Genomic DNA, 67,637 nt, shown 5'->3' on the forward strand with positions numbered 1-67,637 from the left:
TGGCCGCACTGTGGAAGCAACGCCCAGAGAGAAACAGGCACCGTGGCCTCCAGGCAGGGGCTGCGGGATCACAGCCAGAATGCCCCTGCGTCTCCGCTGAGAAGCGACCTCCCAGTTGGAGGCTCCATGCCGCCCTCCAGAGGAGCAAAGACGTGTGGAGTGTGTCTGGCCTTTCCTTGGGAGTGTGGTGCCCTTCCCTCTTCCCCAGGCACAGGAGCAACTGCCCCTGAGCAAAGAGCTCTCCAAGGGCTTTTCCCTCAGGCTGAAGCAGATTTCGCAGGAAGCGGGCCTAGAGAGCTTCCTTCGTGGATGCAGAGGCAGCAGAGCGGCCTGCGTGTGCAAAGCTGCATTTGGCAGAGAGGAGCTCGCTTTGGCACTGGGAGGCTGTGAGACCTGCTCCAAGCACCGGGATTGCTGGGTTGGGGCCTGCATCTCGCTGCCACTTGCTGAGCTTCCAAAGACTTTCCTAGCTCACAGCCTCGCTAGCCATGAAGGAGCAGGCTGAGGGAGTGTGTCAGACATGACTCAGCACTTTCATGGGCTTGCCTGTGGTTTCGCCTTTCCACTCCAACTGGGCCCCGGGACTCCCTGCAGAGGAGGAGGAGCCCGGTTGTCTCCAAACTTCCTAGGGCTAGAGTAGAGCAGGGAGAACTCTGTCAGCTGGAAGGGAAGAGCAGAAGGGTAGATGGGGCAGAGGTTGCCTGGCCGCTCTGGTGAAGCAACGCCCAGGGAGAAACAGGCACCATGGGCCTCCAGGCAGGGGATGCGAGATCCCAGCCAGAGTGCTTCTGCGTCTCAGCCGAGAAGCTTCCTGAGAGTTTGAGGTTGCCTGCAGCTCTCCAGAGGAGCAAAGACATGTGGGGTGTGTTTGGCCTTTCCCTGGGAGGGTGGTGCCCTTGCGGCAGCCCCAGGCCCAGGAGCAACGGCCCCAGAGGAAAGACCGTTCCCACTGAGATTCGCTGAGGCTGAGAAGCAGATTTCGCAGGAAGCGGGAGGAGAGAGCTTCCTTCGCCAATGCAGAGGCAGCCTAGCGGCCTGCGTCTGCACAGCTGGATTTGGCAGAGAGGCGTTCGCTTTGCCCCTGGGAGACGCTGAGATTGGCTCCAAGCACCGAGATTTCCGGGTGCGCGGCCTGCATCTCTCTTGCACTCTCCGAGCTTGAGAAGGCTTTCCTAGCTCCCAGCGTTGCTTCCCTGAAAGGAGCAGGCTGAGGAAGTGTGTCCGACGTGACTCAGCCCCTTCCTAGGCTTCCCCGTGCTATTGCCTTTCAGTGCAATGGAAGGCGCAGGACTCCTTGGAAAGGAGGCTGGGCTCGGTTGTCTCCCCACTTCAGAGGTCTAGAGCAGAGCACTGAGACGTCTGTCAGGCGGAAGGGAAGCGCTGTTGTGCCCATGGTGAAGACGTTGCTTGGCCGCACTGTGGAAGCAACGCCCAGAGAGAAACAGGCACCGTGGGCCTCCAGGCAGGGGCTGCGGGATCACAGCCAGAATGCCCCTGCGTCTCCGCTGAGAAGCGACCTCCCAGTTGGAGGCTCCATGCCGCCCTCCAGAGGAGCAAAGACGTGTGGAGTGTGTCTGGCCTTTCCTTGGGAGTGTGGTGCCCTTCCCTCTTCCCCAGGCACAGGAGCAACTGCCCCTGAGCAAAGACCTCTCCAAGGGCTTTTCCCTCAGGCTGAAGCAGATTTCGCAGGAAGCGGGCCTAGAGAGCTTCCTTCGTGGATGCAGAGGCAGCAGAGCGGCCTGCGTGTGCACAGCTGCATTTGGCAGAGAGGAGCTCGCTTTGGCACTGGGAGGCTGGGAGACCTGCTCCAAGCACCGGGATTGCTGGGTTGGGGCCTGCATCTCGCTGCCACTTGCTGAGCTTCCAAAGACTTTCCTAGCTCACAGCCTCGCTAGCCATGAAGGAGCAGGCTGAGGGAGTGTGTCAGACATGACTCAGCACTTTCCTGGGCTTGCCTGTGGTTTCGCCTTTCCACTCCAACTGGGCCCCGGGACTCCCTGCAGAGGAGGAGGAGCCCGGTTGTCTCCAAACTTCCTAGGGCTAGAGTAGAGCAGGGAGAACTCTGTCAGCTGGAAGGGAAGAGCAGAAGGGTAGATGGGGCAGAGGTTGCCTGGCCGCTCTGGTGAAGCAACGCCCAGGGAGAAACAGGCACCATGGGCCTCCAGGCAGGGGATGCGAGATCCCAGCCAGAGTGCTTCTGCGTCTCAGCCGAGAAGCTTCCTGAGAGTTTGAGGTTGCCTGCAGCTCTCCAGAGGAGCAAAGACATGTGGGGTGTGTTTGGCCTTTCCCTGGGAGGGTGGTGCCCTTGCGGCAGCCCCAGGCCCAGGAGCAACGGCCCCAGAGGAAAGACCGTTCCCACTGAGATTCGCTGAGGCTGAGAAGCAGATTTCGCAGGAAGCGGGAGGAGAGAGCTTCCTTCGCCAATGCAGAGGCAGCCTAGCGGCCTGCGTCTGCACAGCTGGATTTGGCAGAGAGGCGTTCGCTTTGCCCCTGGGAGACGCTGAGATTGGCTCCAAGCACCGAGATTTCCGGGTGCGCGGCCTGCATCTCTCTTGCACTCTCCGAGCTTGAGAAGGCTTTCCTAGCTCCCAGCGTTGCTTCCCTGAAAGGAGCAGGCTGAGGAAGTGTGTCCGACGTGACTCAGCCCCTTCCTAGGCTTCCCCGTGCTATTGCCTTTCAGTGCAATGGAAGGCGCAGGACTCCTTGGAAAGGAGGCTGGGCTCGGTTGTCTCCCCACTTCAGAGGTCTAGAGCAGAGCACTGAGACGTCTGTCAGGCGGAAGGGAAGCGCTGTTGTGCCCATGGTGAAGACGTTGCTTGGCCGCACTGTGGAAGCAACGCCCAGAGAGAAACAGGCACCGTGGGCCTCAAGGCAGGGGCTGCGGGATCACAGCCAGAATGCCCCTGCGTCTCCGCTGAGAAGCGACCTCCCAGTTGGAGGCTCCATGCCGCCCTCCAGAGGAGCAAAGACGTGTGGAGTGTGTCTGGCCTTTCCTTGGGAGTGTGGTGCCCTTCCCTCTTCCCCAGGCACAGGAGCAACTGCCCCTGAGCAAAGACCTCTCCAAGGGCTTTTCCCTCAGGCTGAACCAGATTTCGCAGGAAGCGGGCCTAGAGAGCTTCCTTCGTGGATGCAGAGGCAGCAGAGCGGCCTGCGTGTGCACAGCTGCATTTGGCAGAGAGGAGCTCGCTTTGGCACTGGGAGGCTGGGAGACCTGCTCCAAGCACCGGGATTGCTGGGTTGGGGCCTGCATCTCGCTGCCACTTGCTGAGCTTCCAAAGACTTTCCTAGCTCACAGCCTCGCTAGCCATGAAGGAGCAGGCTGAGGGAGTGTGTCAGACATGACTCAGCACTTTCCTGGGCTTGCCTGTGGTTTCGCCTTTCCACTCCAACTGGGCCCCGGGACTCCTTGCAGAGGAGGAGGAGCCCGGTTGTCTCCAAACTTCCTAGGGCTAGAGTAGAGCAGGGAGAACTCTGTCAGCTGGAAGGGAAGAGCAGAAGGGTAGATGGGGCAGAGGTTGCCTGGCCGCTCTGGTGAAGCAACGCCCAGGGAGAAACAGGCACCATGGGCCTCCAGGCAGGGGATGCGAGATCCCAGCCAGAGTGCTTCTGCGTCTCAGCCGAGAAGCTTCCTGAGAGTTTGAGGTTGCCTGCAGCTCTCCAGAGGAGCAAAGACATGTGGGTGTGTTTGGCCTTTCCCTGGGAGGGTGGTGCCCTTGCGGCAGCCCCAGGCCCAGGAGCAACGGCCCCAGAGGAAAGACCGTTCCAACTGAGATTCGCTGAGGCTGAGAAGCAGATTTCACAGGAAGCGGGAGGAGAGAGCTTCCTTCGCCAATGCAGAGGCAGCCTAGCGGCCTGCGTCTGCACAGCTGGATTTGGCAGAGAGGCGTTCGCTTTGCCCCTGGGAGACGCTGAGATTGGCTCCAAGCACCGAGATTTCCGGGTGCGCGGCCTGCATCTCTCTTGCACTCTCCGAGCTTGAGAAGGCTTTCCTAGCTCCCAGCGTTGCTTCCCTGAAAGGAGCAGGCTGAGGAAGTGTGTCCGACGTGACTCAGCCCCTTCCTAGGCTTCCCCGTGCTATTGCCTTTCAGTGCAATGGAAGGCGCAGGACTCCTTGGAAAGGAGGCTGGGCTCGGTTGTCTCCCCACTTCAGAGGTCTAGAGCAGAGCACTGAGACGTCTGTCAGGCGGAAGGGAAGCGCTGTTGTGCCCATGGTGAAGACGTTGCTTGGCCGCACTGTGGAAGCAACGCCCAGAGAGAAACAGGCACCGTGGGCCTCCAGGCAGGGGCTGCGGGATCACAGCCAGAATGCCCCTGCGTCTCCGCTGAGAAGCGACCTCCCAGTTGGAGGCTCCATGCCGCCCTCCAGAGGAGCAAAGACGTGTGGAGTGTGTCTGGCCTTTCCTTGGGAGTGTGGTGCCCTTCCCTCTTCCCCAGGCACAGGAGCAACTGCCCCTGAGCAAAGAGCTCTCCAAGGGCTTTTCCCTCAGGCTGAAGCAGATTTCGCAGGAAGCGGGCCTAGAGAGCTTCCTTCGTGGATGCAGAGGCAGCAGAGCGGCCTGCGTGTGCAAAGCTGCATTTGGCAGAGAGGAGCTCGCTTTGGCACTGGGAGGCTGGGAGACCTGCTCCAAGCACCGGGATTGCTGGGTTGGGGCCTGCATCTCGCTGCCACTTGCTGAGCTTCCAAAGACTTTCCTAGCTCACAGCCTCGCTAGCCATGAAGGAGCAGGCTGAGGGAGTGTGTCAGACATGACTCAGCACTTTCCTGGGCTTGCCTGTGGTTTCGCCTTTCACTCCAACTGGGCCCCGGGACTCCTTGCAGAGGAGGAGGAGCCCGGTTGTCTCCAAACTTCCTAGGGCTAGAGTAGAGCAGGGAGAACTCTGTCAGCTGGAAGGGAAGAGCAGAAGGGTAGATGGGGCAGAGGTTGCCTGGCCGCTCTGGTGAAGCAACGCCTAGGGAGAAACAGGCACCATGGGCCTCCAGGCAGGGGATGCGAGATCCCAGCCAGAGTGCTTCTGCGTCTCAGCCGAGAAGCTTCCTGAGAGTTTGAGGTTGCCTGCAGCTCTCCAGAGGAGCAAAGACATGTGGGGTGTGTTTGGCCTTTCCCTGGGAGGGTGGTGCCCTTGCGGCAGCCCCAGGCCCAGGAGCAACGGCCCCAGAGGAAAGACCGTTCCCACTGAGATTCGCTGAGGCTGAGAAGCAGATTTCGCAGGAAGCGGGAGGAGAGAGCTTCCTTCGCCAATGCAGAGGCAGCCTAGCGGCCTGCGTCTGCACAGCTGGATTTGGCAGAGAGGCGTTCGCTTTGCCCCTGGGAGACGCTGAGATTGGCTCCAAGCACCGAGATTTCCGGGTGCGCGGCCTGCATCTCTCTTGCACTCTCCGAGCTTGAGAAGGCTTTCCTAGCTCCCAGCGTTGCTTCCCTGAAAGGAGCAGGCTGAGGAAATGTGTCCGACGTGACTCAGCCCCTTCCTAGGCTTCCCCGTGCTATTGCCTTTCAGTGCAATGGAAGGCGCAGGACTCCTTGGAAAGGAGGCTGGGCTCGGTTGTCTCCCCACTTCAGAGGTCTAGAGCAGAGCACTGAGACGTCTGTCAGGCGGAAGGGAAGCGCTGTTGTGCCCATGGTGAAGACGTTGCTTGGCCGCACTGTGGAAGCAACGCCCAGAGAGAAACAGGCACCGTGGGCCTCCAGGCAGGGGCTGCGGGATCACAGCCAGAATGCCCCTGCGTCTCCGCTGAGAAGCGACCTCCCAGTTGGAGGCTCCATGCCGCCCTCCAGAGGAGCAAAGACGTGTGGAGTGTGTCTAGCCTTTCCTTGGGAGTGTGGTGCCCTTCCCTCTTCCCCAGGCACAGGAGTAACTGCCCCTGAGCAAAGACCTCTCCAAGGGCTTTTCCCTCAGGCTGAAGCAGATTTCGCAGGAAGCGGGCCTAGAGAGCTTCCTTCGTGGATGCAGAGGCAGCAGAGCGGCCTGCGTGTGCACAGCTGCATTTGGCAGAGAGGAGCTCGCTTTGGCACTGGGAGGCTGGGAGACCTGCTCCAAGCACCGGGATTGCTGGGTTGGGGCCTGCATCTCGCTGCCACTTGCTGAGCTTCCAAAGACTTTCCTAGCTCACAGCCTCGCTAGCCATGAAGGAGCAGGCTGAGGGAGTGTGTCAGACATGACTCAGCACTTTCCTGGGCTTGCCTGTGGTTTCGCCTTTCCACTCCAACTGGGCCCCGGGACTCCCTGCAGAGGAGGAGGAGCCCGGTTGTCTCCAAACTTCCTAGGGCTAGAGTAGAGCAGGGAGAACTCTGTCAGCTGGAAGGGAAGAGCAGAAGGGTAGATGGGGCAGAGGTTGCCTGGCCGCTCTGGTGAAGCAACGCCCAGGGAGAAACAGGCACCATGGGCCTCCAGGCAGGGGATGCGAGATCCCAGCCAGAGTGCTTCTGCGTCTCAGCCGAGAAGCTTCCTGAGAGTTTGAGGTTGCCTGCAGCTCTCCAGAGGAGCAAAGACATGTGGGGTGTGTTTGGCCTTTCCCTGGGAGGGTGGTGCCCTTGCGGCAGCCCCAGGCCCAGGAGCAACGGCCCCAGAGGAAAGACCGTTCCCACTGAGATTCGCTGAGGCTGAGAAGCAGATTTCGCAGGAAGCGGGAGGAGAGAGCTTCCTTCGCCAATGCAGAGGCAGCCTAGCGGCCTGCGTCTGCACAGCTGGATTTGGCAGAGAGGCGTTCGCTTTGCCCCTGGGAGACGCTGAGATTGGCTCCAAGCACCGAGATTTCCGGGTGCGCGGCCTGCATCTCTCTTGCACTCTCCGAGCTTGAGAAGGCTTTCCTAGCTCCCAGCGTTGCTTCCCTGAAAGGAGCAGGCTGAGGAAGTGTGTCCGACGTGACTCAGCCCCTTCCTAGGCTTCCCCGTGCTATTGCCTTTCAGTGCAATGGAAGGCGCAGGACTCCTTGGAAAGGAGGCTGGGCTCGGTTGTCTCCCCACTTCAGAGGTCTAGAGCAGAGCACTGAGACGTCTGTCAGGCGGAAGGGAAGCGCTGTTGTGCCCATGGTGAAGACGTTGCTTGGCCGCACTGTGGAAGCAACGCCCAGAGAGAAACAGGCACCGTGGGCCTCCAGGCAGGGGCTGCGGGATCACAGCCAGAATGCCCCTGCGTCTCCGCTGAGAAGCGACCTCCCAGTTGGAGGCTCCATGCCGCCCTCCAGAGGAGCAAAGACGTGTGGAGTGTGTCTGGCCTTTCCTTGGGAGTGTGGTGCCCTTCCCTCTTCCCCAGGCACAGGAGCAACTGCCCCTGAGCAAAGACCTCTCCAAGGGCTTTTCCCTCAGGCTGAAGCAGATTTCGCAGGAAGCGGGCCTAGAGAGCTTCCTTCGTGGATGCAGAGGCAGCAGAGCGGCCTGCGTGTGCACAGCTGCATTTGGCAGAGAGGAGCTCGCTTTGGCACTGGGAGGCTGGGAGACCTGCTCCAAGCACCGGGATTGCTGGGTTGGGGCCTGCATCTCGCTGCCACTTGCTGAGCTTCCAAAGACTTTCCTAGCTCACAGCCTCGCTAGCCATGAAGGAGCAGGCTGAGGGAGTGTGTCAGACATGACTCAGCACTTTCCTGGGCTTGCCTGTGGTTTCGCCTTTCCACTCCAACTGGGCCCCGGGACTCCCTGCAGAGGAGGAGGAGCCCGGTTGTCTCCAAACTTCCTAGGGCTAGAGTAGAGCAGGGAGAACTCTGTCAGCTGGAAGGGAAGAGCAGAAGGGTAGATGGGGCAGAGGTTGCCTGGCCGCTCTGGTGAAGCAACGCCCAGGGAGAAACAGGCACCATGGGCCTCCAGGCAGGGGATGCGAGATCCCAGCCAGAGTGCTTCTGCGTCTCAGCCGAGAAGCTTCCTGAGAGTTTGAGGTTGCCTGCAGCTCTCCAGAGGAGCAAAGACATGTGGGGTGTGTTTGGCCTTTCCCTGGGAGGGTGGTGCCCTTGCGGCAGCCCCAGGCCCAGGAGCAACGGCCCCAGAGGAAAGACCGTTCCCACTGAGATTCGCTGAGGCTGAGAAGCAGATTTCGCAGGAAGCGGGAGGAGAGAGCTTCCTTCGCCAATGCAGAGGCAGCCTAGCGGCCTGCGTCTGCACAGCTGGATTTGGCAGAGAGGCGTTCGCTTTGCCCCTGGGAGACGCTGAGATTGGCTCCAAGCACCGAGATTTCCGGGTGCGCGGCCTGCATCTCTCTTGCACTCTCCGAGCTTGAGAAGGCTTTCCTAGCTCCCAGCGTTGCTTCCCTGAAAGGAGCAGGCTGAGGAAGTGTGTCCGACGTGACTCAGCCCCTTCCTAGGCTTCCCCGTGCTATTGCCTTTCAGTGCAATCGAAGGCGCAGGACTCCTTGGAAAGGAGGCTGGGCTCGGTTGTCTCCCACTTCAGAGGTCTAGAGCAGAGCACTGAGACGTCTGTCAGGCGGAAGGGAAGCGCTGTTGTGCCCATGGTGAAGACGTTGCTTGGCCGCACTGTGGAAGCAACGCCCAGAGAGAAACAGGCACCGTGGGCCTCCAGGCAGGGGCTGCGGATCACAGCCAGAATGCCCCTGCGTCTCCGCTGAGAAGCGACCACCCAGTTGGAGGCTCCATGCCGCCCTCCAGAGGAGCAAAGACGTGTGGAGTGTGTCTGGCCTTTCCTTGGGAGTGTGGTGCCCTTCCCTCTTCCCCAGGCACAGGAGCAACTGCCCCTGAGCAAAGAGCTCTCCAAGGGCTTTTCCCTCAGGCTGAAGCAGATTTCGCAGGAAGCGGGCCTAGAGAGCTTCCTTCGTGGATGCAGAGGCAGCAGAGCGGCCTGCGTGTGCACAGCTGCATTTGGCAGAGAGGAGCTCGCTTTGGCACTGGGAGGCTGGGAGACCTGCTCCAAGCACCGGGATTGCTGGGTTGGGGCCTGCATCTCGCTGCCACTTGCTGAGCTTCCAAAGACTTTCCTAGCTCACAGCCTCGCTAGCCATGAAGGAGCAGGCTGAGGGAGTGTGTCAGACATGACTCAGCACTTTCCTGGGCTTGCCTGTGGTTTCGCCTTTCCACTCCAACTGGGCCCCGGGACTCCTTGCAGAGGAGGAGGAGCCCGGTTGTCTCCAAACTTCCTAGGGCTAGAGTAGAGCAGGGAGAACTCTGTCAGCTGGAAGGGAAGAGCAGAAGGGTAGATGGGGCAGAGGTTGCCTGGCCGCTCTGGTGAAGCAACGCCCAGGGAGAAACAGGCACCATGGGCCTCCAGGCAGGGGATGCGAGATCCCAGCCAGAGTGCTTCTGCGTCTCAGCCGAGAAGCTTCCTGAGAGTTTGAGGTTGCCTGCAGCTCTCCAGAGGAGCAAAGACATGTGGGGTGTGTTTGGCCTTTCCCTGGGAGGGTGGTGCCCTTGCGGCAGCCCCAGGCCCAGAAGCAACGGCCCCAGAGGAAAGACCGTTCCCACTGAGATTCGCTGAGGCTGAGAAGCAGATTTCGCAGGAAGCGGGAGGAGAGAACTTCCTTCGCCAATGCAGAGGCAGCCTAGCGGCCTGCGTCTGCACAGCTGGATTTGGCAGAGAGGCGTTCGCTTTGCCCCTGGGAGACGCTGAGATTGGCTCCAAGCACCGAGATTTCCGGGTGCGCGGCCTGCATCTCTCTTGCACTCTCCGAGCTTGAGAAGGCTTTCCTAGCTCCCAGCGTTGCTTCCCTGAAAGGAGCAGGCTGAGGAAGTGTGTCCGACGTGACTCAGCCCCTTCCTAGGCTTCCCCGTGCTATTGCCTTTCAGTGCAATCGAAGGCGCAGGACTCCTTGGAAAGGAGGCTGGGCTCGGTTGTCTCCCCACTTCAGAGGTCTAGAGCAGAGCACTGAGACGTCTGTCAGGCGGAAGGGAAGCGCTGTTGTGCCCATGGTGAAGACGTTGCTTGGCCGCACTGTGGAAGCAACGCCCAGAGAGAAACAGGCACCGTGGGCCTCCAGGCAGGGGCTGCGGGATCACAGCCAGAATGCCCCTGCGTCTCCGCTGAGAAGCGACCTCCCAGTTGGAGGCTCCATGCCGCCCTCCAGAGGAGCAAAGACGTGTGGAGTGTGTCTGGCCTTTCCTTGGGAGTGTGGTGCCCTTCCCTCTTCCCCAGGCACAGGAGCAACTGCCCCTGAGCAAAGAGCTCTCCAAGGGCTTTTCCCTCAGGCTGAAGCAGATTTCGCAGGAAGCGGGCCTAGAGAGCTTCCTTCGTGGATGCAGAGGCAGCAGAGCGGCCTGCGTGTGCAAAGCTGCATTTGGCAGAGAGGAGCTCGCTTTGGCACTGGGAGGCTGGGAGACCTGCTCCAAGCACCGGGATTGCTGGGTTGGGGCCTGCATCTCGCTGCCACTTGCTGAGCTTCCAAAGACTTTCCTAGCTCACAGCCTCGCTAGCCATGAAGGAGCAGGCTGAGGGAGTGTGTCAGACATGACTCAGCACTTTCCTGGGCTTGCCTGTGGTTTCGCCTTTCCACTCCAACTGGGCCCCGGGACTCCCTGCAGAGGAGGAGGAGCCCGGTTGTCTCCAAACTTCCTAGGGCTAGAGTAGAGCAGGGAGAACTCTGTCAGCTGGAAGGGAAGAGCAGAAGGGTAGATGGGGCAGAGGTTGCCTGGCCGCTCTGGTGAAGCAACGCCCAGGGAGAAACAGGCACCATGGGCCTCCAGGCAGGCGATGCGAGATCCCAGCCAGAGTGCTTCTGCGTCTCAGCCGAGAAGCTTCCTGAGAGTTTGAGGTTGCCTGCAGCTCTCCAGAGGACCAAAGACATGTGGGGTGTGTTTGGCCTTTCCCTGGGAGGGTGGTGCCCTTGCGGCAGCCCCAGGCCCAGGAGCAAAGGCCCCAGAGGAAAGACCGTTCCCACTGAGATTCGCTGAGGCTGAGAAGCAGATTTCGCAGGAAGCGGGAGGAGAGAGCTTCCTTCGCCAATGCAGAGGCAGCCTAGCGGCCTGCGTCTGCACAGCTGGATTTGGCAGAGAGGCGTTCGCTTTGCCCCTGGGAGACGCTGAGATTGGCTCCAAGCACCGAGATTTCCGGGTGCGCGGCCTGCATCTCTCTTGCACTCTCCGAGCTTGAGAAGGCTTTCCTAGCTCCCAGCGTTGCTTCCCTGAAAGGAGCAGGCTGAGGAAGTGTGTCCGACGTGACTCAGCCCCTTCCTAGGCTTCCCCGTGCTATTGCCTTTCAGTGCAATGGAAGGCGCAGGACTCCTTGGAAAGGAGGCTGGGCTCGGTTGTCTCCCCACTTCAGAGGTCTAGAGCAGAGCACTGAGACGTCTGTCAGGCGGAAGGGAAGCGCTGTTGTGCCCATGGTGAAGACGTTGCTTGGCCGCACTGTGGAAGCAACGCCCAGAGAGAAACAGGCACCGTGGGCCTCCAGGCAGGGGCTGCGGGATCACAGCCAGAATGCCCCTGCGTCTCCGCTGAGAAGCGACCACCCAGTTGGAGGCTCCATGCCGCCCTCCAGAGGAGCAAAGACGTGTGGAGTGTGTCTGGCCTTTCCTTGGGAGTGTGGTGCCCTTCCCTCTTCCCCAGGCACAGGAGCAACTGCCCCTGAGCAAAGAGCTCTCCAAGGGCTTTTCCCTCAGGCTGAAGCAGATTTCGCAGGAAGCGGGCCTAGAGAGCTTCCTTCGTGGATGCAGAGGCAGCAGAGCGGCCTGCGTGTGCACAGCTGCATTTGGCAGAGAGGAGCTCGCTTTGGCACTGGGAGGCTGGGAGACCTGCTCCAAGCACCGGGATTGCTGGGTTGGGGCCTGCATCTCGCTGCCACTTGCTGAGCTTCCAAAGACTTTCCTAGCTCACAGCCTCGCTAGCCATGAAGGAGCAGGCTGAGGGAGTGTGTCAGACATGACTCAGCACTTTCCTGGGCTTGCCTGTGGTTTCGCCTTTCCACTCCAACTGGGCCCCGGGACTCCTTGCAGAGGAGGAGGAGCCCGGTTGTCTCCAAACTTCCTAGGGCTAGAGTAGAGCAGGGAGAACTCTGTCAGCTGGAAGGGAAGAGCAGAAGGGTAGATGGGGCAGAGGTTGCCTGGCCGCTCTGGTGAAGCAACGCCCAGGGAGAAACAGGCACCATGGGCCTCCAGGCAGGGGATGCGAGATCCCAGCCAGAGTGCTTCTGCATCTCAGCCGAGAAGCTTCCTGAGAGTTTGAGGTTGCCTGCAGCTCTCCAGAGGAGCAAAGACATGTGGGGTGTGTTTGGCCTTTCCCTGGGAGGGTGGTGCCCTTGCGGCAGCCCCAGGCCCAGAAGCAACGGCCCCAGAGGAAAGACCGTTCCCACTGAGATTCGCTGAGGCTGAGAAGCAGATTTCGCAGGAAGCGGGAGGAGAGAACTTCCTTCGCCAATGCAGAGGCAGCCTAGCGGCCTGCGTCTGCACAGCTGGATTTGGCAGAGAGGCGTTCGCTTTGCCCCTGGGAGACGCTGAGATTGGCTCCAAGCACCGAGATTTCCGGGTGCGCGGCCTGCATCTCTCTTGCACTCTCCGAGCTTGAGAAGGCTTTCCTAGCTCCCAGCGTTGCTTCCCTGAAAGGAGCAGGCTGAGGAAGTGTGTCCGACGTGACTCAGCCCCTTCCTAGGCTTCCCCGTGCTATTGCCTTTCAGTGCAATCGAAGGCGCAGGACTCCTTGGAAAGGAGGCTGGGCTCGGTTGTCTCCCCACTTCAGAGGTCTAGAGCAGAGCACTGAGACGTCTGTCAGGCGGAAGGGAAGCGCTGTTGTGCCCATGGTGAAGACGTTGCTTGGCCGCACTGTGGAAGCAACGCCCAGAGAGAAACAGGCACCGTGGGCCTCCAGGCAGGGGCTGCGGGATCACAGCCAGAATGCCCCTGCGTCTCCGCTGAGAAGCGACCTCCCAGTTGGAGGCTCCATGCCGCCCTCCAGAGGAGCAAAGACGTGTGGAGTGTGTCTGGCCTTTCCTTGGGAGTGTGGTGCCCTTCCCTCTTCCCCAGGCACAGGAGCAACTGCCCCTGAGCAAAGACCTCTCCAAGGGCTTTTCCCTCAGGCTGAAGCAGATTTCGCAGGAAGCGGGCCTAGAGAGCTTCCTTCGTGGATGCAGAGGCAGCAGAGCGGCCTGCGTGTGCACAGCTGCATTTGGCAGAGAGGAGCTCGCTTTGGCACTGGGAGGCTGTGAGACCTGCTCCAAGCACCGGGATTGCTGGGTTGGGGCCTGCATCTCGCTGCCACTTTCTGAGCTTCCAAAGACTTTCCTAGCTCACAGCCTCGCTAGCCATGAAGGAGCAGGCTGAGGGAGTGTGTCAGACATGACTCAGCACTTTCCTGGGCTTGCCTGTGGTTTCGCCTTTCCACTCCAACTGGGCCCCGGGACTCCTTGCAGAGGAGGAGGAGCCCGGTTGTCTCCAAACTTCCTAGGGCTAGAGTAGAGCAGGGAGAACTCTGTCAGCTGGAAGGGAAGAGCAGAAGGGTAGATGGGGCAGAGGTTGCCTGGCCGCTCTGGTGAAGCAACGCCCAGGGAGAAACAGGCACCATGGGCCTCCAGGCAGGGGATGCGAGATCCCAGCCAGAGTGCTTCTGCGTCTCAGCCGAGAAGCTTCCTGAGAGTTTGAGGTTGCCTGCAGCTCTCCAGAGGAGCAAAGACATGTGGGGTGTGTTTGGCCTTTCCCTGGGAGGGTGGTGCCCTTGCGGCAGCCCCAGGCCCAGGAGCAACGGCCCCAGAGGAAAGACCGTTCCCACTGAGATTCGCTGAGGCTGAGAAGCAGATTTCGCAGGAAGCGGGAGGAGAGAGCTTCCTTCGCCAATGCAGAGGCAGCCTAGCGGCCTGCGTCTGCACAGCTGGATTTGGCAGAGAGGCGTTCGCTTTGCCCCTGGGAGACGCTGAGATTGGCTCCAAGCACCGAGATTTCCGGGTGCGCGGCCTGCATCTCTCTTGCACTCTCCGAGCTTGAGAAGGCTTTCCTAGCTCCCAGCGTTGCTTCCCTGAAAGGAGCAGGCTGAGGAAGTGTGTCCGACGTGACTCAGCCCCTTCCTAGGCTTCCCCGTGCTATTGCCTTTCAGTGCAATCGAAGGCGCAGGACTCCTTGGAAAGGAGGCTGGGCTCGGTTGTCTCCCCACTTCAGAGGTCTAGAGCAGAGCACTGAGACGTCTGTCAGGCGGAAGGGAAGCGCTGTTGTGCCCATGGTGAAGACGTTGCTTGGCCGCACTGTGGAAGCAACGCCCAGAGAGAAACAGGCACCGTGGGCCTCCAGGCAGGGGCTGCGGGATCACAGCCAGAATGCCCCTGCGTCTCCGCTGAGAAGCGACCTCCCAGTTGGAGGCTCCATGCCGCCCTCCAGAGGAGCAAAGACGTGTGGAGTGTGTCTGGCCTTTCCTTGGGAGTGTGGTGCCCTTCCCTCTTCCCCAGGCACAGGAGCAACTGCCCCTGAGCAAAGACCTCTCCAAGGGCTTTTCCCTCAGGCTGAAGCAGATTTCGCAGGAAGCGGGCCTAGAGAGCTTCCTTCGTGGATGCAGAGGCAGCAGAGCGGCCTGCGTGTGCAAAGCTGCATTTGGCAGAGAGGAGCTCGCTTTGGCACTGGGAGGCTGGGAGACCTGCTCCAAGCACCGGGATTGCTGGGTTGGGGCCTGCATCTCGCTGCCACTTGCTGAGCTTCCAAAGACTTTCCTAGCTCACAGCCTCGCTAGCCATGAAGGAGCAGGCTGAGGGAGTGTGTCAGACATGACTCAGCACTTTCCTGGGCTTGCCTGTGGTTTCGCCTTTCCACTCCAACTGGGCCCCGGGACTCCTTGCAGAGGAGGAGGAGCCCGGTTGTCTCCAAACTTCCTAGGGCTAGAGTAGAGCAGGGAGAACTCTGTCAGCTGGAAGGGAAGAGCAGAAGGGTAGATGGGGCAGAGGTTGCCTGGCCGCTCTGGTGAAGCAACGCCCAGGGAGAAACAGGCACCATGGGCCTCCAGGCAGGGGATGCGAGATCCCAGCCAGAGTGCTTCTGCGTCTCAGCCGAGAAGCTTCCTGAGAGTTTGAGGTTGCCTGCAGCTCTCCAGAGGACCAAAGACATGTGGGGTGTGTTTGGCCTTTCCCTGGGAGGGTGGTGCCCTTGCGGCAGCCCCAGGCCCAGGAGCAAAGGCCCCAGAGGAAAGACCGTTCCCACTGAGATTCGCTGAGGCTGAGAAGCAGATTTCGCAGGAAGCGGGAGGAGAGAGCTTCCTTCGCCAATGCAGAGGCAGCCTAGCGGCCTGCGTCTGCACAGCTGGATTTGGCAGAGAGGCGTTCGCTTTGCCCCTGGGAGACGCTGAGATTGGCTCCAAGCACCGAGATTTCCGGGTGCGCGGCCTGCATCTCTCTTGCACTCTCCGAGCTTGAGAAGGCTTTCCTAGCTCCCAGCGTTGCTTCCCTGAAAGGAGCAGGCTGAGGAAGTGTGTCCGACGTGACTCAGCCCCTTCCTAGGCTTCCCCGTGCTATTGCCTTTCAGTGCAATCGAAGGCGCAGGACTCCTTGGAAAGGAGGCTGGGCTCGGTTGTCTCCCCACTTCAGAGGTCTAGAGCAGAGCACTGAGACGTCTGTCAGGCGGAAGGGAAGCGCTGTTGTGCCCATGGTGAAGACGTTGCTTGGCCGCACTGTGGAAGCAACGCCCAGAGAGAAACAGGCACCGTGGGCCTCCAGGCAGGGGCTGCGGGATCACAGCCAGAATGCCCCTGCGTCTCCGCTGAGAAGCGACCTCCCAGTTGGAGGCTCCATGCCGCCCTCCAGAGGAGCAAAGACGTGTGGAGTGTGTCTGGCCTTTCCTTGGGAGTGTGGTGCCCTTCCCTCTTCCCCAGGCACAGGAGCAACTGCCCCTGAGCAAAGACCTCTCCAAGGGCTTTTCCCTCAGGCTGAAGCAGATTTCGCAGGAAGCGGGCCTAGAGAGCTTCCTTCGTGGATGCAGAGGCAGCAGAGCGGCCTGCGTGTGCACAGCTGCATTTGGCAGAGAGGAGCTCGCTTTGGCACTGGGAGGCTGGGAGACCTGCTCCAAGCACCGGGATTGCTGGGTTGGGGCCTGCATCTCGCTGCCACTTGCTGAGCTTCCAAAGACTTTCCTAGCTCACAGCCTCGCTAGCCATGAAGGAGCAGGCTGAGGGAGTGTGTCAGACATGACTCAGCACTTTCCTGGGCTTGCCTGTGGTTTCGCCTTTCCACTCCAACTGGGCCCCGGGACTCCTTGCAGAGGAGGAGGAGCCCGGTTGTCTCCAAACTTCCTAGGGCTAGAGTAGAGCAGGGAGAACTCTGTCAGCTGGAAGGGAAGAGCAGAAGGGTAGATGGGGCAGAGGTTGCCTGGCCGCTCTGGTGAAGCAACGCCCAGGGAGAAACAGGCACCATGGGCCTCCAGGCAGGGGATGCGAGATCCCAGCCAGAGTGCTTCTGCATCTCAGCCGAGAAGCTTCCTGAGAGTTTGAGGTTGCCTGCAGCTCTCCAGAGGAGCAAAGACATGTGGGGTGTGTTTGGCCTTTCCCTGGGAGGGTGGTGCCCTTGCGGCAGCCCCAGGCCCAGAAGCAACGGCCCCAGAGGAAAGACCGTTCCCACTGAGATTCGCTGAGGCTGAGAAGCAGATTTCGCAGGAAGCGGGAGGAGAGAACTTCCTTCGCCAATGCAGAGGCAGCCTAGCGGCCTGCGTCTGCACAGCTGGATTTGGCAGAGAGGCGTTCGCTTTGCCCCTGGGAGACGCTGAGATTGGCTCCAAGCACCGAGATTTCCGGGTGCGCGGCCTGCATCTCTCTTGCACTCTCCGAGCTTGAGAAGGCTTTCCTAGCTCCCAGCGTTGCTTCCCTGAAAGGAGCAGGCTGAGGAAGTGTGTCCGACGTGACTCAGCCCCTTCCTAGGCTTCCCCGTGCTATTGCCTTTCAGTGCAATCGAAGGCGCAGGACTCCTTGGAAAGGAGGCTGGGCTCGGTTGTCTCCCCACTTCAGAGGTCTAGAGCAGAGCACTGAGACGTCTGTCAGGCGGAAGGGAAGCGCTGTTGTGCCCATGGTGAAGACGTTGCTTGGCCGCACTGTGGAAGCAACGCCCAGAGAGAAACAGGCACCGTGGGCCTCCAGGCAGGGGCTGCGGGATCACAGCCAGAATGCCCCTGCGTCTCCGCTGAGAAGCGACCTCCCAGTTGGAGGCTCCATGCCGCCCTCCAGAGGAGCAAAGACGTGTGGAGTGTGTCTGGCCTTTCCTTGGGAGTGTGGTGCCCTTCCCTCTTCCCCAGGCACAGGAGCAACTGCCCCTGAGCAAAGACCTCTCCAAGGGCTTTTCCCTCAGGCTGAAGCAGATTTCGCAGGAAGCGGGCCTAGAGAGCTTCCTTCGTGGATGCAGAGGCAGCAGAGCGGCCTGCGTGTGCACAGCTGCATTTGGCAGAGAGGAGCTCGCTTTGGCACTGGGAGGCTGTGAGACCTGCTCCAAGCACCGGGATTGCTGGGTTGGGGCCTGCATCTCGCTGCCACTTGCTGAGCTTCCAAAGACTTTCCTAGCTCACAGCCTCGCTAGCCATGAAGGAGCAGGCTGAGGGAGTGTGTCAGACATGACTCAGCACTTTCCTGGGCTTGCCTGTGGTTTCGCCTTTCCACTCCAACTGGGCCCCGGGACTACTTGCAGAGGAGGAGGAGCCCGGTTGTCTCCAAACTTCCTAGGGCTAGAGTAGAGCAGGGAGAACTCTGTCAGCTGGAAGGGAAGAGCAGAAGGGTAGATGGGGCAGAGGTTGCCTGGCCGCTCTGGTGAAGCAACGCCCAGGGAGAAACAGGCACCAAGGGCCTCCAGGCAGGGGATGCGAGATCCCAGCCAGAGTGCTTCTGCATCTCAGCCGAGAAGCTTCCTGAGAGTTTGAGGTTGCCTGCAGCTCTCCAGAGGAGCAAAGACATGTGGGGTGTGTTTGGCCTTTCCCTGGGAGGGTGGTGCCCTTGCGGCAGCCCCAGGCACAGGAGCAACGGCCCCAGAGGAAAGACCGTTCCCACTGAGATTCGCTGAGGCTGAGAAGCAGATTTCGCAGGAAGCGGGAGGAGAGAGCTTCCTTCGCCAATGCAGAGGCAGCCTAGCGGCCTGCGTCTGCACAGCTGGATTTGGCAGAGAGGCATTCGCTTTGCCCCTGGGAGACGCTGAGATTGGCTTCAAGCACCGAGATTTCCGGGTGCGCGGCCTGCATCTCTCTTGCACTCTCCGAGCTTGAGAAGGCTTTCCTAGCTCCCAGCGTTGCTTCCCTGAAAGGAGCAGGCTGAGGAAGTGTGTCCGACGTGACTCAGCCCCTTCCTAGGCTTCCCCGTGCTATTGCCTTTCAGTGCAATCGAAGGCGCAGGACTCCTTGGAAAGGAGGCTGGGCTCGGTTGTCTCCCCACTTCAGAGGTCTAGAGCAGAGCACTGAGACGTCTGTCAGACGGAAGGGAAGCGCTGTTGTGCCCATGGTGAAGACGTTGCTTGGCCGCACTGTGGAAGCAACGCCCAGAGAGAAACAGGCACCGTGGGCCTCCAGGCAGGGGCTGCGGGATCACAGCCAGAATGCCCCTGCGTCTCCGCTGAGAAGCGACCTCCCAGTTGGAGGCTCCATGCCGCCCTCCAGAGGAGCAAAGACATGTGGAGTGTGTCTGGCCTTTCCTTGGGAGTGTGGTGCCCTTCCCTCTTCCCCAGGCACAGGAGCAACTGCCCCTGAGCAAAGACCTCTCCAAGGGCTTTTCCCTCAGGCTGAAGCAGATTTCGCAGGAAGCGGGCCTAGAGAGCTTCCTTCGTGGATGCAGAGGCAGCAGAGCGGCCTGCGTGTGCACAGCTGCATTTGGCAGAGAGGAGCTCGCTTTGGCACTGGGAGGCTGTGAGACCTGCTCCAAGCACCGGGATTGCTGGGTTGGGGCCTGCATCTCGCTGCCACTTTCTGAGCTTCCAAAGACTTTCCTAGCTCACAGCCTCGCTAGCCATGAAGGAGCAGGCTGAGGGAGTGTGTCAGACATGACTCAGCACTTTCCTGGGCTTGCCTGTGGTTTCGCCTTTCCACTCCAACTGGGCCCCGGGACTCCTTGCACAGGAGGAGGAGCCCGGTTGTCTCCAAACTTCCTAGGGCTAGAGTAGAGCAGGGAGAACTCTGTCAGCTGGAAGGGAAGAGCAGAAGGGTAGATGGGGCAGAGGTTGCCTGGCCGCTCTGGTGAAGCAACGCCCAGGGAGAAACAGGCACCATGGGCCTCCAGGCAGGGGATGCGAGATCCCAGCCAGAGTGCTTCTGCGTCTCAGCCGAGAAGCTTCCTGAGAGTTTGAGGTTGCCTGCAGCTCTCCAGAGGAGCAAAGACATGTGGGGTGTGTTTGGCCTTTCCCTGGGAGGGTGGTGCCCTTGCGGCAGCCCCAGGCCCAGGAGCAACGGCCCCAGAGGAAAGACCGTTCCCACTGAGATTCGCTGAGGCTGAGAAGCAGATTTCGCAGGAAGCGGGAGGAGAGAGCTTCCTTCGCCAATGCAGAGGCAGCCTAGCGGCCTGCGTCTGCACAGCTGGATTTGGCAGAGAGGCGTTCGCTTTGCCCCTGGGAGACGCTGAGATTGGCTCCAAGCACCGAGATTTCCGGGTGCGCGGCCTGCATCTCTCTTGCACTCTCCGAGCTTGAGAAGGCTTTCCTAGCTCCCAGCGTTGCTTCCCTGAAAGGAGCAGGCTGAGGAAGTGTGTCCGACGTGACTCAGCCCCTTCCTAGGCTTCCCCGTGCTATTGCCTTTCAGTGCAATCGAAGGCGCAGGACTCCTTGGAAAGGAGGCTGGGCTCGGTTGTCTCCCCACTTCAGAGGTCTAGAGCAGAGCACTGAGACGTCTGTCAGACGGAAGGGAAGCGCTGTTGTGCCCATGGTGAAGACGTTGCTTGGCCGCACTGTGGAAGCAACGCCCAGAGAGAAACAGGCACCGTGGGCCTCCAGGCAGGGGCTGCGGGATCACAGCCAGAATGCCCCTGCGTCTCCGCTGAGAAGCGACCTCCCAGTTGGAGGCTCCATGCCGCCCTCCAGAGGAGCAAAGACGTGTGGAGTGTGTCTGGCCTTTCCTTGGGAGTGTGGTGCCCTTCCCTCTTCCCCAGGCACAGGAGCAACTGCCCCTGAGCAAAGACCTCTCCAAGGGCTTTTCCCTCAGGCTGAAGCAGATTTCGCAGGAAGCGGGCCTAGAGAGCTTCCGTCGTGGATGCAGAGGCAGCAGAGCGGCCTGCGTGTGCACAGCTGCATTTGGCAGAGAGGAGCTCGCTTTGGCACTGGGAGGCTGTGAGACCTGCTCCAAGCACCGGGATTGCTGGGTTGGGGCCTGCATCTCGCTGCCACTTGCTGAGCTTCCAAAGACTTTCCTAGCTCACAGCCTCGCTAGCCATGAAGGAGCAGGCTGAGGGAGTGTGTCAGACATGACTCAGCACTTTCCTGGGCTTGCCTGTGGTTTCGCCTTTCCACTCCAACTGGGCCCCGGGACTCCTTGCACAGGAGGAGGAGCCCGGTTGTCTCCAAACTTCCTAGGGCTAGAGTAGAGCAGGGAGAACTCTGTCAGCTGGAAGGGAAGAGCAGAAGGGTAGATGGGGCAGAGGTTGCCTGGCCGCTCTGGTGAAGCAACGCCCAGGGAGAAACAGGCACCATGGGCCTCCAGGCAGGGGATGCGAGATCCCAGCCAGAGTGCTTCTGCGTCTCAGCCGAGAAGCTTCCTGAGAGTTTGAGGTTGCCTGCAGCTCTCCAGAGGAGCAAAGACATGTGGGGTGTGTTTGGCCTTTCCCTGGGAGGGTGGTGCCCTTGCGGCAGCCCCAGGCCCAGGAGCAACGGCCCCAGAGGAAAGACCGTTCCCACTGAGATTCGCTGAGGCTGAGAAGCAGATTTCGCAGGAAGCGGGAGGAGAGAGCTTCCTTCGCCAATGCAGAGGCAGCCTAGCGGCCTGCGTCTGCACAGCTGGATTTGGCAGAGAGGCGTTCGCTTTGCCCCTGGGAGACGCTGAGATTGGCTCCAAGCACCGAGATTTCCGGGTGCGCGGCCTGCATCTCTCTTGCACTCTCCGAGCTTGAGAAGGCTTTCCTAGCTCCCAGCGTTGCTTCCCTGAAAGGAGCAGGCTGAGGAAGTGTGTCCGACGTGACTCAGCCCCTTCCTAGGCTTCCCCGTGCTATTGCCTTTCAGTGCAATCGAAGGCGCAGGACTCCTTGGAAAGGAGGCTGGGCTCGGTTGTCTCCCCACTTCAGAGGTCTAGAGCAGAGCACTGAGACGTCTGTCAGACGGAAGGGAAGCGCTGTTGTGCCCATGGTGAAGACGTTGCTTGGCCGCACTGTGGAAGCAACGCCCAGAGAGAAACAGGCACCGTGGGCCTCCAGGCAGGGGCTGCGGGATCACAGCCAGAATGCCCCTGCGTCTCCGCTGAGAAGCGACCTCCCAGTTGGAGGCTCCATGCCGCCCTCCAGAGGAGCAAAGACGTGTGGAGTGTGTCTGGCCTTTCCTTGGGAGTGTGGTGCCCTTCCCTCTTCCCCAGGCACAGGAGCAACTGCCCCTGAGCAAAGACCTCTCCAAGGGCTTTTCCCTCAGGCTGAAGCAGATTTCGCAGGAAGCGGGCCTAGAGAGCTTCCTTCGTGGATGCAGAGGCAGCAGAGCGGCCTGCGTGTGCACAGCTGCATTTGGCAGAGAGGAGCTCGCTTTGGCACTGGGAGGCTGTGAGACCTGCTCCAAGCACCGGGATTGCTGGGTTGGGGCCTGCATCTCGCTGCCACTTGCTGAGCTTCCAAAGACTTTCCTAGCTCACAGCCTCGCTAGCCATGAAGGAGCAGGCTGAGGGAGTGTGTCAGACATGACTCAGCACTTTCCTGGGCTTGCCTGTGGTTTCGCCTTTCCACTCCAACTGGGCCCCGGGACTCCTTGCAGAGGAGGAGGAGCCCGGTTGTCTCCAAACTTCCTAGGGCTAGAGTAGAGCAGGGAGAACTCTGTCAGCTGGAAGGGAAGAGCAGAAGGGTAGATGGGGCAGAGGTTGCCTGGCCGCTCTGGTGAAGCAACGCCCAGGGAGAAACAGGCACCATGGGCCTCCAGGCAGGGGATGCGAGATCCCAGCCAGAGTGCTTCTGCGTCTCAGCCGAGAAGCTTCCTGAGAGTTTGAGGTTGCCTGCAGCTCTCCAGAGGAGCAAAGACATGTGGGGTGTGTTTGGCCTTTCCCTGGGAGGGTGGTGCCCTTGCGGCAGCCCCAGGCCCAGGAGCAACGGCCCCAGAGGAAAGACCGTTCCCACTGAGATTCGCTGAGGCTGAGAAGCAGATTTCGCAGGAAGCGGGAGGAGAGAGCTTCCTTCGCCAAAGCAGAGGCAGCCTAGCGGCCTGCGTCTGCACAGCTGGATTTGGCAGAGAGGCGTTCGCTTTGCCCCTGGGAGACGCTGAGATTGGCTCCAAGCACCGAGATTTCCGGGTGCGCGGCCTGCATCTCTCTTGCACTCTCCGAGCTTGAGAAGGCTTTCCTAGCTCCCAGCGTTGCTTCCCTGAAAGGAGCAGGCTGAGGAAGTGTGTCCGACGTGACTCAGCCCCTTCCTAGGCTTCCCCGTGCTATTGCCTTTCAGTGCAATCGAAGGCGCAGGACTCCTTGGAAAGGAGGCTGGGCTCGGTTGTCTCCCCACTTCAGAGGTCTAGAGCAGAGCACTGAGACGTCTGTCAGACGGAAGGGAAGCGCTGTTGTGCCCATGGTGAAGACGTTGCTTGGCCGCACTGTGGAAGCAACGCCCAGAGAGAAACAGGCACCGTGGGCCTCCAGGCAGGGGCTGCGGGATCACAGCCAGAATGCCCCTGCGTCTCCGCTGAGAAGCGACCTCCCAGTTGGAGGCTCCATGCCGCCCTCCAGAGGAGCAAAGACGTGTGGAGTGTGTCTGGCCTTTCCTTGGGAGTGTGGTGCCCTTCCCTCTTCCCCAGGCACAGGAGCAACTGCCCCTGAGCAAAGACCTCTCCAAGGGCTTTTCCCTCAGGCTGAAGCAGATTTCGCAGGAAGCGGGCCTAGAGAGCTTCCGTCGTGGATGCAGAGGCAGCAGAGCGGCCTGCGTGTGCACAGCTGCATTTGGCAGAGAGGAGCTCGCTTTGGCACTGGGAGGCTGTGAGACCTGCTCCAAGCACCGGGATTGCTGGGTTGGGGCCTGCATCTCGCTGCCACTTTCTGAGCTTCCAAAGACTTTCCTAGCTCACAGCCTCGCTAGCCATGAAGGAGCAGGCTGAGGGAGTGTGTCAGACATGACTCAGCACTTTCCTGGGCTTGCCTGTGGTTTCGACTTTCCACTCCAACTGGGCCCCGGGACTCCTTGCAGAGGAGGAGGAGCCCGGTTGTCTCCAAACTTCCTAGGGCTAGAGTAGAGCAGGGAGAACTCTGTCAGCTGGAAGGGAAGAGCAGAAGGGTAGATGGGGCAGAGGTTGCCTGGCCGCTCTGGTGAAGCAACGCCCAGGGAGAAACAGGCACCATGGGCCTCCAGGCAGGGGATGCGAGATCCCAGCCAGAGTGCTTCTGCGTCTCAGCCGAGAAGCTTCCTGAGAGTTTGAGGTTGCCTGCAGCTCTCCAGAGGACCAAAGACATGTGGGGTGTGTTTGGCCTTTCCCTGGGAGGGTGGTGCCCTTGCGGCAGCCCCAGGCCCAGGAGCAACGGCCCCAGAGGAAAGACCGTTCCCACTGAGATTCGCTGAGGCTGAGAAGCAGATTTCGCAGGAAGCGGGAGGAGAGAGCTTCCTTCGCCAATGCAGAGGCAGCCTAGCGGCCTGCGTCTGCACAGCTGGATTTGGCAGAGAGGCGTTCGCTTTGCCCCTGGGAGACGCTGAGATTGGCTCCAAGCACCGAGATTTCCGGGTGCGCGGCCTGCATCTCTCTTGCACTCTCCGAGCCTGAGAAGGCTTTCCTAGCTCCTAGCGTTGCTTCCCTGAAAGGAGCAGGCTGAGGAAGTGTGTCCGACGTGACTCAGCCCCTTCCTAGGCTTCCCCGTGCTATTGCCTTTCAGTGCAATCGAAGGCGCAGGACTCCTTGGAAAGGAGGCTGGGCTCGGTTGTCTCCCCACTTCAGAGGTCTAGATCAGAGCACTGAGACGTCTGTCAGACGGAAGGGAAGCGCTGTTGTGCCCATGGTGAAGACGTTGCTTGGCCGCACTGTGGAAGCAACGCCCAGAGAGAAACAGGCACCGTGGACCTCCAGGCAGGGGCTGCGGGATCACAGCCAGAATGCCCCTGCGTCTCCGCTGAGAAGCGACCTCCCAGTTGGAGGCTCCATGCCGCCCTCCAGAGGAGCAAAGACGTGTGGAGTGTGTCTGGCCTTTCCTTGGGAGTGTGGTGCCCTTCCCTCTTCCCCAGGCACAGGAGCAACTGCCCCTGAGCAAAGACCTCTCCAAGGGCTTTTCCCTCAGGCTGAAGCAGATTTCGCAGGAAGCGGGCCTAGAGAGCTTCCGTCGTGGATGCAGAGGCAGCAGAGCGGCCTGCGTGTGCAAAGCTGCATTTGGCAGAGAGGAGCTCGCTTTGGCACTGGGAGGCTGTGAGACCTGCTCCAAGCACCGGGATTGCTGGGTTGGGGCCTGCATCTCGCTGCCACTTTCTGAGCTTCCAAAGACTTTCCTAGCTCACAGCCTCGCTAGCCATGAAGGAGCAGGCTGAGGGAGTGTGTCAGACATGACTCAGCACTTTCCTGGGCTTGCCTGTGGTTTCGCCTTTCCACTCCAACTGGGCCCCGGGACTCCTTGCACAGGAGGAGGAGCCCGGTTGTCTCCAAACTTCCTAGGGCTAGAGTAGAGCAGGGAGAACTCTGTCAGCTGGAAGGGAAGAGCAGAAGGGTAGATGGGGCAGAGGTTGCCTGGCCGCTCTGGTGAAGCAACGCCCAGGGAGAAACAGGCACCATGGGCCTCCAGGCAGGGGATGCGAGATCCCAGCCAGAGTGCTTCTGCGTCTCAGCCGAGAAGCTTCCTGAGAGTTTGAGGTTGCCTGCAGCTCTCCAGAGGAGCAAAGACATGTGGGGTGTGTTTGGCCTTTCCCTGGGAGGGTGGTGCCCTTGCGGCAGCCCCAGGCCCAGGAGCAACGGCCCCAGAGGAAAGACCGTTCCCACTGAGATTCGCTGAGGCTGAGAAGCAGATTTCGCAGGAAGCGGGAGGAGAGAGCTTCCTTCGCCAATGCAGAGGCAGCCTAGCGGCCTGCGTCTGCACAGCTGGATTTGGCAGAGAGGCGTTCGCTTTGCCCCTGGGAGACGCTGAGATTGGCTCCAAGCACCGAGATTTCCGGGTGCGCGGCCTGCATCTCTCTTGCACTCTCCGAGCCTGAGAAGGCTTTCCTAGCTCCTAGCGTTGCTTCCCTGAAAGGAGCAGGCTGAGGAAGTGTGTCCGACGTGACTCAGCCCCTTCCTAGGCTTCCCCGTGCTATTGCCTTTCAGTGCAATCGAAGGCGCAGGACTCCTTGGAAAGGAGGCTGGGCTCGGTTGTCTCCCCACTTCAGAGGTCTAGAGCAGAGCACTGAGACGTCTGTCAGACGGAAGGGAAGCGCTGTTGTGCCCATGGTGAAGACGTTGCTTGGCCGCACTGTGGAAGCAACGCCCAGAGAGAAACAGGCACCGTGGGCCTCCAGGCAGGGGCTGCGGGATCACAGCCAGAATGCCCCTGCGTCTCCGCTGAGAAGCGACCTCCCAGTTGGAGGCTCCATGCCGCCCTCCAGAGGAGCAAAGACGTGTGGAGTGTGTCTGGCCTTTCCTTGGGAGTGTGGTGCCCTTCCCTCTTCCCCAGGCACAGGAGCAACTGCCCCTGAGCAAAGACCTCTCCAAGGGCTTTTCCCTCAGGCTGAAGCAGATTTCGCAGGAAGCGGGCCTAGAGAGCTTCCGTCGTGGATGCAGAGGCAGCAGAGCGGCCTGCGTGTGCACAGCTGCATTTGGCAGAGAGGAGCTCGCTTTGGCACTGGGAGGCTGTGAGACCTGCTCCAAGCACCGGGATTGCTGGGTTGGGGCCTGCATCTCGCTGCCACTTGCTGAGCTTCCAAAGACTTTCCTAGCTCACAGCCTCGCTAGCCATGAAGGAGCAGGCTGAGGGAGTGTGTCAGACATGACTCAGCACTTTCCTGGGCTTGCCTGTGGTTTCGCCTTTCCACTCCAACTGGGCCCCGGGACTCCTTGCAGAGGAGGAGGAGCCCGGTTGTCTCCAAACTTCCTAGGGCTAGAGTAGAGCAGGGAGAACTCTGTCAGCTGGAAGGGAAGAGCAGAAGGGTAGATGGGGCAGAGGTTGCCTGGCCGCTCTGGTGAAGCAACGCACAGGGAGAAACAGGCACCATGGGCCTCCAGGCAGGGGATGCGAGATCCCAGCCAGAGTGCTTCTGCGTCTCAGCCGAGAAGCTTCCTGAGAGTTTGAGGTTGCCTGCAGCTCTCCAGAGGAGCCAAGTCATGTGGGGTGTGTTTGGCCTTTCCCTGGGAGGGTGGTGCCCTTGCGGCAGCCCCAGGCCCAGGAGCAACGGCCCCAGAGGAAAGACCGTTCCCACTGAGATTCGCTGAGGCTGAGAAGCAGATTTCGCAGGAAGCGGGAGGAGAGAGCTTCCTTCGCCAATGCAGAGGCAGCCTAGCGGCCTGCGTCTGCACAGCTGGATTTGGCAGAGAGGCGTTCGCTTTGCCCCTGGGAGACGCTGAGATTGGCTCCAAGCACCGAGATTTCCGGGTGCGCGGCCTGCATCTCTCTTGCACTCTCCGAGCCTGAGAAGGCTTTCCTAGCTCCCAGCGTTGCTTCCCTGAAAGGAGCAGGCTGAGGAAGTGTGTCCGACGTGACTCAGCCCCTTCCTAGGCTTCCCCGTGCTATTGCCTTTCAGTGCAATCGAAGGCGCAGGACTCCTTGGAAAGGAGGCTGGGCTCGGTTGTCTCCCCACTTCAGAGGTCTAGAGCAGAGCACTGAGACGTCTGTCAGACGGAAGGGAAGCGCTGTTGTGCCCATGGTGAAGACGTTGCTTGGCCGCACTGTGGAAGCAACGCCCAGAGAGAAACAGGCACCGTGGGCCTCCAGGCAGGGGCTGCGGGATCACAGCCAGAATGCCCCTGCGTCTCCGCTGAGAAGCGACCTCCCAGTTGGAGGCTCCATGCCGCCCTCCAGAGGAGCAAAGACGTGTGGAGTGTGTCTGGCCTTTCCTTGGGAGTGTGGTGCCCTTCCCTCTTCCCCAGGCACAGGAGCAACTGCCCCTGAGCAAAGACCTCTCCAAGGGCTTTTCCCTCAGGCTGAAGCAGATTTCGCAGGAAGCGGGCCTAGAGAGCTTCCTTCGTGGATGCAGAGGCAGCAGAGCGGCCTGCGTGTGCACAGCTGCATTTGGCAGAGAGGAGCTCGCTTTGGCACTGGGAGGCTGTGAGACCTGCTCCAAGCACCGGGATTGCTGGGTTGGGGCCTGCATCTCGCTGCCACTTGCTGAGCTTCCAAAGACTTTCCTAGCTCACAGCCTCGCTAGCCATGAAGGAGCAGGCTGAGGGAGTGTGTCAGACATGACTCAGCACTTTCCTGGGCTTGCCTGTGGTTTCGCCTTTCCACTCCAACTGGGCCCCGGGACTCCTTGCAGAGGAGGAGGAGCCCGGTTGTCTCCAAACTTCCTAGGGCTAGAGTAGAGCAGGGAGAACTCTGTCAGCTGGAAGGGAAGAGCAGAAGGGTAGATGGGGCAGAGGTTGCCTGGCCGCTCTGGTGAAGCAACGCCCAGGGAGAAACAGGCACCATGGGCCTCCAGGCAGGGGATGCGAGATCCCAGCCAGAGTGCTTCTGCGTCTCAGCCGAGAAGCTTCCTGAGAGTTTGAGGTTGCCTGCAGCTCTCCAGAGGAGCAAAGACATGTGGGGTGTGTTTGGCCTTTCCCTGGGAGGGTGGTGCCCTTGCGGCAGCCCCAGGCCCAGGAGCAACGGCCCCAGAGGAAAGACCGTTCCCACTGAGATTCGCTGAGGCTGAGAAGCAGATTTCGCAGGAAGCGGGAGGAGAGAGCTTCCTTCGCCAATGCAGAGGCAGCCTAGCGGCCTGCGTCTGCACAGCTGGATTTGGCAGAGAGGCGTTCGCTTTGCCCCTGGGAGACGCTGAGATTGGCTCCAAGCACCGAGATTTCCGGGTGCGCGGCCTGCATCTCTCTTGCACTCTCCGAGCCTGAGAAGGCTTTCCTAGCTCCCAGCGTTGCTTCCCTGAAAGGAGCAGGCTGAGGAAGTGTGTCCGACGTGACTCAGCCCCTTCCTAGGCTTCCCCGTGCTATTGCCTTTCAGTGCAATCGAAGGCGCAGGACTCCTTGGAAAGGAGGCTGGGCTCGGTTGTCTCCCCACTTCAGAGGTCTAGAGCAGAGCACTGAGACGTCTGTCAGACGGAAGGGAAGCGCTGTTGTGCCCATGGTGAAGACGTTGCTTGGCCGCACTGTGGAAGCAACGCCCAGAGAGAAACAGGCACCGTGGGCCTCCAGGCAGGGGCTGCGGGATCACAGCCAGAATGCCCCTGCGTCTCCGCTGAGAAGCGACCTCCCAGTTGGAGGCTCCATGCCGCCCTCCAGAGGAGCAAAGACGTGTGGAGTGTGTCTGGCCTTTCCTTGGGAGTGTGGTGCCCTTCCCTCTTCCCCAGGCACAGGAGCAACTGCCCCTGAGCAAAGACCTCTCCAAGGGCTTTTCCCTCAGGCTGAAGCAGATTTCGCAGGAAGCGGGCCTAGAGAGCTTCCGTCGTGGATGCAGAGGCAGCAGAGCGGCCTGCGTGTGCACAGCTGCATTTGGCAGAGAGGAGCTCGCTTTGGCACTGGGAGGCTGTGAGACCTGCTCCAAGCACCGGGATTGCTGGGTTGGAGCCTGCATCTCGCTGCCACTTTCTGAGCTTCCAAAGACTTTCCTAGCTCACAGCCTCGCTAGCCATGAAGGAGCAGGCTGAGGGAGTGTGTCAGACATGACTCAGCACTTTCCTGGGCTTGCCTGTGGTTTCGCCTTTCCACTCCAACTGGGCCCCGGGACTCCTTGCAGAGGAGGAGGAGCCCGGTTGTCTCCAAACTTCCTAGGGCTAGAGTAGAGCAGGGAGAACTCTGTCAGCTGGAAGGGAAGAGCAGAAGGGTAGATGGGGCAGAGGTTGCCTGGCCGCTCTGGTGAAGCAACGCCCAGGGAGAAACAGGCACCATGGGCCTCCAGGCAGGGGATGCGAGATCCCAGCCAGAGTGCTTCTGCGTCTCAGCCGAGAAGCTTCCTGAGAGTTTGAGGTTGCCTGCAGCTCTCCAGAGGAGCAAAGACATGTGGGGTGTGTTTGGCCTTTCCCTGGGAGGGTGGTGCCCTTGCGGCAGCCCCAGGCCCAGGAGCAACGGCCCCAGAGGAAAGACCGTTCCCACTGAGATTCGCTGAGGCTGAGAAGCAGATTTCGCAGGAAGCGGGAGGAGAGAGCTTCCTTCGCCAATGCAGAGGCAGCCTAGCGGCCTGCGTCTGCACAGCTGGATTTGGCAGAGAGGCGTTCGCTTTGCCCCTGGGAGACGCTGAGATTGGCTCCAAGCACCGAGATTTCCGGGTGCGCGGCCTGCATCTCTCTTGCACTCTCCGAGCCTGAGAAGGCTTTCCTAGCTCCCAGCGTTGCTTCCCTGAAAGGAGCAGGCTGAGGAAGTGTGTCCGACGTGACTCAGCCCCTTCCTAGGCTTCCCCGTGCTATTGCCTTTCAGTGCAATCGAAGGCGCAGGACTCCTTGGAAAGGAGGCTGGGCTCGGTTGTCTCCCCACTTCAGAGGTCTAGAGCAGAGCACTGAGACGTCTGTCAGACGGAAGGGAAGCGCTGTTGTGCCCATGGTGAAGACGTTGCTTGGCCGCACTGTGGAAGCAACGCCCAGAGAGAAACAGGCACCGTGGGCCTCCAGGCAGGGGCTGCGGGATCACAGCCAGAATGCCCCTGCGTCTCCGCTGAGAAGCGACCTCCCAGTTGGAGGCTCCATGCCGCCCTCCAGAGGAGCAAAGACGTGTGGAGTGTGTCTGGCCTTTCCTTGGGAGTGTGGTGCCCTTCCCTCTTCCCCAGGCACAGGAGCAACTGCCCCTGAGCAAAGACCTCTCCAAGGGCTTTTCCCTCAGGCTGAAGCAGATTTCGCAGGAAGCGGGCCTAGAGAGCTTCCGTCGTGGATGCAGAGGCAGCAGAGCGGCCTGCGTGTGCACAGCTGCATTTGGCAGAGAGGAGCTCGCTTTGGCACTGGGAGGCTGTGAGACCTGCTCCAAGCACCGGGATTGCTGGGTTGGAGCCTGCATCTCGCTGCCACTTTCTGAGCTTCCAAAGACTTTCCTAGCTCACAGCCTCGCTAGCCATGAAGGAGCAGGCTGAGGGAGTGTGTCAGACATGACTCAGCACTTTCCTGGGCTTGCCTGTGGTTTCGCCTTTCCACTCCAACTGGGCCCCGGGACTCCTTGCACAGGAGGAGGAGCCCGGTTGTCTCCAAACTTCCTAGGGCTAGAGTAGAGCAGGGAGAACTCTGTCAGCTGGAAGGGAAGAGCAGAAGGGTAGATGGGGCAGAGGTTGCCTGGCCGCTCTGGTGAAGCAACGCCCAGGGAGAAACAGGCACCATGGGCCTCCAGGCAGGGGATGCGAGATCCCAGCCAGAGTGCTTCTGCGTCTCAGCCGAGAAGCTTCCTGAGAGTTTGAGGTTGCCTGCAGCTCTCCAGAGGAGCAAAGACATGTGGGGTGTGTTTGGCCTTTCCCTGGGAGGGTGGTGCCCTTGCGGCAGCCCCAGGCCCAGGAGCAACGGCCCCAGAGGAAAGACCGTTCCCACTGAGATTCGCTGAGGCTGAGAAGCAGATTTCGCAGGAAGCGGGAGGAGAGAGCTTCCTTCGCCAATGCAGAGGCAGCCTAGCGGCCTGCGTCTGCACAGCTGGATTTGGCAGAGAGGCGTTCGCTTTGCCCCTGGGAGACGCTGAGATTGGCTCCAAGCACCGAGATTTCCGGGTGCGCGGCCTGCATCTCTCTTGCACTCTCCGAGCCTGAGAAGGCTTTCCTAGCTCCCAGCGTTGCTTCCCTGAAAGGAGCAGGCTGAGGAAGTGTGTCCGACGTGACTCAGCCCCTTCCTAGGCTTCCCCGTGCTATTGCCTTTCAGTGCAATCGAAGGCGCAGGACTCCTTGGAAAGGAGGCTGGGCTCGGTTGTCTCCCCAATTCAGAGGTCTAGAGCAGAGCACTGAGACGTCTGTCAGACGGAAGGGAAGCGCTGTTGTGCCCATGGTGAAGACGTTGCTTGGCCGCACTGTGGAAGCAACGCCCAGAGAGAAACAGGCACCGTGGGCCTCCAGGCAGGGGCTGCGGGATCACAGCCAGAATGCCCCTGCGTCTCCACTGAGAAGCGACCTCCCAGTTGGAGGCTCCATGCCGCCCTCCAGAGGAGCAAAGACGTGTGGAGTGTGTCTGGCCTTTCCTTGGGAGTGTGGTGCCCTTCCCTCTTCCCCAGGCACAGGAGCAACTGCCCCTGAGCAAAGACCTCTCCAAGGGCTTTTCCCTCAGGCTGAAGCAGATTTCGCAGGAAGCGGGCCTAGAGAGCTTCCGTCGTGGATGCAGAGGCAGCAGAGCGGCCTGCGTGTGCACAGCTGCATTTGGCAGAGAGGAGCTCGCTTTGGCACTGGGAGGCTGTGAGACCTGCTCCAAGCACCGGGATTGCTGGGTTGGGGCCTGCATCTCGCTGCCACTTTCTGAGCTTCCAAAGACTTTCCTAGCTCACAGCCTCGCTAGCCATGAAGGAGCAGGCTGAGGGAGTGTGTCAGACATGACTCAGCACTTTCCTGGGCTTGCCTGTGGTTTCGCCTTTCCACTCCAACTGGGCCCCGGGACTCCTTGCAGAGGAGGAGGAGCCCGGTTGTCTCCAAACTTCCTAGGGCTAGAGTAGAGCAGGGAGAACTCTGTCAGCTGGAAGGGAAGAGCAGAAGGGTAGATGGGGCAGAGGTTGCCTGGCCGCTCTGGTGAAGCAACGCCCAGGGAGAAACAGGCACCATGGGCCTCCAGGCAGGGGATGCGAGATCCCAGCCAGAGTGCTTCTGCGTCTCAGCCGAGAAGCTTCCTGAGAGTTTGAGGTTGCCTGCAGCTCTCCAGAGGAGCAAAGACATGTGGGGTGTGTTTGGCCTTTCCCTGGGAGGGTGGTGCCCTTGCGGCAGCCCCAGGCCCAGGAGCAACGGCCCCAGAGGAAAGACCGTTCCCACTGAGATTCGCTGAGGCTGAGAAGCAGATTTCGCAGGAAGCGGGAGGAGAGAGCTTCCTTCGCCAATGCAGAGGCAGCCTAGCGGCCTGCGTCTGCACAGCTGGATTTGGCAGAGAGGCGTTCGCTTTGCCCCTGGGAGACGCTGAGATTGGCTCCAAGCACCGAGATTTCCGGGTGCGCGGCCTGCATCTCTCTTGCACTCTCCGAGCCTGAGAAGGCTTTCCTAGCTCCCAGCGTTGCTTCCCTGAAAGGAGCAGGCTGATGAAGTGTGTCCGACGTGACTCAGCCCCTTCCTAGGCTTCCCCGTGCTATTGCCTTTCAGTGCAATCGAAGGCGCAGGACTCCTTGGAAAGGAGGCTGGGCTCGGTTGTCTCCCCACTTCAGAGGTCTAGAGCAGAGCACTGAGACGTCTGTCAGACGGAAGGGAAGCGCTGTTGTGCCCATGGTGAAGACGTTGCTTGGCCGCACTGTGGAAGCAACGCCCAGAGAGAAACAGGCACCGTGGGCCTCCAGGCAGGGGCTGCGGGATCACAGCCAGAATGCCCCTGCGTCTCCGCTGAGAAGCAACCTCCCAGTTGGAGGCTCCATGCCGCCCTCCAGAGGAGCAAAGACGTGTGGAGTGTGTCTGGCCTTTCCTTGGGAGTGTGGTGCCCTTCCCTCTTCCCCAGGCACAGGAGCAACTGCCCCTGAGCAAAGACCTCTCCAAGGGCTTTTCCCTCAGGCTGAAGCAGATTTCGCAGGAAGCGGGCCTAGAGAGCTTCCTTCGTGGATGCAGAGGCAGCAGAGCGGCCTGCGTGTGCACAGCTGCATTTGGCAGAGAGGAGCTCGCTTTGGCACTGGGAGGCTGTGAGACCTGCTCCAAGCACCGGGATTGCTGGGTTGGGGACTGCATCTCGCTGCCACTTTCTGAGCTTCCAAAGACTTTCCTAGCTCACAGCCTCGCTAGCCATGAAGGAGCAGGCTGAGGGAGTGTGTCAGACATGACTCAGCACTTTCCTGGGCTTGCCTGTGGTTTCGCCTTTCCACTCCAACTGGGCCCCGGGACTCCTTGCACAGGAGGAGGAGCCCGGTTGTCTCCAAACTTCCTAGGGCTAGAGTAGAGCAGGGAGAACTCTGTCAGCTGGAAGGGAAGAGCAGAAGGGTAGATGGGGCAGAGGTTGCCTGGCCGCTCTGGTGAAGCAACGCCCAGGGAGAAACAGGCACCATGGGCCTCCAGGCAGGGGATGCGAGATCCCAGCCAGAGTGCTTCTGCGTCTCAGCCGAGAAGCTTCCTGAGAGTTTGAGGTTGCCTGCAGCTCTCCAGAGGAGCAAAGACATGTGGGGTGTGTTTGGCCTTTCCCTGGGAGGGTGGTGCCCTTGCGGCAGCCCCAGGCCCAGGAGCAACGGCCCCAGAGGAAAGACCGTTCCCACTGAGATTCGCTGAGGCTGAGAAGCAGATTTCGCAGGAAGCGGGAGGAGAGAGCTTCCTTCGCCAATGCAGAGGCAGCCTAGCGGCCTGCGTCTGCACAGCTGGATTTGGCAGAGAGGCGTTCGCTTTGCCCCTGGGAGACGCTGAGATTGGCTCCAAGCACCGAGATTTCCGGGTGCGCGGCCTGCATCTCTCTTGCACTCTCCGAGCCTGAGAAGGCTTTCCTAGCTCCCAGCGTTGCTTCCCTGAAAGGAGCAGGCTGAGGAAGTGTGTCCGACGTGACTCAGCCCCTTCCTAGGCTTCCCCGTGCTATTGCCTTTCAGTGCAATCGAAGGCGCAGGACTCCTTGGAAAGGAGGCTGGGCTCGGTTGTCTCCCCACTTCAGAGGTCTAGAGCAGAGCACTGAGACGTCTGTCAGACGGAAGGGAAGCGCTGTTGTGCCCATGGTGAAGACGTTGCTTGGCCGCACTGTGGAAGCAACGCCCAGAGAGAAACAGGCACCGTGGGCCTCCAGGCAGGGGCTGCGGGATCACAGCCAGAATGCCCCTGCGTCTCCGCTGAGAAGCGACCTCCCAGTTGGAGGCTCCATGCCGCCCTCCAGAGGAGCAAAGACGTGTGGAGTGTGTCTGGCCTTTCCTTGGGAGTGTGGTGCCCTTCCCTCTTCCCCAGGCACAGGAGCAACTGCCCCTGAGCAAAGACCTCTCCAAGGGCTTTTCCCTCAGGCTGAAGCAGATTTCGCAGGAAGCGGGCCTAGAGAGCTTCCGTCGTGGATGCAGAGGCAGCAGAGCGGCCTGCGTGTGCACAGCTGCATTTGGCAGAGAGGAGCTCGCTTTGGCACTGGGAGGCTGTGAGACCTGCTCCAAGCACCGGGATTGCTGGGTTGGAGCCTGCATCTCGCTGCCACTTTCTGAGCTTCCAAAGACTTTCCTAGCTCACAGCCTCGCTAGCCATGAAGGAGCAGGCTGAGGGAGTGTGTCAGACATGACTCAGCACTTTCCTGGGCTTGCCTGTGGTTTCGCCTTTCCACTCCAACTGGGCCCCGGGACTCCTTGCACAGGAGGAGGAGCCCGGTTGTCTCCAAACTTCCTAGGGCTAGAGTAGAGCAGGGAGAACTCTGTCAGCTGGAAGGGAAGAGCAGAAGGGTAGATGGGGCAGAGGTTGCCTGGCCGCTCTGGTGAAGCAACGCCCAGGGAGAAACAGGCACCATGGGCCTCCAGGCAGGGGATGCGAGATCCCAGCCAGAGTGCTTCTGCGTCTCAGCCGAGAAGCTTCCTGAGAGTTTGAGGTTGCCTGCAGCTCTCCAGAGGAGCAAAGACATGTGGGGTGTGTTTGGCCTTTCCCTGGGAGGGTGGTGCCCTTGCGGCAGCCCCAGGCCCAGGAGCAACGGCCCCAGAGGAAAGACCGTTCCCACTGAGATTCGCTGAGGCTGAGAAGCAGATTTCGCAGGAAGCGGGAGGAGAGAGCTTCCTTCGCCAATGCAGAGGCAGCCTAGCGGCCTGCGTCTGCACAGCTGGATTTGGCAGAGAGGCGTTCGCTTTGCCCCTGGGAGACGCTGAGATTGGCTCCAAGCACCGAGATTTCCGGGTGCGCGGCCTGCATCTCTCTTGCACTCTCCGAGCCTGAGAAGGCTTTCCTAGCTCCCAGCGTTGCTTCCCTGAAAGGAGCAGGCTGAGGAAGTGTGTCCGACGTGACTCAGCCCCTTCCTAGGCTTCCCCGTGCTATTGCCTTTCAGTGCAATCGAAGGCGCAGGACTCCTTGGAAAGGAGGCTGGGCTCGGTTGTCTCCCCACTTCAGAGGTCTAGAGCAGAGCACTGAGACGTCTGTCAGACGGAAGGGAAGCGCTGTTGTGCCCATGGTGAAGACGTTGCTTGGCCGCACTGTGGAAGCAACGCCCAGAGAGAAACAGGCACCGTGGGCCTCCAGGCAGGGGCTGCGGGATCACAGCCAGAATGCCCCTGCGTCTCCACTGAGAAGCGACCTCCCAGTTGGAGGCTCCATGCCGCCCTCCAGAGGAGCAAAGACGTGTGGAGTGTGTCTGGCCTTTCCTTGGGAGTGTGGTGCCCTTCCCTCTTCCCCAGGCACAGGAGCAACTGCCCCTGAGCAAAGACCTCTCCAAGGGCTTTTCCCTCAGGCTGAAGCAGATTTCGCAGGAAGCGGGCCTAGAGAGCTTCCTTCGTGGATGCAGAGGCAGCAGAGCGGCCTGCGTGTGCACAGCTGCATTTGGCAGAGAGGAGCTCGCTTTGGCACTGGGAGGCTGTGAGACCTGCTCCAAGCACCGGGATTGCTGGGTTGGGGCCTGCATCTCGCTGCCACTTTCTGAGCTTCCAAAGACTTTCCTAGCTCACAGCCTCGCTAGCCATGAAGGAGCAGGCTGAGGGAGTGTGTCAGACATGACTCAGCACTTTCCTGGGCTTGCCTGTGGTTTCGCCTTTCCACTCCAACTGGGCCCCGGGACTCCTTGCAGAGGAGGAGGAGCCCGGTTGTCTCCAAACTTCCTAGGGCTAGAGTAGAGCAGGGAGAACTCTGTCAGCTGGAAGGGAAGAGCAGAAGGGTAGATGGGGCAGAGGTTGCCTGGCCGCTCTGGTGAAGCAACGCCCAGGGAGAAACAGGCACCATGGGCCTCCAGGCAGGGGATGCGAGATCCCAGCCAGAGTGCTTCTGCGTCTCAGCCGAGAAGCTTCCTGAGAGTTTGAGGTTGCCTGCAGCTCTCCAGAGGAGCAAAGACATGTGGGGTGTGTTTGGCCTTTCCCTGGGAGGGTGGTGCCCTTGCGGCAGCCCCAGGCCCAGGAGCAACGGCCCCAGAGGAAAGACCGTTCCCACTGAGATTCGCTGAGGCTGAGAAGCAGATTTCGCAGGAAGCGGGAGGAGAGAGCTTCCTTCGCCAATGCAGAGGCAGCCTAGCGGCCTGCGTCTGCACAGCTGGATTTGGCAGAGAGGCGTTCGCTTTGCCCCTGGGAGACGCTGAGATTGGCTCCAAGCACCGAGATTTCCGGGTGCGCGGCCTGCATCTCTCTTGCACTCTCCGAGCCTGAGAAGGCTTTCCTAGCTCCCAGCGTTGCTTCCCTGAAAGGAGCAGGCTGAGGAAGTGTGTCCGACGTGACTCAGCCCCTTCCTAGGCTTCCCCGTGCTATTGCCTTTCAGTGCAATCGAAGGCGCAGGACTCCTTGGAAAGGAGGCTGGGCTCGGTTGTCTCCCCACTTCAGAGGTCTAGAGCAGAGCACTGAGACGTCTGTCAGACGGAAGGGAAGCGCTGTTGTGCCCATGGTGAAGACGTTGCTTGGCCGCACTGTGGAAGCAACGCCCAGAGAGAAACAGGCACCGTGGGCCTCCAGGCAGGGGCTGCGGGATCACAGCCAGAATGCCCCTGCGTCTCCGCTGAGAAGCGACCTCCCAGTTGGAGGCTCCATGCCGCCCTCCAGAGGAGCAAAGACGTGTGGAGTGTGTCTGGCCTTTCCTTGGGAGTGTGGTGCCCTTCCCTCTTCCCCAGGCACAGGAGCAACTGCCCCTGAGCAAAGACCTCTCCAAGGGCTTTTCCCTCAGGCTGAAGCAGATTTCGCAGGAAGCGGGCCTAGAGAGCTTCCTTCGTGGATGCAGAGGCAGCAGAGCGGCCTGCGTGTGCACAGCTGCATTTGGCAGAGAGGAGCTCGCTTTGGCACTGGGAGGCTGTGAGACCTGCTCCAAGCACCGGGATTGCTGGGTTGGGGACTGCATCTCGCTGCCACTTTCTGAGCTTCCAAAGACTTTCCTAGCTCACAGCCTCGCTAGCCATGAAGGAGCAGGCTGAGGGAGTGTGTCAGACATGACTCAGCACTTTCCTGGGCTTGCCTGTGGTTTCGCCTTTCCACTCCAACTGGGCCCCGGGACTCCTTGCACAGGAGGAGGAGCCCGGTTGTCTCCAAACTTCCTAGGGCTAGAGTAGAGCAGGGAGAACTCTGTCAGCTGGAAGGGAAGAGCAGAAGGGTAGATGGGGCAGAGGTTGCCTGGCCGCTCTGGTGAAGCAACGCCCAGGGAGAAACAGGCACCATGGGCCTCCAGGCAGGGGATGCGAGATCCCAGCCAGAGTGCTTCTGCGTCTCAGCCGAGAAGCTTCCTGAGAGTTTGAGGTTGCCTGCAGCTCTCCAGAGGAGCAAAGACATGTGGGGTGTGTTTGGCCTTTCCCTGGGAGGGTGGTGCCCTTGCGGCAGCCCCAGGCCCAGGAGCAACGGCCCCAGAGGAAAGACCGTTCCCACTGAGATTCGCTGAGGCTGAGAAGCAGATTTCGCAGGAAGCGGGAGGAGAGAGCTTCCTTCGCCAATGCAGAGGCAGCCTAGCGGCCTGCGTCTGCACAGCTGGATTTGGCAGAGAGGCGTTCGCTTTGCCCCTGGGAGACGCTGAGATTGGCTCCAAGCACCGAGATTTCCGGGTGCGCGGCCTGCATCTCTCTTGCACTCTCCGAGCCTGAGAAGGCTTTCCTAGCTCCCAGCGTTGCTTCCCTGAAAGGAGCAGGCTGAGGAAGTGTGTCCGACGTGACTCAGCCCCTTCCTAGGCTTCCCCGTGCTATTGCCTTTCAGTGCAATCGAAGGCGCAGGACTCCTTGGAAAGGAGGCTGGGCTCGGTTGTCTCCCCACTTCAGAGGTCTAGAGCAGAGCACTGAGACGTCTGTCAGACGGAAGGGAAGCGCTGTTGTGCCCATGGTGAAGACGTTGCTTGGCCGCACTGTGGAAGCAACGCCCAGAGAGAAACAGGCACCGTGGGCCTCCAGGCAGGGGCTGCGGGATCACAGCCAGAATGCCCCTGCGTCTCCGCTGAGAAGCGACCTCCCAGTTGGAGGCTCCATGCCGCCCTCCAGAGGAGCAAAGACGTGTGGAGTGTGTCTGGCCTTTCCTTGGGAGTGTGGTGCCCTTCCCTCTTCCCCAGGCACAGGAGCAACTGCCCCTGAGCAAAGACCTCTCCAAGGGCTTTTCCCTCAGGCTGAAGCAGATTTCGCAGGAAGCGGGCCTAGAGAGCTTCCGTCGTGGATGCAGAGGCAGCAGAGCGGCCTGCGTGTGCACAGCTGCATTTGGCAGAGAGGAGCTCGCTTTGGCACTGGGAGGCTGTGAGACCTGCTCCAAGCACCGGGATTGCTGGGTTGGAGCCTGCATCTCGCTGCCACTTTCTGAGCTTCCAAAGACTTTCCTAGCTCACAGCCTCGCTAGCCATGAAGGAGCAGGCTGAGGGAGTGTGTCAGACATGACTCAGCACTTTCCTGGGCTTGCCTGTGGTTTCGCCTTTCCACTCCAACTGGGCCCCGGGACTCCTTGCACAGGAGGAGGAGCCCGGTTGTCTCCAAACTTCCTAGGGCTAGAGTAGAGCAGGGAGAACTCTGTCAGCTGGAAGGGAAGAGCAGAAGGGTAGATGGGGCAGAGGTTGCCTGGCCGCTCTGGTGAAGCAACGCCCAGGGAGAAACAGGCACCATGGGCCTCCAGGCAGGGGATGCGAGATCCCAGCCAGAGTGCTTCTGCGTCTCAGCCGAGAAGCTTCCTGAGAGTTTGAGGTTGCCTGCAGCTCTCCAGAGGAGCAAAGACATGTGGGGTGTGTTTGGCCTTTCCCTGGGAGGGTGGTGCCCTTGCGGCAGCCCCAGGCCCAGGAGCAACGGCCCCAGAGGAAAGACCGTTCCCACTGAGATTCGCTGAGGCTGAGAAGCAGATTTCGCAGGAAGCGGGAGGAGAGAGCTTCCTTCGCCAATGCAGAGGCAGCCTAGCGGCCTGCGTCTGCACAGCTGGATTTGGCAGAGAGGCGTTCGCTTTGCCCCTGGGAGACGCTGAGATTGGCTCCAAGCACCGAGATTTCCGGGTGCGCGGCCTGCATCTCTCTTGCACTCTCCGAGCTTGAGAAGGCTTTCCTAGCTCCCAGCGTTGCTTCCCTGAAAGGAGCAGGCTGAGGAAGTGTGTCCGACGTGACTCAGCCCCTTCCTAGGCTTCCCCGTGCTATTGCCTTTCAGTGCAATCGAAGGCGCAGGACTCCTTGGAAAGGAGGCTGGGCTCGGTTGTCTCCCCACTTCAGAGGTCTAGAGCAGAGCACTGAGACGTCTGTCAGACGGAAGGGAAGCGCTGTTGTGCCCATGGTGAAGACGTTGCTTGGCCGCACTGTGGAAGCAACGCCCAGAGAGAAACAGGCACCGTGGGCCTCCAGGCAGGGGCTGCGGGATCACAGCCAGAATGCCCCTGCGTCTCCGCTGAGAAGCGACCTCCCAGTTGGAGGCTCCATGCCGCCCTCCAGAGGAGCAAAGACGTGTGGAGTGTGTCTGGCCTTTCCTTGGGAGTGTGGTGCCCTTCCCTCTTCCCCAGGCACAGGAGCAACTGCCCCTGAGCAAAGACCTCTCCAAGGGCTTTTCCCTCAGGCTGAAGCAGATTTCGCAGGAAGCGGGCCTAGAGAGCTTCCTTCGTGGATGCAGAGGCAGCAGAGCGGCCTGCGTGTGCACAGCTGCATTTGGCAGAGAGGAGCTCGCTTTGGCACTGGGAGGCTGTGAGACCTGCTCCAAGCACCGGGATTGCTGGGTTGGGGCCTGCATCTCGCTGCCACTTTCTGAGCTTCCAAAGACTTTCCTAGCTCACAGCCTCGCTAGCCATGAAGGAGCAGGCTGAGGGAGTGTGTCAGACATGACTCAGCACTTTCCTGGGCTTGCCTGTGGTTTCGCCTTTCCACTCCAACTGGGCCCCGGGACTCCTTGCAGAGGAGGAGGAGCCCGGTTGTCTCCAAACTTCCTAGGGCTAGAGTAGAGCAGGGAGAACTCTGTCAGCTGGAAGGGAAGAGCAGAAGGGTAGATGGGGCAGAGGTTGCCTGGCCGCTCTGGTGAAGCAACGCCCAGGGAGAAACAGGCACCATGGGCCTCCAGGCAGGGGATGCGAGATCCCAGCCAGAGTGCTTCTGCGTCTCAGCCGAGAAGCTTCCTGAGAGTTTGAGGTTGCCTGCAGCTCTCCAGAGGAGCAAAGACATGTGGGGTGTGTTTGGCCTTTCCCTGGGAGGGTGGTGCCCTTGCGGCAGCCCCAGGCCCAGGAGCAACGGCCCCAGAGGAAAGACCGTTCCCACTGAGATTCGCTGAGGCTGAGAAGCAGATTTCGCAGGAAGCGGGAGGAGAGAGCTTCCTTCGCCAATGCAGAGGCAGCCTAGCGGCCTGCGTCTGCACAGCTGGATTTGGCAGAGAGGCGTTCGCTTTGCCCCTGGGAGACGCTGAGATTGGCTCCAAGCACCGAGATTTCCGGGTGCGCGGCCTGCATCTCTCTTGCACTCTCCGAGCCTGAGAAGGCTTTCCTAGCTCCCAGCGTTGCTTCCCTGAAAGGAGCAGGCTGAGGAAGTGTGTCCGACGTGACTCAGCCCCTTCCTAGGCTTCCCCGTGCTATTGCCTTTCAGTGCAATCGAAGGCGCAGGACTCCTTGGAAAGGAGGCTGGGCTCGGTTGTCTCCCCACTTCAGAGGTCTAGAGCAGAGCACTGAGACGTCTGTCAGACGGAAGGGAAGCGCTGTTGTGCCCATGGTGAAGACGTTGCTTGGCCGCACTGTGGAAGCAACGCCCAGAGAGAAACAGGCACCGTGGGCCTCCAGGCAGGGGCTGCGGGATCACAGCCAGAATGCCCCTGCGTCTCCGCTGAGAAGCGACCTCCCAGTTGGAGGCTCCATGCCGCCCTCCAGAGGAGCAAAGACGTGTGGAGTGTGTCTGGCCTTTCCTTGGGAGTGTGGTGCCCTTCCCTCTTCCCCAGGCACAGGAGCAACTGCCCCTGAGCAAAGACCTCTCCAAGGGCTTTTCCCTCAGGCTGAAGCAGATTTCGCAGGAAGCGGGCCTAGAGAGCTTCCGTCGTGGATGCAGAGGCAGCAGAGCGGCCTGCGTGTGCACAGCTGCATTTGGCAGAGAGGAGCTCGCTTTGGCACTGGGAGGCTGTGAGACCTGCTCCAAGCACCGGGATTGCTGGGTTGGGGCCTGCATCTCGCTGCCACTTTCTGAGCTTCCAAAGACTTTCCTAGCTCACAGCCTCGCTAGCCATGAAGGAGCAGGCTGAGGGAGTGTGTCAGACATGACTCAGCACTTTCCTGGGCTTGCCTGTGGTTTCGCCTTTCCACTCCAACTGGGCCCCGGGACTCCTTGCAGAGGAGGAGGAGCCCGGTTGTCTCCAAACTTCCTAGGGCTAGAGTAGAGCAGGGAGAACTCTGTCAGCTGGAAGGGAAGAGCAGAAGGGTAGATGGGGCAGAGGTTGCCTGGCCGCTCTGGTGAAGCAACGCCCAGGGAGAAACAGGCACCATGGGCCTCCAGGCAGGGGATGCGAGATCCCAGCCAGAGTGCTTCTGCGTCTCAGCCGAGAAGCTTCCTGAGAGTTTGAGGTTGCCTGCAGCTCTCCAGAGGAGCAAAGACATGTGGGGTGTGTTTGGCCTTTCCCTGGGAGGGTGGTGCCCTTGCGGCAGCCCCAGGCCCAGGAGCAACGGCCCCAGAGGAAAGACCGTTCCCACTGAGATTCGCTGAGGCTGAGAAGCAGATTTCGCAGGAAGCGGGAGGAGAGAGCTTCCTTCGCCAATGCAGAGGCAGCCTAGCGGCCTGCGTCTGCACAGCTGGATTTGGCAGAGAGGCGTTCGCTTTGCCCCTGGGAGACGCTGAGATTGGCTCCAAGCACCGAGATTTCCGGGTGCGCGGCCTGCATCTCTCTTGCACTCTCCGAGCCTGAGAAGGCTTTCCTAGCTCCCAGCGTTGCTTCCCTGAAAGGAGCAGGCTGAGGAAGTGTGTCCGACGTGACTCAGCCCCTTCCTAGGCTTCCCCGTGCTATTGCCTTTCAGTGCAATCGAAGGCGCAGGACTCCTTGGAAAGGAGGCTGGGCTCGGTTGTCTCCCCACTTCAGAGGTCTAGAGCAGAGCACTGAGACGTCTGTCAGACGGAAGGGAAGCGCTGTTGTGCCCATGGTGAAGACGTTGCTTGGCCGCACTGTGGAAGCAACGCCCAGAGAGAAACAGGCACCGTGGGCCTCCAGGCAGGGGCTGCGGGATCACAGCCAGAATGCCCCTGCGTCTCCGCTGAGAAGCGACCTCCCAGTTGGAGGCTCCATGCCGCCCTCCAGAGGAGCAAAGACGTGTGGAGTGTGTCTGGCCTTTCCTTGGGAGTGTGGTGCCCTTCCCTCTTCCCCAGGCACAGGAGCAACTGCCCCTGAGCAAAGACCTCTCCAAGGGCTTTTCCCTCAGGCTGAAGCAGATTTCGCAGGAAGCGGGCCTAGAGAGCTTCCTTCGTGGATGCAGAGGCAGCAGAGCGGCCTGCGTGTGCACAGCTGCATTTGGCAGAGAGGAGCTCGCTTTGGCACTGGGAGGCTGTGAGACCTGCTCCAAGCACCGGGATTGCTGGGTTGGGGCCTGCATCTCGCTGCCACTTTCTGAGCTTCCAAAGACTTTCCTAGCTCACAGCCTCGCTAGCCATGAAGGAGCAGGCTGAGGGAGTGTGTCAGACATGACTCAGCACTTTCCTGGGCTTGCCTGTGGTTTCGCCTTTCCACTCCAACTGGGCCCCGGGACTCCTTGCAGAGGAGGAGGAGCCCGGTTGTCTCCAAACTTCCTAGGGCTAGAGTAGAGCAGGGAGAACTCTGTCAGCTGGAAGGGAAGAGCAGAAGGGTAGATGGGGCAGAGGTTGCCTGGCCGCTCTGGTGAAGCAACGCCCAGGGAGAAACAGGCACCATGGGCCTCCAGGCAGGGGATGCGAGATCCCAGCCAGAGTGCTTCTGCGTCTCAGCCGAGAAGCTTCCTGAGAGTTTGAGGTTGCCTGCAGCTCTCCAGAGGAGCAAAGACATGTGGGGTGTGTTTGGCCTTTCCCTGGGAGGGTGGTGCCCTTGCGGCAGCCCCAGGCCCAGGAGCAACGGCCCCAGAGGAAAGACCGTTCCCACTGAGATTCGCTGAGGCTGAGAAGCAGATTTCGCAGGAAGCGGGAGGAGAGAGCTTCCTTCGCCAATGCAGAGGCAGCCTAGCGGCCTGCGTCTGCACAGCTGGATTTGGCAGAGAGGCGTTCGCTTTGCCCCTGGGAGACGCTGAGATTGGCTCCAAGCACCGAGATTTCCGGGTGCGCGGCCTGCATCTCTCTTGCACTCTCCGAGCCTGAGAAGGCTTTCCTAGCTCCCAGCGTTGCTTCCCTGAAAGGAGCAGGCTGAGGAAGTGTGTCCGACGTGACTCAGCCCCTTCCTAGGCTTCCCCGTGCTATTGCCTTTCAGTGCAATCGAAGGCGCAGGACTCCTTGGAAAGGAGGCTGGGCTCGGTTGTCTCCCCACTTCAGAGGTCTAGAGCAGAGCACTGAGACGTCTGTCAGACGGAAGGGAAGCGCTGTTGTGCCCATGGTGAAGACGTTGCTTGGCCGCACTGTGGAAGCAACGCCCAGAGAGAAACAGGCACCGTGGGCCTCCAGGCAGGGGCTGCGGGATCACAGCCAGAATGCCCCTGCGTCTCCGCTGAGAAGCGACCTCCCAGTTGGAGGCTCCATGCCGCCCTCCAGAGGAGCAAAGACGTGTGGAGTGTGTCTGGCCTTTCCTTGGGAGTGTGGTGCCCTTCCCTCTTCCCCAGGCACAGGAGCAACTGCCCCTGAGCAAAGACCTCTCCAAGGGCTTTTCCCTCAGGCTGAAGCAGATTTCGCAGGAAGCGGGCCTAGAGAGCTTTCTTCGTGGATGCAGAGGCAGCAGAGCGGCCTGCGTGTGCACAGCTGCATTTGGCAGAGAGGAGCTCGCTTTGGCACTGGGAGGCTGTGAGACCTGCTCCAAGCACCGGGATTGCTGGGTTGGGGCCTGCATCTCGCTGCCACTTTCTGAGCTTCCAAAGACTTTCCTAGCTCACAGCCTCGCTAGCCATGAAGGAGCAGGCTGAGGGAGTGTGTCAGACATGACTCAGCACTTTCCTGGGCTTGCCTGTGGTTTCGCCTTTCCACTCCAACTGGGCCCCGGGACTCCTTGCAGAGGAGGAGGAGCCCGGTTGTCTCCAAACTTCCTAGGGCTAGAGTAGAGCAGGGAGAACTCTGTCAGCTGGAAGGGAAGAGCAGAAGGGTAGATGGGGCAGAGGTTGCCTGGCCGCTCTGGTGAAGCAACGCCCAGGGAGAAACAGGCACCATGGGCCTCCAGGCAGGGGATGCGAGATCCCAGCCAGAGTGCTTCTGCGTCTCAGCCGAGAAGCTTCCTGAGAGTTTGAGGTTGCCTGCAGCTCTCCAGAGGAGCAAAGACATGTGGGGTGTGTTTGGCCTTTCCCTGGGAGGGTGGTGCCCTTGCGGCAGCCCCAGGCCCAGGAGCAACGGCCCCAGAGGAAAGACCGTTCCCACTGAGATTCGCTGAGGCTGAGAAGCAGATTTCGCAGGAAGCGGGAGGAGAGAGCTTCCTTCGCCAATGCAGAGGCAGCCTAGCGGCCTGCGTCTGCACAGCTGGATTTGGCAGAGAGGCGTTCGCTTTGCCCCTGGGAGACGCTGAGATTGGCTCCAAGCACCGAGATTTCCGGGTGCGCGGCCTGCATCTCTCTTGCACTCTCCGAGCCTGAGAAGGCTTTCCTAGCTCCCAGCGTTGCTTCCCTGAAAGGAGCAGGCTGAGGAAGTGTGTCCGACGTGACTCAGCCCCTTCCTAGGCTTCCCCGTGCTATTGCCTTTCAGTGCAATCGAAGGCGCAGGACTCCTTGGAAAGGAGGCTGGGCTCGGTTGTCTCCCCACTTCAGAGGTCTAGAGCAGAGCACTGAGACGTCTGTCAGACGGAAGGGAAGCGCTGTTGTGCCCATGGTGAAGACGTTGCTTGGCCGCACTGTGGAAGCAACGCCCAGAGAGAAACAGGCACCGTGGGCCTCCAGGCAGGGGCTGCGGGATCACAGCCAGAATGCCCCTGCGTCTCGGCTGAGAAGCGACCTCCCAGTTGGAGGCTCCATGCCGCCCTCCAGAGGAGCAAAGACGTGTGGAGTGTGTCTGGCCTTTCCTTGGGAGTGTGGTGCCCTTCCCTCTTCCCCAGGCACAGGAGCAACTGCCCCTGAGCAAAGACCTCTCCAAGGGCTTTTCCCTCAGGCTGAAGCAGATTTCGCAGGAAGCGGGCCTAGAGAGCTTCCTTCGTGGATGCAGAGGCAGCAGAGCGGCCTGCGTGTGCACAGCTGCATTTGGCAGAGAGGAGCTCGCTTTGGCACTGGGAGGCTGTGAGACCTGCTCCAAGCACCGGGATTGCTGGGTTGGGGCCTGCATCTCGCTGCCACTTGCTGAGCTTCCAAAGACTTTCCTAGCTCACAGCCTCGCTAGCCATGAAGGAGCAGGCTGAGGGAGTGTGTCAGACATGACTCAGCACTTTCCTGGGCTTGCCTGTGGTTTCGCCTTTCCACTCCAACTGGGCCCCGGGACTCCTTGCAGAGGAGGAGGAGCCCGGTTGTCTCCAAACTTCCTAGGGCTAGAGTAGAGCAGGGAGAACTCTGTCAGCTGGAAGGGAAGAGCAGAAGGGTAGATGGGGCAGAGGTTGCCTGGCCGCTCTGGTGAAGCAACGCCCAGGGAGAAACAGGCACCATGGGCCTCCAGGCAGGGGATGCGAGATCCCAGCCAGAGTGCTTCTGCGTCTCAGCCGAGAAGCTTCCTGAGAGTTTGAGGTTGCCTGCAGCTCTCCAGAGGAGCAAAGACATGTGGGGTGTGTTTGGCCTTTCCCTGGGAGGGTGGTGCCCTTGCGGCAGCCCCAGGTCCAGGAGCAACGGCCCCAGAGGAAAGACCGTTCCCACTGAGATTCGCTGAGGCTGAGAAGCAGATTTCGCAGGAAGCGGGAGGAGAGAGCTTCCTTCGCCAATGCAGAGGCAGCCTAGCGGCCTGCGTCTGCACAGCTGGATTTGGCAGAGAGGCGTTCGCTTTGCCCCTGGGAGACGCTGAGATTGGCTCCAAGCACCGAGATTTCCGGGTGCGCGGCCTGCATCTCTCTTGCACTCTCCGAGCCTGAGAAGGCTTTCCTAGCTCCCAGCGTTGCTTCCCTGAAAGGAGCAGGCTGAGGAAGTGTGTCCGACGTGACTCAGCCCCTTCCTAGGCTTCCCCGTGCTATTGCCTTTCAGTGCAATCGAAGGCGCAGGACTCCTTGGAAAGGAGGCTGGGCTCGGTTGTCTCCCCACTTCAGAGGTCTAGAGCAGAGCACTGAGACGTCTGTCAGACGGAAGGGAAGCGCTGTTGTGCCCATGGTGAAGACGTTGCTTGGCCGCACTGTGGAAGCAACGCCCAGAGAGAAACAGGCACCGTGGGCCTCCAGGCAGGGGCTGCGGGATCACAGCCAGAATGCCCCTGCGTCTCCGCTGAGAAGCGACCTCCCAGTTGGAGGCTCCATGCCGCCCTCCAGAGGAGCAAAGACGTGTGGAGTGTGTCTGGCCTTTCCTTGGGAGTGTGGTGCCCTTCCCTCTTCCCCAGGCACAGGAGCAACTGCCCCTGAGCAAAGACCTCTCCAAGGGCTTTTCCCTCAGGCTGAAGCAGATTTCGCAGGAAGCGGGCCTAGAGAGCTTCCTTCGTGGATGCAGAGGCAGCAGAGCGGCCTGCGTGTGCACAGCTGCATTTGGCAGAGAGGAGCTCGCTTTGGCACTGGGAGGCTGTGAGACCTGCTCCAAGCACCGGGATTGCTGGGTTGGGGCCTGCATCTCGCTGCCACTTTCTGAGCTTCCAAAGACTTTCCTAGCTCACAGCCTCGCTAGCCATGAAGGAGCAGGCTGAGGGAGTGTGTCAGACATGACTCAGCACTTTCCTGGGCTTGCCTGTGGTTTCGCCTTTCCACTCCAACTGGGCCCCGGGACTCCTTGCAGAGGAGGAGGAGCCCGGTTGTCTCCAAACTTCCTAGGGCTAGAGTAGAGCAGGGAGAACTCTGTCAGCTGGAAGGGAAGAGCAGAAGGGTAGATGGGGCAGAGGTTGCCTGGCCGCTCTGGTGAAGCAACGCCCAGGGAGAAACAGGCACCATGGGCCTCCAGGCAGGGGATGCGAGATCCCAGCCAGAGTGCTTCTGCGTCTCAGCCGAGAAGCTTCCTGAGAGTTTGAGGTTGCCTGCAGCTCTCCAGAGGAGCAAAGACATGTGGGGTGTGTTTGGCCTTTCCCTGGGAGGGTGGTGCCCTTGCGGCAGCCCCAGGCCCAGGAGCAACGGCCCCAGAGGAAAGACCGTTCCCACTGAGATTCGCTGAGGCTGAGAAGCAGATTTCGCAGGAAGCGGGAGGAGAGAGCTTCCTTCGCCAATGCAGAGGCAGCCTAGCGGCCTGCGTCTGCACAGCTGGATTTGGCAGAGAGGCGTTCGCTTTGCCCCTGGGAGACGCTGAGATTGGCTCCAAGCACCGAGATTTCCGGGTGCGCGGCCTGCATCTCTCTTGCACTCTCCGAGCTTGAGAAGGCTTTCCTAGCTCCCAGCGTTGCTTCCCTGAAAGGAGCAGGCTGAGGAAGTGTGTCCGACGTGACTCAGCCCCTTCCTAGGCTTCCCCGTGCTATTGCCTTTCAGTGCAATCGAAGGCGCAGGACTCCTTGGAAAGGAGGCTGGGCTCGGTTGTCTCCCCACTTCAGAGGTCTAGAGCAGAGCACTGAGACGTCTGTCAGACGGAAGGGCAGCGCTGTTGTGCCCATGGTGAAGACGTTGCTTGGCCGCACTGTGGAAGCAACGCCCAGAGAGAAACAGGCACCGTGGGCCTCCAGGCAGGGGCTGCGGGATCACAGCCAGAATGCCCCTGCGTCTCCGCTGAGAAGCGACCTCCCAGTTGGAGGCTCCATGCCGCCCTCCAGAGGAGCAAAGACGTGTGGAGTGTGTCTGGCCTTTCCTTGGGAGTGTGGTGCCCTTCCCTCTTCCCCAGGCACAGGAGCAACTGCCCCTGAGCAAAGACCTCTCCAAGGGCTTTTCCCTCAGGCTGAAGCAGATTTCGCAGGAAGCGGGCCTAGAGAGCTTCCTTCGTGGATGCAGAGGCAGCAGAGCGGCCTGCGTGTGCACAGCTGCATTTGGCAGAGAGGAGCTCGCTTTGGCACTGGGAGGCTGTGAGACCTGCTCCAAGCACTGGGATTGCTGGGTTGGGGCCTGCATCTCGCTGCCACTTTCTGAGCTTCCAAAGACTTTCCTAGCTCACAGCCTCGCTAGCCATGAAGGAGCAGGCTGAGGGAGTGTGTCAGACATGACTCAGCACTTTCCTGGGCTTGCCTGTGGTTTCGCCTTTCCACTCCAACTGGGCCCCGGGACTCCTTGCACAGGAGGAGGAGCCCGGTTGTCTCCAAACTTCCTAGGGCTAGAGTAGAGCAGGGAGAACTCTGTCAGCTGGAAGGGAAGAGCAGAAGGGTAGATGGGGCAGAGGTTGCCTGGCCGCTCTGGTGAAGCAACGCCCAGGGAGAAACAGGCACCATGGGCCTCCAGGCAGGGGATGCGAGATCCCAGCCAGAGTGCTTCTGCGTCTCAGCCGAGAAGCTTCCTGAGAGTTTGAGGTTGCCTGCAGCTCTCCAGAGGAGCAAAGACATGTGGGGTGTGTTTGGCCTTTCCCTGGGAGGGTGGTGCCCTTGCGGCAGCCCCAGGCCCAGGAGCAACGGCCCCAGAGGAAAGACCGTTCCCACTGAGATTCGCTGAGGCTGAGAAGCAGATTTCGCAGGAAGCGGGAGGAGAGAGCTTCCTTCGCCAATGCAGAGGCAGCCTAGCGGCCTGCGTCTGCACAGCTGGATTTGGCAGAGAGGCGTTCGCTTTGCCCCTGGGAGACGCTGAGATTGGCTCCAAGCACCGAGATTTCCGGGTGCGCGGCCTGCATCTCTCTTGCACTCTCCGAGCTTGAGAAGGCTTTCCTAGCTCCCAGCGTTGCTTCCCTGAAAGGAGCAGGCTGAGGAAGTGTGTCCGACGTGACTCAGCCCCTTCCTAGGCTTCCCCGTGCTATTGCCTTTCAGTGCAATCGAAGGCGCAGGACTCCTTGGAAAGGAGGCTGGGCTCGGTTGTCTCCCCACTTCAGAGGTCTAGAGCAGAGCACTGAGACGTCTGTCAGACGGAAGGGCAGCGCTGTTGTGCCCATGGTGAAGACGTTGCTTGGCCGCACTGTGGAAGCAACGCCCAGAGAGAAACAGGCACCGTGGGCCTCCAGGCAGGGGCTGCGGGATCACAGCCAGAATGCCCCTGCGTCTCCGCTGAGAAGCGACCTCCCAGTTGGAGGCTCCATGCCGCCCTCCAGAGGAGCAAAGACGTGTGGAGTGTGTCTGGCCTTTCCTTGGGAGTGTGGTGCCCTTCCCTCTTCCCCAGGCACAGGAGCAACTGCCCCTGAGCAAAGACCTCTCCAAGGGCTTTTCCCTCAGGCTGAAGCAGATTTCGCAGGAAGCGGGCCTAGAGAGCTTCCTTCGTGGATGCAGAGGCAGCAGAGCGGCCTGCGTGTGCACAGCTGCATTTGGCAGAGAGGAGCTCGCTTTGGCACTGGGAGGCTGTGAGACCTGCTCCAAGCACCGGGATTGCTGGGTTGGGGCCTGCATCTCGCTGCCACTTTCTGAGCTTCCAAAGACTTTCCTAGCTCACAGCCTCGCTAGCCATGAAGGAGCAGGCTGAGGGAGTGTGTCAGACATGACTCAGCACTTTCCTGGGCTTGCCTGTGGTTTCGCCTTTCCACTCCAACTGGGCCCCGGGACTCCTTGCACAGGAAGAGGAGCCCGGTTGTCTCCAAACTTCCTAGGGCTAGAGTAGAGCAGGGAGAACTCTGTCAGCTGGAAGGGAAGAGCAGAAGGGTAGATGGGGCAGAGGTTGCCTGGCCGCTCTGGTGAAGCAACGCCCAGGGAGAAACAGGCACCATGGGCCTCCAGGCAGGGGATGCGAGATCCCAGCCAGAGTGCTTCTGCGTCTCAGCCGAGAAGCTTCCTGAGAGTTTGAGGTTGCCTGCAGCTCTCCAGAGGAGCAAAGACATGTGGGGTGTGTTTGGCCTTTCCCTGGGAGGGTGGTGCCCTTGCGGCAGCCCCAGGCCCAGGAGCAACGGCCCCAGAGGAAAGACCGTTCCCACTGAGATTCGCTGAGGCTGAGAAGCAGATTTCGCAGGAAGCGGGAGGAGAGAGCTTCCTTCGCCAATGCAGAGGCAGCCTAGCGGCCTGCGTCTGCACAGCTGGATTTGGCAGAGAGGCGTTCGCTTTGCCCCTGGGAGACGCTGAGATTGGCTCCAAGCACCGAGATTTCCGGGTGCGCGGCCTGCATCTCTCTTGCACTCTCCGAGCCTGAGAAGGCTTTCCTAGCTCCCAGCGTTGCTTCCCTGAAAGGAGCAGGCTGAGGAAGTGTGTCCGACGTGACTCAGCCCCTTCCTAGGCTTCCCCGTGCTATTGCCTTTCAGTGCAATCGAAGGCGCAGGACTCCTTGGAAAGGAGGCTGGGCTCGGTTGTCTCCCCACTTCAGAGGTCTAGAGCAGAGCACTGAGACGTCTGTCAGACGGAAGGGAAGCGCTGTTGTGCCCATGGTGAAGACGTTGCTTGGCCGCACTGTGGAAGCAACGCCCAGAGAGAAACAGGCACCGTGGGCCTCCAGGCAGGGGCTGCGGGATCACAGCCAGAATGCCCCTGCGTCTCCGCTGAGAAGCGACCTCCCAGTTGGAGGCTCCATGCCGCCCTCCAGAGGAGCAAAGACGTGTGGAGTGTGTCTGGCCTTTCCTTGGGAGTGTGGTGCCCTTCCCTCTTCCCCAGGCACAGGAGCAACTGCCCCTGAGCAAAGACCTCTCCAAGGGCTTTTCCCTCAGGCTGAAGCAGATTTCGCAGGAAGCGGGCCTAGAGAGCTTCCGTCGTGGATGCAGAGGCAGCAGAGCGGCCTGCGTGTGCACAGCTGCATTTGGCAGAGAGGAGCTCGCTTTGGCACTGGGAGGCTGTGAGACCTGCTCCAAGCACCGGGATTGCTGGGTTGGGGCCTGCATCTCGCTGCCACTTGCTGAGCTTCCAAAGACTTTCCTAGCTCACAGCCTCGCTAGCCATGAAGGAGCAGGCTGAGGGAGTGTGTCAGACATGACTCAGCACTTTCCTGGGCTTGCCTGTGGTTTCGCCTTTCCACTCCAACTGGGCCCCGGGACTCCTTGCACAGGAGGAGGAGCCCGGTTGTCTCCAAACTTCCTAGGGCTAGAGTAGAGCAGGGAGAACTCTGTCAGCTGGAAGGGAAGAGCAGAAGGGTAGATGGGGCAGAGGTTGCCTGGCCGCTCTGGTGAAGCAACGCCCAGGGAGAAACAGGCACCATGGGCCTCCAGGCAGGGGATGCGAGATCCCAGCCAGAGTGCTTCTGCGTCTCAGCCGAGAAGCTTCCTGAGAGTTTGAGGTTGCCTGCAGCTCTCTAGAGGACCAAAGACATGTGGGGTGTGTTTGGCCTTTCCCTGGGAGGGTGGTGCCCTTGCGGCAGCCCCAGGCCCAGGAGCAACGGCCCCAGAGGAAAGACCGTTCCCACTGAGATTCGCTGAGGCTGAGAAGCAGATTTCGCAGGAAGCGGGAGGAGAGAGCTTCCTTCGCCAATGCAGAGGCAGCCTAGCGGCCTGCGTCTGCACAGCTGGATTTGGCAGAGAGGCGTTCGCTTTGCCCCTGGGAGACGCTGAGATTGGCTCCAAGCACCGAGATTTCTGGGTGCGCGGCCTGCATCTCTCTTGCACTCTCCGAGCCTGAGAAGGCTTTCCTAGCTCCTAGCGTTGCTTCCCTGAAAGGAGCAGGCTGAGGAAGTGTGTCCGACGTGACTCAGCCCCTTCCTAGGCTTCCCCGTGCTATTGCCTTTCAGTGCAATCGAAGGCGCAGGACTCCTTGGAAAGGAGGCTGGGCTCGGTTGTCTCCCCACTTCAGAGGTCTAGAGCAGAGCACTGAGACGTCTGTCAGACGGAAGGGAAGCGCTGTTGTGCCCATGGTGAAGACGTTGCTTGGCCGCACTGTGGAAGCAACGCCCAGAGAGAAACAGGCACCGTGGACCTCCAGGCAGGGGCTGCGGGATCACAGCCAGAATGCCCCTGCGTCTCCGCTGAGAAGCGACCTCCCAGTTGGAGGCTCCATGCCGCCCTCCAGAGGAGCAAAGACGTGTGGAGTGTGTCTGGCCTTTCCTTGGGAGTGTGGTGCCCTTCCCTCTTCCCCAGGCACAGGAGCAACTGCCCCTGAGCAAAGACCTCTCCAAGGGCTTTTCCCTAAGGCTGAAGCAGATTTCGCAGGAAGCGGGCCTAGAGAGCTTCCGTCGTGGATGCAGAGGCAGTAGAGCGGCCTGCGTGTGCAAAGCTGCATTTGGCAGAGAGGAGCTCGCTTTGGCACTGGGAGGCTGTGAGACCTGCTCCAAGCACCGGGATTGCTGGGTTGGGGCCTGCATCTCGCTGCCACTTTCTGAGCTTCCAAAGACTTTCCTAGCTCACAGCCTCGCTAGCCATGAAGGAGCAGGCTGAGGGAGTGTGTCAGACATGACTCAGCACTTTCCTGGGCTTGCCTGTGGTTTCGCCTTTCCACTCCAACTGGGCCCCGGGACTCCTTGCAGAGGAGGAGGAGCCCGGTTGTCTCCAAACTTCCTAGGGCTAGAGTAGAGCAGGGAGAACTCTGTCAGCTGGAAGGGAAGAGCAGAAGGGTAGATGGGGCAGAGGTTGCCTGGCCGCTCTGGTGAAGCAACGCCCAGGGAGAAACAGGCACCATGGGCCTCCAGGCAGGGGATGCGAGATCCCAGCCAGAGTGCTTCTGCGTCTCAGCCGAGAAGCTTCCTGAGAGTTTGAGGTTGCCTGCAGCTCTCCAGAGGAGCAAAGACATGTGGGGTGTGTTTGGCCTTTCCCTGGGAGGGTGGTGCCCTTGCGGCAGCCCCAGGCCCAGGAGCAACGGCCCCAGAGGAAAGACCGTTCCCACTGAGATTCGCTGAGGCTGAGAAGCAGATTTCGCAGGAAGCGGGAGGAGAGAGCTTCCTTCGCCAATGCAGAGGCAGCCTAGCGGCCTGCGTCTGCACAGCTGGATTTGGCAGAGAGGCGTTCGCTTTGCCCCTGGGAGACGCTGAGATTGGCTCCAAGCACCGAGATTTCCGGGTGCGCGGCCTGCATCTCTCTTGCACTCTCCGAGCCTGAGAAGGCTTTCCTAGCTCCCAGCGTTGCTTCCCTGAAAGGAGCAGGCTGAGGAAGTGTGTCCGACGTGACTCAGCCCCTTCCTAGGCTTCCCCGTGCTATTGCCTTTCAGTGCAATCGAAGGCGCAGGACTCCTTGGAAAGGAGGCTGGGCTCGGTTGTCTCCCCACTTCAGAGGTCTAGAGCAGAGCACTGAGACGTCTGTCAGACGGAAGGGAAGCGCTGTTGTGCCCATGGTGAAGACGTTGCTTGGCCGCACTGTGGAAGCAACGCCCAGAGAGAAACAGGCACCGTGGGCCTCCAGGCAGGGGCTGCGGGATCACAGCCAGAATGCCCCTGCGTCTCCGCTGAGAAGCGACCTCCCAGTTGGAGGCTCCATGCCGCCCTCCAGAGGAGCAAAGACGTGTGGAGTGTGTCTGGCCTTTCCTTGGGAGTGTGGTGCCCTTCCCTCTTCCCCAGGCACAGGAGCAACTGCCCCTGAGCAAAGACCTCTCCAAGGGCTTTTCCCTCAGGCTGAAGCAGATTTCGCAGGAAGCGGGCCTAGAGAGCTTCCTTCGTGGATGCAGAGGCAGCAGAGCGGCCTGCGTGTGCACAGCTGCATTTGGCAGAGAGGAGCTCGCTTTGGCACTGGGAGGCTGTGAGACCTGCTCCAAGCACCGGGATTGCTGGGTTGGGGCCTGCATCTCGCTGCCACTTTCTGAGCTTCCAAAGACTTTCCTAGCTCACAGCCTCGCTAGCCATGAAGGAGCAGGCTGAGGGAGTGTGTCAGACATGACTCAGCACTTTCCTGGGCTTGCCTGTGGTTTCGCCTTTCCACTCCAACTGGGCCCCGGGACTCCTTGCAGAGGAGGAGGAGCCCGGTTGTCTCCAAACTTCCTAGGGCTAGAGTAGAGCAGGGAGAACTCTGTCAGCTGGAAGGGAAGAGCAGAAGGGTAGATGGGGCAGAGGTTGCCTGGCCGCTCTGGTGAAGCAACGCCCAGGGAGAAACAGGCACCATGGGCCTCCAGGCAGGGGATGCGAGATCCCAGCCAGAGTGCTTCTGCGTCTCAGCCGAGAAGCTTCCTGAGAGTTTGAGGTTGCCTGCAGCTCTCCAGAGGAGCAAAGACATGTGGGGTGTGTTTGGCCTTTCCCTGGGAGGGTGGTGCCCTTGCGGCAGCCCCAGGTCCAGGAGCAACGGCCCCAGAGGAAAGACCGTTCCCACTGAGATTCGCTGAGGCTGAGAAGCAGATTTCGCAGGAAGCGGGAGGAGAGAGCTTCCTTCGCCAATGCAGAGGCAGCCTAGCGGCCTGCGTCTGCACAGCTGGATTTGGCAGAGAGGCGTTCGCTTTGCCCCTGGGAGACGCTGAGATTGGCTCCAAGCACCGAGATTTCCGGGTGCGCGGCCTGCATCTCTCTTGCACTCTCCGAGCCTGAGAAGGCTTTCCTAGCTCCCAGCGTTGCTTCCCTGAAAGGAGCAGGCTGAGGAAGTGTGTCCGACGTGACTCAGCCCCTTCCTAGGCTTCCCCGTGCTATTGCCTTTCAGTGCAATCGAAGGCGCAGGACTCCTTGGAAAGGAGGCTGGGCTCGGTTGTCTCCCCACTTCAGAGGTCTAGAGCAGAGCACTGAGACGTCTGTCAGACGGAAGGGAAGCGCTGTTGTGCCCATGGTGAAGACGTTGCTTGGCCGCACTGTGGAAGCAACGCCCAGAGAGAAACAGGCACCGTGGGCCTCCAGGCAGGGGCTGCGGGATCACAGCCAGAATGCCCCTGCGTCTCCGCTGAGAAGCGACCTCCCAGTTGGAGGCTCCATGCCGCCCTCCAGAGGAGCAAAGACGTGTGGAGTGTGTCTGGCCTTTCCTTGGGAGTGTGGTGCCCTTCCCTCTTCCCCAGGCACAGGAGCAACTGCCCCTGAGCAAAGACCTCTCCAAGGGCTTTTCCCTCAGGCTGAAGCAGATTTCGCAGGAAGCGGGCCTAGAGAGCTTCCTTCGTGGATGCAGAGGCAGCAGAGCGGCCTGCGTGTGCACAGCTGCATTTGGCAGAGAGGAGCTCGCTTTGGCACTGGGAGGCTGTGAGACCTGCTCCAAGCACCGGGATTGCTGGGTTGGGGCCTGCATCTCGCTGCCACTTTCTGAGCTTCCAAAGACTTTCCTAGCTCACAGCCTCGCTAGCCATGAAGGAGCAGGCTGAGGGAGTGTGTCAGACATGACTCAGCACTTTCCTGGGCTTGCCTGTGGTTTCGCCTTTCCACTCCAACTGGGCCCCGGGACTCCTTGCACAGGAGGAGGAGCCCGGTTGTCTCCAAACTTCCTAGGGCTAGAGTAGAGCAGGGAGAACTCTGTCAGCTGGAAGGGAAGAGCAGAAGGGTAGATGGGGCAGAGGTTGCCTGGCCGCTCTGGTGAAGCAACGCCCAGGGAGAAACAGGCACCATGGGCCTCCAGGCAGGGGATGCGAGATCCCAGCCAGAGTGCTTCTGCGTCTCAGCCGAGAAGCTTCCTGAGAGTTTGAGGTTGCCTGCAGCTCTCCAGAGGAGCAAAGACATGTGGGGTGTGTTTGGCCTTTCCCTGGGAGGGTGGTGCCCTTGCGGCAGCCCCAGGCCCAGGAGCAACGGCCCCAGAGGAAAGACCGTTCCCACTGAGATTCGCTGAGGCTGAGAAGCAGATTTCGCAGGAAGCGGGAGGAGAGAGCTTCCTTCGCCAATGCAGAGGCAGCCTAGCGGCCTGCGTCTGCACAGCTGGATTTGGCAGAGAGGCGTTCGCTTTGCCCCTGGGAGACGCTGAGATTGGCTCCAAGCACCGAGATTTCCGGGTGCGCGGCCTGCATCTCTCTTGCACTCTCCGAGCTTGAGAAGGCTTTCCTAGCTCCCAGCGTTGCTTCCCTGAAAGGAGCAGGCTGAGGAAGTGTGTCCGACGTGACTCAGCCCCTTCCTAGGCTTCCCCGTGCTATTGCCTTTCAGTGCAATCGAAGGCGCAGGACTCCTTGGAAAGGAGGCTGGGCTCGGTTGTCTCCCCACTTCAGAGGTCTAGAGCAGAGCACTGAGACGTCTGTCAGACGGAAGGGCAGCGCTGTTGTGCCCATGGTGAAGACGTTGCTTGGCCGCACTGTGGAAGCAACGCCCAGAGAGAAACAGGCACCGTGGGCCTCCAGGCAGGGGCTGCGGGATCACAGCCAGAATGCCCCTGCGTCTCCGCTGAGAAGCGACCTCCCAGTTGGAGGCTCCATGCCGCCCTCCAGAGGAGCAAAGACGTGTGGAGTGTGTCTGGCCTTTCCTTGGGAGTGTGGTGCCCTTCCCTCTTCCCCAGGCACAGGAGCAACTGCCCCTGAGCAAAGACCTCTCCAAGGGCTTTTCCCTCAGGCTGAAGCAGATTTCGCAGGAAGCGGGCCTAGAGAGCTTCCTTCGTGGATGCAGAGGCAGCAGAGCGGCCTGCGTGTGCACAGCTGCATTTGGCAGAGAGGAGCTCGCTTTGGCACTGGGAGGCTGTGAGACCTGCTCCAAGCACCGGGATTGCTGGGTTGGGGCCTGCATCTCGCTGCCACTTTCTGAGCTTCCAAAGACTTTCCTAGCTCACAGCCTCGCTAGCCATGAAGGAGCAGGCTGAGGGAGTGTGTCAGACATGACTCAGCACTTTCCTGGGCTTGCCTGTGGTTTCGCCTTTCCACTCCAACTGGGCCCCGGGACTCCTTGCAGAGGAGGAGGAGCCCGGTTGTCTCCAAACTTCCTAGGGCTAGAGTAGAGCAGGGAGAACTCTGTCAGCTGGAAGGGAAGAGCAGAAGGGTAGATGGGGCAGAGGTTGCCTGGCCGCTCTGGTGAAGCAACGCCCAGGGAGAAACAGGCACCATGGGCCTCCAGGCAGGGGATGCGAGATCCCAGCCAGAGTGCTTCTGCGTCTCAGCCGAGAAGCTTCCTGAGAGTTTGAGGTTGCCTGCAGCTCTCCAGAGGAGCAAAGACATGTGGGGTGTGTTTGGCCTTTCCCTGGGAGGGTGGTGCCCTTGCGGCAGCCCCAGGCCCAGGAGCAACGGCCCCAGAGGAAAGACCGTTCCCACTGAGATTCGCTGAGGCTGAGAAGCAGATTTCGCAGGAAGCGGGAGGAGAGAGCTTCCTTCGCCAATGCAGAGGCAGCCTAGCGGCCTGCGTCTGCACAGCTGGATTTGGCAGAGAGGCGTTCGCTTTGCCCCTGGGAGACGCTGAGATTGGCTCCAAGCACCGAGATTTCCGGGTGCGCGGCCTGCATCTCTCTTGCACTCTCCGAGCCTGAGAAGGCTTTCCTAGCTCCCAGCGTTGCTTCCCTGAAAGGAGCAGGCTGAGGAAGTGTGTCCGACGTGACTCAGCCCCTTCCTAGGCTTCCCCGTGCTATTGCCTTTCAGTGCAATCGAAGGCGCAGGACTCCTTGGAAAGGAGGCTGGGCTCGGTTGTCTCCCCACTTCAGAGGTCTAGAGCAGAGCACTGAGACGTCTGTCAGACGGAAGGGAAGCGCTGTTGTGCCCATGGTGAAGACGTTGCTTGGCCGCACTGTGGAAGCAACGCCCAGAGAGAAACAGGCACCGTGGGCCTCCAGGCAGGGGCTGCGGGATCACAGCCAGAATGCCCCTGCGTCTCCGCTGAGAAGCGACCTCCCAGTTGGAGGCTCCATGCCGCCCTCCAGAGGAGCAAAGACGTGTGGAGTGTGTCTGGCCTTTCCTTGGGAGTGTGGTGCCCTTCCCTCTTCCCCAGGCACAGGAGCAACTGCCCCTGAGCAAAGACCTCTCCAAGGGCTTTTCCCTCAGGCTGAAGCAGATTTCGCAGGAAGCGGGCCTAGAGAGCTTCCGTCGTGGATGCAGAGGCAGCAGAGCGGCCTGCGTGTGCACAGCTGCATTTGGCAGAGAGGAGCTCGCTTTGGCACTGGGAGGCTGTGAGACCTGCTCCAAGCACCGGGATTGCTGGGTTGGGGCCTGCATCTCGCTGCCACTTGCTGAGCTTCCAAAGACTTTCCTAGCTCACAGCCTCGCTAGCCATGAAGGAGCAGGCTGAGGGAGTGTGTCAGACATGACTCAGCACTTTCCTGGGCTTGCCTGTGGTTTCGCCTTTCCACTCCAACTGGGCCCCGGGACTCCTTGCACAGGAGGAGGAGCCCGGTTGTCTCCAAACTTCCTAGGGCTAGAGTAGAGCAGGGAGAACTCTGTCAGCTGGAAGGGAAGAGCAGAAGGGTAGATGGGGCAGAGGTTGCCTGGCCGCTCTGGTGAAGCAACGCCCAGGGAGAAACAGGCACCATGGGCCTCCAGGCAGGGGATGCGAGATCCCAGCCAGAGTGCTTCTGCGTCTCAGCCGAGAAGCTTCCTGAGAGTTTGAGGTTGCCTGCAGCTCTCTAGAGGACCAAAGACATGTGGGGTGTGTTTGGCCTTTCCCTGGGAGGGTGGTGCCCTTGCGGCAGCCCCAGGCCCAGGAGCAACGGCCCCAGAGGAAAGACCGTTCCCACTGAGATTCGCTGAGGCTGAGAAGCAGATTTCGCAGGAAGCGGGAGGAGAGAGCTTCCTTCGCCAATGCAGAGGCAGCCTAGCGGCCTGCGTCTGCACAGCTGGATTTGGCAGAGAGGCGTTGGCTTTGCCCCTGGGAGACGCTGAGATTGGCTCCAAGCACCGAGATTTCTGGGTGCGCGGCCTGCATCTCTCTTGCACTCTCCGAGCCTGAGAAGGCTTTCCTAGCTCCTAGCGTTGCTTCCCTGAAAGGAGCAGGCTGAGGAAGTGTGTCCGACGTGACTCAGCCCCTTCCTAGGCTTCCCCGTGCTATTGCCTTTCAGTGCAATCGAAGGCGCAGGACTCCTTGGAAAGGAGGCTGGGCTCGGTTGTCTCCCCACTTCAGAGGTCTAGAGCAGAGCACTGAGACGTCTGTCAGACGGAAGGGAAGCGCTGTTGTGCCCATGGTGAAGACGTTGCTTGGCCGCACTGTGGAAGCAACGCCCAGAGAGAAACAGGCACCGTGGACCTCCAGGCAGGGGCTGCGGGATCACAGCCAGAATGCCCCTGCGTCTCCGCTGAGAAGCGACCTCCCAGTTGGAGGCTCCATGCCGCCCTCCAGAGGAGCAAAGACGTGTGGAGTGTGTCTGGCCTTTCCTTGGGAGTGTGGTGCCCTTCCCTCTTCCCCAGGCACAGGAGCAACTGCCCCTGAGCAAAGACCTCTCCAAGGGCTTTTCCCTAAGGCTGAAGCAGATTTCGCAGGAAGCGGGCCTAGAGAGCTTCCGTCGTGGATGCAGAGGCAGTAGAGCGGCCTGCGTGTGCAAAGCTGCATTTGGCAGAGAGGAGCTCGCTTTGGCACTGGGAGGCTGTGAGACCTGCTCCAAGCACCGGGATTGCTGGGTTGGGGCCTGCATCTCGCTGCCACTTTCTGAGCTTCCAAAGACTTTCCTAGCTCACAGCCTCGCTAGCCATGAAGGAGCAGGCTGAGGGAGTGTGTCAGACATGACTCAGCACTTTCCTGGGCTTGCCTGTGGTTTCGCCTTTCCACTCCAACTGGGCCCCGGGACTCCTTGCAGAGGAGGAGGAGCCCGGTTGTCTCCAAACTTCCTAGGGCTAGAGTAGAGCAGGGAGAACTCTGTCAGCTGGAAGGGAAGAGCAGAAGGGTAGATGGGGCAGAGGTTGCCTGGCCGCTCTGGTGAAGCAACGCCCAGGGAGAAACAGGCACCATGGGCCTCCAGGCAGGGGATGCGAGATCCCAGCCAGAGTGCTTCTGCGTCTCAGCCGAGAAGCTTCCTGAGAGTTTGAGGTTGCCTGCAGCTCTCCAGAGGAGCAAAGACATGTGGGGTGTGTTTGGCCTTTCCCTGGGAGGGTGGTGCCCTTGCGGCAGCCCCAGGCCCAGGAGCAACGGCCCCAGAGGAAAGACCGTTCCCACTGAGATTCGCTGAGGCTGAGAAGCAGATTTCGCAGGAAGCGGGAGGAGAGAGCTTCCTTCGCCAATGCAGAGGCAGCCTAGCGGCCTGCGTCTGCACAGCTGGATTTGGCAGAGAGGCGTTCGCTTTGCCCCTGGGAGACGCTGAGATTGGCTCCAAGCACCGAGATTTCCGGGTGCGCGGCCTGCATCTCTCTTGCACTCTCCGAGCCTGAGAAGGCTTTCCTAGCTCCCAGCGTTGCTTCCCTGAAAGGAGCAGGCTGAGGAAGTGTGTCCGACGTGACTCAGCCCCTTCCTAGGCTTCCCCGTGCTATTGCCTTTCAGTGCAATCGAAGGCGCAGGACTCCTTGGAAAGGAGGCTGGGCTCGGTTGTCTCCCCACTTCAGAGGTCTAGAGCAGAGCACTGAGACGTCTGTCAGACGGAAGGGAAGCGCTGTTGTGCCCATGGTGAAGACGTTGCTTGGCCGCACTGTGGAAGCAACGCCCAGAGAGAAACAGGCACCGTGGGCCTCCAGGCAGGGGCTGCGGGATCACAGCCAGAATGCCCCTGCGTCTCCGCTGAGAAGCGACCTCCCAGTTGGAGGCTCCATGCCGCCCTCCAGAGGAGCAAAGACGTGTGGAGTGTGTCTGGCCTTTCCTTGGGAGTGTGGTGCCCTTCCCTCTTCCCCAGGCACAGGAGCAACTGCCCCTGAGCAAAGACCTCTCCAAGGGCTTTTCCCTCAGGCTGAAGCAGATTTCGCAGGAAGCGGGCCTAGAGAGCTTCCGTCGTGGATGCAGAGGCAGCAGAGCGGCCTGCGTGTGCACAGCTGCATTTGGCAGAGAGGAGCTCGCTTTGGCACTGGGAGGCTGTGAGACCTGCTCCAAGCACCGGGATTGCTGGGTTGGGGCCTGCATCTCGCTGCCACTTGCTGAGCTTCCAAAGACTTTCCTAGCTCACAGCCTCGCTAGCCATGAAGGAGCAGGCTGAGGGAGTGTGTCAGACATGACTCAGCACTTTCCTGGGCTTGCCTGTGGTTTCGCCTTTCCACTCCAACTGGGCCCCGGGACTCCTTGCACAGGAGGAGGAGCCCGGTTGTCTCCAAACTTCCTAGGGCTAGAGTAGAGCAGGGAGAACGCTGTCAGCTGGAAGGGAAGAGCAGAAGGGTAGATGGGGCAGAGGTTGCCTGGCCGCTCTGGTGAAGCAACGCCCAGGGAGAAACAGGCACCATGGGCCTCCAGGCAGGGGATGCGAGATCCCAGCCAGAGTGCTTCTGCGTCTCAGCCGAGAAGCTTCCTGAGAGTTTGAGGTTGCCTGCAGCTCTCCAGAGGAGCAAAGACATGTGGGGTGTGTTTGGCCTTTCCCTGGGAGGGTGGTGCCCTTGCGGCAGCCCCAGGCCCAGGAGCAACGGCCCCAGAGGAAAGACCGTTCCCACTGAGATTCGCTGAGGCTGAGAAGCAGATTTCGCAGGAAGCGGGAGGAGAGAGCTTCCTTCGCCAATGCAGAGGCAGCCTAGCGGCCTGCGTCTGCACAGCTGGATTTGGCAGAGAGGCGTTCGCTTTGCCCCTGGGAGACGCTGAGATTGGCTCCAAGCACCGAGATTTCCGGGTGCGCGGCCTGCATCTCTCTTGCACTCTCCGAGCTTGAGAAGGCTTTCCTAGCTCCCAGCGTTGCTTCCCTGAAAGGAGCAGGCTGAGGAAGTGTGTCCGACGTGACTCAGCCCCTTCCTAGGCTTCCCCGTGCTATTGCCTTTCAGTGCAATCGAAGGCGCAGGACTCCTTGGAAAGGAGGCTGGGCTCGGTTGTCTCCCCACTTCAGAGGTCTAGAGCAGAGCACTGAGACGTCTGTCAGACGGAAGGGAAGCGCTGTTGTGCCCATGGTGAAGACGTTGCTTGGCCGCACTGTGGAAGCAACGCCCAGAGAGAAACAGGCACCGTGGGCCTCCAGGCAGGGGCTGCGGGATCACAGCCAGAATGCCCCTGCGTCTCCGCTGAGAAGCGACCTCCCAGTTGGAGGCTCCATGCCGCCCTCCAGAGGAGCAAAGACGTGTGGAGTGTGTCTGGCCTTTCCTTGGGAGTGTGGTGCCCTTCCCTCTTCCCCAGGCACAGGAGCAACTGCCCCTGAGCAAAGACCTCTCCAAGGGCTTTTCCCTCAGGCTGAAGCAGATTTCGCAGGAAGCGGGCCTAGAGAGCTTCCTTCGTGGATGCAGAGGCAGCAGAGCGGCCTGCGTGTGCACAGCTGCATTTGGCAGAGAGGAGCTCGCTTTGGCACTGGGAGGCTGTGAGACCTGCTCCAAGCACCGGGATTGCTGGGTTGGGGCCTGCATCTCGCTGCCACTTTCTGAGCTTCCAAAGACTTTCCTAGCTCACAGCCTCGCTAGCCATGAAGGAGCAGGCTGAGGGAGTGTGTCAGACATGACTCAGCACTTTCCTGGGCTTGCCTGTGGTTTCGCCTTTCCACTCCAACTGGGCCCCGGGACTCCTTGCAGAGGAGGAGGAGCCCGGTTGTCTCCAAACTTCCTAGGGCTAGAGTAGAGCAGGGAGAACTCTGTCAGCTGGAAGGGAAGAGCAGAAGGGTAGATGGGGCAGAGGTTGCCTGGCCGCTCTGGTGAAGCAACGCCCAGGGAGAAACAGGCACCATGGGCCTCCAGGCAGGGGATGCGAGATCCCAGCCAGAGTGCTTCTGCGTCTCAGCCGAGAAGCTTCCTGAGAGTTTGAGGTTGCCTGCAGCTCTCCAGAGGAGCAAAGACATGTGGGGTGTGTTTGGCCTTTCCCTGGGAGGGTGGTGCCCTTGCGGCAGCCCCAGGCCCAGGAGCAACGGCCCCAGAGGAAAGACCGTTCCCACTGAGATTCGCTGAGGCTGAGAAGCAGACTTCGCAGGAAGCGGGAGGAGAGAGCTTCCTTCGCCAATGCAGAGGCAGCCTAGCGGCCTGCGTCTGCACAGCTGGATTTGGCAGAGAGGCGTTCGCTTTGCCCCTGGGAGACGCTGAGATTGGCTCCAAGCACCGAGATTTCCGGGTGCGCGGCCTGCATCTCTCTTGCACTCTCCGAGCCTGAGAAGGCTTTCCTAGCTCCCAGCGTTGCTTCCCTGAAAGGAGCAGGCTGAGGAAGTGTGTCCGACGTGACTCAGCCCCTTCCTAGGCTTCCCCGTGCTATTGCCTTTCAGTGCAATCGAAGGCGCAGGACTCCTTGGAAAGGAGGCTGGGCTCGGTTGTCTCCCCACTTCAGAGGTCTAGAGCAGAGCACTGAGACGTCTGTCAGACGGAAGGGAAGCGCTGTTGTGCCCATGGTGAAGACGTTGCTTGGCCGCACTGTGGAAGCAACGCCCAGAGAGAAACAGGCACCGTGGGCCTCCAGGCAGGGGCTGCGGGATCCCAGCCAGAATGCCCCTGCGTCTCCGCTGAGAAGCGACCTCCCAGTTGGAGGCTCCATGCCGCCCTCCAGAGGAGCAAAGACGTGTGGAGTGTGTCTGGCCTTTCCTTGGGAGTGTGGTGCCCTTCCCTCTTCCCCAGGCACAGGAGCAACTGCCCCTGAGCAAAGACCTCTCCAAGGGCTTTTCCCTCAGGCTGAAGCAGATTTCGCAGGAAGCGGGCCTAGAGAGCTTCCTTCGTGGATGCAGAGGCAGCAGAGCGGCCTGCGTGTGCACAGCTGCATTTGGCAGAGAGGAGCTCGCTTTGGCACTGGGAGGCTGTGAGACCTGCTCCAAGCACCGGGATTGCTGGGTTGGGGCCTGCATCTCGCTGCCACTTGCTGAGCTTCCAAAGAATTTCCTAGCTCACAGCCTCGCTAGCCATGAAGGAGCAGGCTGAGGGAGTGTGTCAGACATGACTCAGCACTTTCCTGGGCTTGCCTGTGGTTTCGCCTTTCCACTCCAACTGGGCCCCGGGACTCCTTGCAGAGGAGGAGGAGCCCGGTTGTCTCCAAACTTCCTAGGGCTAGAGTAGAGCAGGGAGAACTCTGTCAGCTGGAAGGGAAGAGCAGAAGGGTAGATGGGGCAGAGGTTGCCTGGCCGCTCTGGTGAAGCAACGCCCAGGGAGAAACAGGCACCATGGGCCTCCAGGCAGGGGATGCGAGATCCCAGCCAGAGTGCTTCTGCGTCTCAGCCGAGAAGCTTCCTGAGAGTTTGAGGTTGCCTGCAGCTCTCCAGAGGAGCAAAGACATGTGGGGTGTGTTTGGCCTTTCCCTGGGAGGGTGGTGCCCTTGCGGCAGCCCCAGGCCCAGGAGCAACGGCCCCAGAGGAAAGACCGTTCCCACTGAGATTCGCTGAGGCTGAGAAGCAGATTTCGCAGGAAGCGGGAGGAGAGAGCTTCCTTCGCCAATGCAGAGGCAGCCTAGCGGCCTGCGTCTGCACAGCTGGATTTGGCAGAGAGGCGTTCGCTTTGCCCCTGGGAGACGCTGAGATTGGCTCCAAGCACCGAGATTTCCGGGTGCGCGGCCTGCATCTCTCTTGCACTCTCCGAGCCTGAGAAGGCTTTCCTAGCTCCCAGCGTTGCTTCCCTGAAAGGAGCAGGCTGAGGAAGTGTGTCCGACGTGACTCAGCCCCTTCCTAGGCTTCCCCGTGCTATTGCCTTTCAGTGCAATCGAAGGCGCAGGACTCCTTGGAAAGGAGGCTGGGCTCGGTTGTCTCCCCACTTCAGAGGTCTAGAGCAGAGCACTGAGACGTCTGTCAGACGGAAGGGAAGCGCTGTTGTGCCCATGGTGAAGACGTTGCTTGGCCGCACTGTGGAAGCAACGCCCAGAGAGAAACAGGCACCGTGGGCCTCCAGGCAGGGGCTGCGGGATCACAGCCAGAATGCCCCTGCGTCTCCGCTGAGAAGCGACCTCCCAGTTGGAGGCTCCATGCCGCCCTCCAGAGGAGCAAAGACGTGTGGAGTGTGTCTGGCCTTTCCTTGGGAGTGTGGTGCCCTTCCCTCTTCCCCAGGCACAGGAGCAACTGCCCCTGAGCAAAGACCTCTCCAAGGGCTTTTCCCTCAGGCTGAAGCAGATTTCGCAGGAAGCGGGCCTAGAGAGCTTCCTTCGTGGATGCAGAGGCAGCAGAGCGGCCTGCGTGTGCACAGCTGCATTTGGCAGAGAGGAGCTCGCTTTGGCACTGGGAGGGTGTGAGACCTGCTCCAAGCACCGGGATTGCTGGGTTGGGGCCTGCATCTCGCTGCCACTTTCTGAGCTTCCAAAGACTTTCCTAGCTCACAGCCTCGCTAGCCATGAAGGAGCAGGCTGAGGGAGTGTGTCAGACATGACTCAGCACTTTCCTGGGCTTGCCTGTGGTTTCGCCTTTCCACTCCAACTGGGCCCCGGGACTCCTTGCAGAGGAGGAGGAGCCCGGTTGTCTCCAAACTTCCTAGGGCTAGAGTAGAGCAGGGAGAACTCTGTCAGCTGGAAGGGAAGAGCAGAAGGGTAGATGGGGCAGAGGTTGCCTGGCCGCTCTGGTGAAGCAACGCCCAGGGAGAAACAGGCACCATGGGCCTCCAGGCAGGGGATGCGAGATCCCAGCCAGAGTGCTTCTGCGTCTCAGCCGAGAAGCTTCCTGAGAGTTTGAGGTTGCCTGCAGCTCTCCAGAGGAGCAAAGACATGTGGGGTGTGTTTGGCCTTTCCCTGGGAGGGTGGTGCCCTTGCGGCAGCCCCAGGCCCAGGAGCAACGGCCCCAGAGGAAAGACCGTTCCCACTGAGATTCGCTGAGGCTGAGAAGCAGATTTCGCAGGAAGCGGGAGGAGAGAGCTTCCTTCGCCAATGCAGAGGCAGCCTAGCGGCCTGCGTCTGCACAGCTGGATTTGGCAGAGAGGCGTTCGCTTTGCCCCTGGGAGACGCTGAGATTGGCTCCAAGCACCGAGATTTCCGGGTGCGCGGCCTGCATCTCTCTTGCACTCTCCGAGCTTGAGAAGGCTTTCCTAGCTCCCAGCGTTGCTTCCCTGAAAGGAGCAGGCTGAGGAAGTGTGTCCGACGTGACTCAGCCCCTTCCTAGGCTTCCCCGTGCTATTGCCTTTCAGTGCAATCGAAGGCACAGGACTCCTTGGAAAGGAGGCTGGGCTCGGTTGTCTCCCCACTTCAGAGGTCTAGAGCAGAGCACTGAGACGTCTGTCAGACGGAAGGGAAGCGCTGTTGTGCCCATGGTGAAGACGTTGCTTGGCCGCACTGTGGAAGCAACGCCCAGAGAGAAACAGGCACCGTGGGCCTCCAGGCAGGGGCTGCGGGATCACAGCCAGAATGCCCCTGCGTCTCCGCTGAGAAGCGACCTCCCAGTTGGAGGCTCCATGCCGCCCTCCAGAGGAGCAAAGACGTGTGGAGTGTGTCTGGCCTTTCCTTGGGAGTGTGGTGCCCTTCCCTCTTCCCCAGGCACAGGAGCAACTGCCCCTGAGCAAAGACCTCTCCAAGGGCTTTTCCCTCAGGCTGAAGCAGATTTCGCAGGAAGCGGGCCTAGAGAGCTTCCTTCGTGGATGCAGAGGCAGCAGAGCGGCCTGCGTGTGCACAGCTGCATTTGGCAGAGAGGAGCTCGCTTTGGCACTGGGAGGGTGTGAGACCTGCTCCAAGCACCGGGATTGCTGGGTTGGGGCCTGCATCTCGCTGCCACTTTCTGAGCTTCCAAAGACTTTCCTAGCTCACAGCCTCGCTAGCCATGAAGGAGCAGGCTGAGGGAGTGTGTCAGACATGACTCAGCACTTTCCTGGGCTTGCCTGTGGTTTCGCCTTTCCACTCCAACTGGGCCCCGGGACTCCTTGCAGAGGAGGAGGAGCCCGGTTGTCTCCAAACTTCCTAGGGCTAGAGTAGAGCAGGGAGAACTCTGTCAGCTGGAAGGGAAGAGCAGAAGGGTAGATGGGGCAGAGGTTGCCTGGCCGCTCTGGTGAAGCAACGCCCAGGGAGAAACAGGCACCATGGGCCTCCAGGCAGGGGATGCGAGATCCCAGCCAGAGTGCTTCTGCGTCTCAGCCGAGAAGCTTCCTGAGAGTTTGAGGTTGCCTGCAGCTCTCCAGAGGAGCAAAGACATGTGGGGTGTGTTTGGCCTTTCCCTGGGAGGGTGGTGCCCTTGCGGCAGCCCCAGGCCCAGGAGCAACGGCCCCAGAGGAAAGACCGTTCCCACTGAGATTCGCTGAGGCTGAGAAGCAGATTTCGCAGGAAGCGGGAGGAGAGAGCTTCCTTCGCCAATGCAGAGGCAGCCTAGCGGCCTGCGTCTGCACAGCTGGATTTGGCAGAGAGGCGTTCGCTTTGCCCCTGGGAGACGCTGAGATTGGCTCCAAGCACCGAGATTTCCGGGTGCGCGGCCTGCATCTCTCTTGCACTCTCCGAGCTTGAGAAGGCTTTCCTAGCTCCCAGCGTTGCTTCCCTGAAAGGAGCAGGCTGAGGAAGTGTGTCCGACGTGACTCAGCCCCTTCCTAGGCTTCCCCGTGCTATTGCCTTTCAGTGCAATCGAAGGCGCAGGACTCCTTGGAAAGGAGGCTGGGCTCGGTTGTCTCCCCACTTCAGAGGTCTAGAGCAGAGCACTGAGACGTCTGTCAGACGGAAGGGAAGCGCTGTTGTGCCCATGGTGAAGACGTTGCTTGGCCGCACT

This window comes from Moschus berezovskii, chromosome 7 (assembly GCF_049115385.1).
Source record: "Moschus berezovskii isolate FMDL1 chromosome 7, NW_MosBer_1.0, whole genome shotgun sequence".
NCBI classification, from domain to species: Eukaryota; Metazoa; Chordata; class Mammalia; order Artiodactyla; family Moschidae; genus Moschus; species Moschus berezovskii.